Genomic DNA, 57,860 nt, shown 5'->3' with positions numbered 1-57,860 from the left:
ATTGTCGGTTGTCGATTTAATTTTAAAGCTTTATGGAAATGGCGCCTTATTGACCACCGACAATAAGTAGGTACCCGTTTGGTTGAAAACGCCACAAATAACGCACATATCGTAAAATTGTTATCATCGACATTGTACAGCAAAGCAACATATTTTACTGACCAACACCCATTAGTCGTTATCTGTATAAGGGTCGGTTGCACCAAACTGTTCGTATCGTTAAAGTTCGCTAAATTTTTATGTATGGAAAGTAGGGCTTCGAATACCGGGATGTACGTACCTGTGAAAACGCATTTTTCAATACCGGTATTTTTAATGCATTACCAGTATTTTCAAAAACAAGGAAAATGTGCCGACAATACCGTTTAAAATTCATTAAAATGAGTAACTTCGGCTGTATCATATAGAATATTACTAATAATAATAAGAATAGATCGATCGCAGCGCCGGACCGTGCTCGTCGACGACCACCATCCCCCATGATGAGAATCTCGTGAAGGCCGAGAAGGACAAGTCCAGCAAGTACCTAGACTTAGCTCACGAGATAACCGCCATGTGGGATGTTGACTCGACGATCATTGTTCCTAAAGTCGTGTCAGCGAACGGTCTCATAGCGAAGAGTCTCGACCAACACCTAGAGAGACTCTCGCTGGGTGGTTGGATCAAGGGTCAGATGCAGAAGGCGGTAATTTTGGACACGGCGCGTATAGTACGTCGATTCCTCACTCTGCGGCCCTGACCACCGGCAGCTTGGACCCTGCCCCGCTGCCGGCGGCACCCTAGGTTAGGTTTTTTATAATGTGTTTATATGTATTTTATATTTTTTGTAAGTGTTTTTATATTTTACTTTTATATTCATATTATAAAAACCCTAGCCTAAGAAGAATGATGAATAAAGAGAATAATAAGAATATTAGTAATATTCTTGATATATTCTTAAACAAGATCATTTAATTGGATCAAGGTCGGTGCATATGCATAGATAAATATTTGGTAATGAATTCTGATGTTCAGGATATGATATGATATTAATATAGATAGTTCTTAAAATTTTATCTAAGACTGGAAACGAATGAGCAAGGAATTGTATAGTATGGCCACCGAATTATTAGTGGCAAATTTGAATATAGTTGGCTGGTTTATTAGGGGTCATCCATTAATTACGTCACACGAATTTCTAGGTTTTTTGACCCCTCCCCCCTCATTGTCACACTTGGTCACATTTGGCCAACCCCTCCCCCCTAGTGTGACGTCACATTTTTTCTACGAAATCGCCAAATGGAATTATGTAACTACCTAAGTATTATTAATATTTTATCAAAATATATTTGACGATATAAATATTATTGTTGTAACCCAAAACTGCTTAGAGTGCTTAGGAAAGAAAATTAAACGAATAAAAACGATTATCGTTTTAAAAACTTGTTATTTAAATGTACAGCGAATAAAATAATTTAAATAATTTTCCGGTTACTGATGAAGTTAAAGTGACGTCACAAAGTTTGTGTCTCCCCCCTCCCCCATGTCACAATATGTCACATTTTCTTGACCCCCTAAACGTGTGATGTACCTAATTAATGGATGACCCCTTAGGTTGAACTAAACATGTAACTGGTAAAAGTGGTCAAGTTAACAAGGTGGATAAAATGATTGCCAACCTGGCCCCAATTTCACATCGGTGACAGGTGCGACGAATTGTAAAATCACTATTGCTGACGTCACAGGCATCCATGGGGTACGATTACCACTTACCATCGTGCGGGCCGTATTAATACAATGATGGTGGCAAACAGGAATACGGCCCGCCCGATGGTAAGCGGCAACCGTAGTTCATGGATGCCTGTGACGTCAGCAACAGTGATTTTACAATTCGTCGCACCTGTCACGTTGATGAAACAGGGGCCTGGAGGGTGAAATAAGGGAGTATTACTGCAATGTTCTGCCGCCAGAGTGCAGCACATTTGTTTAGTAAACCATAGAGTAACTTATACATAATACGCCTTAACCAGTTTTTTAACAAGTTTTACTATGACATTCATGCATCAAGGCGGTTTGTTTACAGGTGGTAAATCGTAATTTCGTTATCTTGTTCTCTATCGATCGAATAAGCGCAATATAATATAACATGCGCAGATGAACTAACCCCACCAATAACTAAGTTAATCAACCAATCCTTCCGTGAATGTTGTTTCCCAGAAAAATTTAAAATAGCGAAATTTAGACCCCTTGTAAAGAAAAACGGTAAAAAAGATGATCCTAATCAGTACAGACCCATCGCTTTACTCCCTACAATTTCAAAATTTTTTGAAAAATGTATAACCAATCGTATTTATAACTACTTAGAAAAATATAAACTCTTAGACAAAAACCAGTTTGGATTTCAGAAATAGTACATTATTGCAGAGGCCGGGAAAGGGCAATTCGTGGATGAGTTTCGATTTTGTCGGACGACGCGGAGCGGAGTCAGACAAAGAAGACGAATCCACGAATTGCTATTCCTGCCGAGGCATATATAGTGCTTTTCTCCAAACATGCGAGGAAATAAGCTAAAATAATTATTATTTAAGCATCAAGCATCACTCAAATCAAACCTTCACATCCAAAATGTCAAAAACAATTTCCCTCTTTAATTAATTTTTAAAAGTTAAAGGCACAAACTTATTTTGCCATTCAGTACCATTCAATATTCGTTCATTCAATATAATTGCGCAATATAGTTTGTCAAACCAACTTTTCAGTCAGTAAGAACCAGGAAAACTACACCCATCCTTTTCTTTTGGGTGCTAGTACTAGTGTAAGACAAATATAGTATGTGTTGCGGACTCCTTTTCAAAACCTACACTACTTACCTTTTTACATGCCTTACCTATGTATAAAATTATATTTGACGTTGTCATGGCAGAGTGTAAATAAACATGTCAATATGGAAAAAGTGTGATCTTATTTGAGAATGATAAAAATATATTACAAGTAATTAAAAATACTACAAGGTAATGTATTGTGTTACCGGGTGTCGACAACACAGAGCAGCTCAGCAAGTTTGCCTGCAAGGTTCGGAATTGCGTGTCAACTATCAAAGCCCTTAAAAAGCCCGAACACCTACACAATATGGAGCTTTTACGGACTCTAAAACAGAAGATGCCCCACCTCAAGACGCGCTGGCTTTCATATGCTTCAGAACATGAACACGATCACGAACCTGAACTTGTTAAGCTATCAGAATTCTTGAAGAAGGAAGCCCAAACTACGTCAAAGTACTGGATGCACGAGACCACTCGCACCGCAATAAAACCGTTACAGCAGCACAAGACCCATTACGCTATGTCTGAAGATAGCGATTCTGATCCTGAACCCGAACCCTGCTATGCTTCGAATCAGCCCAAAGGTCCCCTTGAAACATTGTGCCTATATTGTAATTCGAAAACTCACCTTCTCAAGAATTGTGAAAACTTTCTCCGCCTGTCAATTGACGATCGATGGGATTGGGCGAAAGAGGCCAAGGTGTGCTTTAAGTGCCTACGATCCAGACATCATAGAGAGAGCTGCCGAGCCCGCTCGTGTGGCATAGAGGGATGCCGCATGTCTCATAATAGACTGCTTCATTCTCCGGTTCCTCGTCAACCCGAAGTATCAGCTTGCGTACATCCATCAACCTCAAGCCCTCAACCGACCGCGGCGGTAGAAAGCGAGAAACCACCTCAAGAAACGACGGCTTGCAGCAGAACAACCAGATCTCAAGTTTTATTAAAGATCATACCTGTTCAAATCCATGGGCCAGTCAAGTCAAAATTTACGTACGCCTTTCTGGATGGAGGAAGTACGCTCACGCTTCTAAAGCAAGACCTCGCGAATGAAATTGGCCTAAAAGGGATCGCCGAACCATTGAGCCTGTCTGGTGTGAATACCACCTCCGATCATCGTGGATCTGAACGTCTCGACGTAGAAATTACTGGGCCCTCCGACGTGAAACTGAAATTATACGACGTTCGAACCATAGAAAGATTGCCGATTTCCCCACAGACTGTTGCCAATATCGACAAATACGAGCACCTACAGGATCTACCCAAGACTGGCCTATGCTACGAGCATGGAGTCCCAGAGCTCTTGATCGGCCTAGACAATTGGCAAGCGACCATTACCAAGGAGGTTCGAAAAGGAAAGAGGACCGAACCACTAGCCACCCTGACTCCACTTGGGTGGGTGGTGCACGGATTTTCCCATTCGCACACCAACGCCGTACACTTTGTAGGACATACTGACGAGGATCTGCATCGATTGATAGAAGACTACTTCAAAATTGACTCTCTAGGAGTCACGAATAAGCTGAAGTTGACTCAAGAGGATGAAAGAGCTATAGCAATTCTACAAAACACAGCAAGAAGGGTAGAAAATGGTAAAAGATGGGAAGTAGGTCTTTTGTGGAGAGAGGATAACCCTGTAATGCCCAAGAGCTTTTCCCACGCCTCGAAGAGATTGCAATCTATAGAAAAGAAAATGGACAGAGACTCAATGTATGGTCAAAAATACAAAGAAAATATGGACAACTTTTTGAACAGTGGGTATGCTGGACCTTGTGAACCAATACAGTCCCCAAAGAAGTGGTATCTTCCTCATTTTGGCGTAACTAACATCAATAAACCGGGGAAGCTTAGAATTGTCCACGATGCTGCTAGCAAGGTGCAAGGCGTGTCCCTGAATGACAAACTACTCACCGGTCCCGACTTGCTACTCTCACTGTTAGCAGTCATTTTCAAATTCAGAGAGGGTGAAATAGCCGTGTCTGCAGATATAAAAGAAATGTTTCTTCAGATCCGCATAAGACCAGAGGACCGCCCCGCCCAACGCTTTCTTTGGAGAGAATTTGACAGAAAAGGGCCAATGAAGGAATTCGAAATGAAATCAGTTATTTTTGGAGCAACTTCTTCACCGGCAACTGCAATATATATTAAAAACAGAAACGCAGAGGATTTTACTGAGAAATACCCGGAGGCTGTCGACGCGATAAAGACCCGATTTTACATGGATGACTATCTGCACAGTTTCCATTCCGAAGAAACAGCTCGTAGAATCGCTAAGGAAGTTGCGCACATAAACATGGAAGGGGGGTTTACTCTAACACAATGGGTGTCCAACAACGAAAACGTCATGCTAGACATCGAAGAGAGTAAAAGAGGCTCAGGTGGGGTAAACCTTGACTTCAACGTAAATGTCAAAATTCTTGGACTGAGATGGAACCCGTTCGAAGATACTTTTGGATTTAATTTAAACCTGTCAAAATTGCCTGCAGAAATTATCGACCACACACGGAAACCGACGAAGCGAGAAGCGCTAAAGGTTGTGATGAGTGTGTTTGACCCACTCGGTCTTTTGACGCCTATCGTCATACAAGGAAAGATCCTTCTTCAGCAGATATGGCGATCAGGAATAGATTGGGATCAAAATGTGCAAGAAACCGATCATCTTGTTTGGAAGCGTTGGATTGCTCGCCTTATTAATGCCTGTGCATGTAGAGTTCCGCGACACTACGCACCGGAGCCTACTAAATGCGCCATCGAATTACATATATTTTGCGACGCCAGTGAGAAAGCATACGCATCAGTGGCGTACTGGCGTTTCGTACGAGAAGATGGAAAGATATGGGTTGCGCTCGTCACCAGTAAATCCCGCGTGACCCCACTGAAACCAGTGTCTATCCCCAGGCTTGAACTTCAAGCTGCTGTTCTCGCGACGCGACTTGCTTCTACGATCGAGAAAGATCACGACACAATCAAACCAGCTAAAAGGTATTTTTGGACTGATTCTTCAGCCGTAATCTCATGGATTAAGGGAGACCCGAGAAACTTCAAAACCTTTGTTTCAAATAGGTTGGGTGAAATTGCAGAACATACGAGCACTGAAGAGTGGAGGTGGCTATCGACGTCACAAAATGTAGCAGACGACGCCACCAGAGATATAGAAGATTTGAATTCCGATCACCGATGGTTCAAAGGCCCGTCTTTCTTATATCAGCAACCTGAAACGTGGCCGGCTCAGCGCGGAGACACCAAGCCAGTGCCACTAAACCTACTGGAGGTTAAGAAGCCAACTCACAATGTCCTGCCAGTGTACGCACACACAACATGTTTACCTGACATCAGCAGATTCTCCAAATGGCTCAGACTCATCAGAAGCACAGCATACGTTTTCACATTTCTGGAGATTACTCAAAAAAAGGAACGTACTGGCCTTAAATTACAACATCTCGAAAAGGCGGAAGAGGCATGGATCAAGCAATCTCAAAATCAAAGTTTTCCGCTAGAATTGGAAGACCTCAGAAATAATAGACCATGCGACAAGAACAGTCGCCTACGTGACTTGTGGTCATTCATAGACGATCATGGGGTATTGAGATTGCGGGGGAGAGCCAGCGCTGTGAGCGAAGTAGATCGGAACCTCACTCAGCCCATTATATTGGACGGCAAACATCCATACGTGAAATTACTTATCTTGCATCACCACGAACGAGCCAACCACGGAAATAATGAGACTGTTGTCAACTCCTTACGCCAGATGTTTTGGATCCTCAACTTGCGCTCTACAGTGAGGAACACTGCCAAGTCTTGTCAACTATGCCGAATACGCAAAGCCCAGCCGGTACGCCTTCCGCTTGGAGATTTACCACCAGCAAGACTTGCACACCATCACCCACCGTTCAGCCACTGTGGCTTAGACTATTTTGGACCCATGATGGTGACTATAGGGAGAAGACACGAGAAGCGATATGGTGCTCTGTTTACGTGTATGACAAGTAGAGCTGTACACATCGAGTTGGCTACATCACTATCTGCTGACTCTGTTATACTCGCTTTGCGCAGGATGATAGCCCGCAGAGGATCGCCAATGGTTATTTACTCGGACCACGGCACTAATTTCCATGGAGCGGACACTGAAATCAAAAGGTCTATCAAGGCAATCGATCAAGGATTGATTAGGGATTTCCTCATCAATAAAGGCATTGATTGGAGCTTTATACCACCCGCTTCGCCCCATATGGGAGGCAGTTGGGAAAGGCTAATTCGTTCTGTTAAGAGCGCACTGAGTACAACCCTTAGAGAACAATTCCCAACAGAAGAAGTCTTGAGAACTGTGCTGACTGAAGCGGAATGGACAGTGAACTCCCGCCCTCTAACACATGTTTCGGTGCATCCAGATGACCGTGAAGCTATAACACCGAACCATTTACTCCTTACAGGACGAAACAACATGCCGCATTTTGGAACTTTCACTGACAATGATCTGATTACACGAAAACAATGGCGAAAGGCTCAAAGACTGTGCGATGTCTTCTGGAATCGTTGGGTTCGCGAATACCTGCCGACATTATTACCGAGATCGCATGTCCGCGAGCGACCGAACCTAAAAGAAGGCGATGTGGTTGTTATCGTCGACCCCGGATTACCACGCAACATCTGGCCGAAGGGCATAATAGTTAAAGTGTTCACAGGTGCTGATGGACGCGTTCGAGTCGCCGACGTCCGCACTGCCGGGGGAGTGCTGCGGCGCCCCGCTGTGAAGATTGTCCGCCTCCTGACTGATGCTGAATGCGCTTAGTCGCGCATTCCCGGGGGAATATGTTGCGGACTCCTTTTCAAAACCTACACTACTTACCTTTTTACATGCCTTACCTATGTATAAAATTATATTTGACGTTGTCATGGCAGAGTGTAAATAAACATGTCAATATGGAAAAAGTGTGGTCTTATTTGAGAATGATAAAAATATATTACAAGTAATTAAAAATACTACAAGGTAATGTATTGTGTTACCGGGCGTCGGTAACAGTATGATTCTCTTTGTCTATGTTTGAAATGAGAAAGTCCTTTGACAAACTATGTAAGCTTTATGAACACGGATGAGATTTAAAAAAAATATAAAAATAATCTTTGATTTTATTAAGCAGTATTCGCACGATCATACACGTGAAATGATAGTTGATCGGGTCGTGTAGAAGCGGCTCGCGGCAATAATAATTGGCTGTTTGCGTTTTTTATTATTAAAAAGTAAAAAACACTACAGTAATAAGTTATCACTGTAGTGTTTTTTTACTTCCCGTCCGCTAGAACAGGACAGCGATAGTTTGATGTTTTTTAGTTAGAGTTTGACATTAACGAAGAACTTCCCGTACTATTTTTGCTACAGTAAGGTGAACATTTCCGAGCATATTGGAGAAAAATAATTTAACCACTCTTGCAGTATACACTTACATACAAACAATATTGGAACACATCAGAGATAAAACATACGGGGTCGGATTGTTATTGGACGTGTCTAAAGCTTATGATAGAGTTTCACATCCCATACTACTCCAGAAATTATACAATATAGGAATCCGTGGCCCAGTTCATGCTTGGCTAAAATCATATTTACAGGACAGAAAACAATATGTACAAATAGACCATTACAATAGCCAACTACATCAGATGCAGACATTTAAATCTACCCTCCGAACCATAAACAATTCCATTCCATTACTTTTTTAATTTATATAAATGATCTACCAAAAATAACAGAACACATGCATTATGTTCGCTGACGATGTATCCCTCCTGTTTAAATGCCCTACAAGCAAAGACGCTAATACTCTCATCACCGAAACATATAGAACAATAGTTGATTGGTTGCAACACCACAATCTGGAAATTAATAATATGAAAACGAAAGCTATCCAATTCAGACCTCATCAAAAACAGCCCATAGATATAAGTTCGACATCCGGAGAACTAAATGTAGAAGAAGTATCAGACTTTACATTATTAGGCTTCATAATTGATACTCATTTGGATTGGAAACGACATGTTGCGCGAATTAAAAACAAATTATCTTCCTTTGTGTTTGCCTTATATAATCTAAAAGTAAACACCGATGAGCAATGTGCTCTGTCAGCCTATTACGCGTATGCTCACTCGTTATTAAGTTATGGCGTTCTTCTTTGGAGACACAGCGTTGATGCACATGACGCATTTATTATGCAAAAAAAGTGTATACGCATCATAGTTAATATCAAAATACCCTCTAGCTGTAAACCACATTTCATCCGACTTCGTAACCTTCCCTTCATTATATATACTAGAAACAGCCAAATTTGTACGTAAAAATATTAACCTCTATGAATCTAATACAAATCCTCGCCGAAATCATGATTTAGCCTTACCGGAACCCAAAATTGAGATGTTTAAAAAGTCCATACTACAGGTCTATCCACATATATAACAATAATAATTGGTTATGTTAGTTTTTAACACATTGTATTAAAAAAATATGCTAATAATTTATAACTTTGTAATAAATACCGTAAAAAAGAAAAACTTAAACAATAAACTTAATTTACATAGTTTTCGTCGTCGGAACTGTCGGTATCACTGTCATCTTGTAAATTTATTACCAGATGGTTCTAAAATATTAATGAAGCTTTGGTACTACATATAATAAATGCAGATGTATAATACTGTTTCATCGAGCAAGCGTAATTCATCGATAAGCAATATCGACTTTAGCCGCATCCTTGTTGACAGCTCGGTTTATTACCCTATCGGAACGATCGTTTGGCGTCTATTATAGTCAACTCTGCCTGCTGCTTGACGCAGCGTTGGCGCAACTGCGCAGCGACGCCATTTTCCATAGCGCTGACTAGACGCCGATGCTCAAAAACACTAGTGAGGGGTGCCACTTAAAAAGAGACACATACTTGCCTACTTAATCTATCCAGTACCTTTAAACGAGCAATTCTTGTTTATTTATACACGGTGTATCATGATGAAACCGAATAATTTTAACCACGCATTTCTGAGGTCAAAAGAAGTAAAAAATGTAATATGAGTTTAGGTCAATTTCGCCAAAAAAATTTTTTTTTTGTTTTGTTTATTCGTTTTTAGTGTTCCGTACAAAACTTTGTTTACGGAACACTTATGGGATCACTTCGGTCTTGCAAATCAGTAAAATACGTTTTTCTCAGAGACCGTTTGACATAAATACCTAAAATTTGGAACAGTTATAGCAATTACCACCACTCATATTGTAAATAAGTCAAAACTGCTTATTTCTTATTAAAGGGGGAAATTTAGGGGGTTGAGAGGGGTAGGCTGAAACTTTTTTCATTTGTAAGAATCGTGTGGGGTACCATTAGAAAGCTTGCAAAAAATTGAGTCGATGGACTGATTTTGACTTCATTTTAGACTGCAATAGTTTCGTCAAAAAATGCATTTAAAGTTGCAAGTTTTCATACAAAAATTTTCACCTCTGTCCTGGCGATTTTCACGAAAACTATAGCTAACAGGCAGCTGACCAGTCAATACCCAACTTAAAGAAGCATGGAGACGGCGGGAAAATTATCAGCTTAACTTTATCTTTATTAGTTTTTCAACTGCAGCTTGACCTTTGGTTGCTTAGGGCTAGCTAACTGATGCTTACACTGGTCAATTCATATTAGGCGAGAAACATCCTTAGTTAAAACTTTGGCATTGAAATTTATGACTTATGTCTTTGACACAAAGTTTAATCCTGCTTGCTTATTTTTGTGGGATATTTAATTTTATCTCAATAGCCTACTATAAGTATGAGAGACATCTACAAAATACGACCTTATTATATTGCAAATAAGTTTCAATTTCGAACGGGCTTTCCAACCAATGGACTAGGCATCTCAAAAATGTGAAAAATTCAAATTAAGAATTCCGTTCTTGACTGTCGTTGTGTTTTTTTTTTTCCACAATATGACAGATAGAGTTAGTAAGGCGTATAGAGATAATAAAGTCATTTAATATTTATGAACAGCTTTGGCCTCATGTATAGATTTTATTGAGAGTATCTGATTCGTCGAAACAATATACACAATATTCCTTTTCATTAAGTACCATTACATTTCTGTATTAATTGTATAATTATAATATCTATTAATTATATTCAGTACTTATGTATATTTTTGAACGGATCGGTGAGCAACAAGATTCAGGGCTATAACCGCGAAAATAGAAGTTCGCAAATTGCGAGCATTTTTCTTTGTCACTCTAATTACGGCTTCATTGGAGTAAAAGATAAAGATCCCCGCAAATTGCGAATTTCGGTTTTCGCGGTAGCCCCTCAGTCCTGTTACGAGAAAATAATTTTGGAAGACATTAATAGTATATGACAGTTAAATATCACAGTTTTTAGAAACAAAGGTAAAATTGACGAAATATTTAAAGTAAGCCGATCTTGTTTTTTAGCAGTTCTAAATAATATTAAAGTCTATATATATGGCATAAAAAAATAATGAGTTCTAAATTCAAATTGAAGGAGTATACATTTAAGGTAATGAGTTCTAAATTCAAATTGAAGGAGTATACATATAAGGTATTATAGGCCAAGCGCGCACCACGATTTAAATTTTTCGACACGATTTTAGAATCGCGCTGTAATATATCGCAGAAAATTCACTGCGCGCACTGCGATGAAAAACTCGACGATTTGTTCATTCTCAACATGGATTTCGTAGCAGTCGCTTGTCATGAAACGTGTCTTTTATTGCGATTGCTGTATGACTTTGAGCATTTATAACACAAAGGTGATCCCCGTCTATTTCCATAATTAAATGGTCAATATCTAGCGTCTCATTTTGAGACTCCATTGGAGATGCAGGTGCCGAGATGTTGGGGTTTGGAGAGCGAAATGCCGACTGAGGTCCGGCCGGGGTGCGATTTTATTATCATAGTGCGCGCGGGGCCATACAACTCCGCATGCTGCAATTCACTTTGCGACAATCGCGTCGCGAACAATCGCGGAAAAATGTGACAAATCACAATTTTAAAATCGCAGCGATTTTTTTGTCGCATATGCGCACTAACATACAAACACATACGTTGCATTTCTGCGACAAAATTATCGCAGGACAATAAATCGTGGTGCGCGCTTGGCCTTACTCTAAATTATTATAATACATCAAGCATTCGCGAGATGCTCGACTTCAGTATTCAAACACAAAGCAATAGTACAAGAATCTAACTAAATGCAAAGGCCGAAGGAGCGATTCGAAGCTCCGAAGCGTCTCCGACAGACGCGCGCCTCCCGTAACTTTTCCAAGTATTTTTAAGTACAAGTGTCTAAGTCGCAAGATCCAAAGGCTGAAGTCGCATTGGGCCGAAAGCCCGAAGCATCCAGGAGGTCAGTTCTAAACACAGGTAATTAATACAAGTGTCTAAATGGGAAGGCCGGAGGCCCGAAGCCTGCAAGATGTCAGTGGTTAAACACAGAACTGATAGCCTGGCTGGACGCTTCGGGCCTTCGACCCTACGCGGAGCTCGGGCTTCGGCCTTCGCATTTAGATACTTATACTATTGTTCTGTGTTTAAGTACTAACATCCTGGACGCTTCGGGCCTTCGGCCCTACGCGGAGCTCGGCCTTCGGCTTTCGCATTTAGACACTTGTACTATTGCTCTGTGCTAAAGCGATGACATTTTGCTAAAGCTCGGCCTTCGGTCTTCGCACTTAGACACTTTGTACTATTATTCTGTGTGTGTAGTTGAATACGGTATCCTAAAAACAGGCAAACAACCTCTGTAAAATGTAACGATGCGAGCGGTACAGTCAGCAGCAGAAGTCCTTCGAGCAACACTGGCTTCCGACATGTCGGAAGGGAGGGGCCCAAGCGATATCTCGCCGTACAAATCTTTCTGCCATTTTTCGCGGGGGGAAAGGTACACACAGTCGCATTTCTCACACACTTACATACAAAATCCAATCTGTAATGACGACACAAATACATAGAAAATGACACACGTCAAAGACAACTCTTGCAAACCTCGATCTCTTTTTGTGTACGGACGAGTGATACAACACGCACACTAAGACATTTTCGTTGAAGTATGTCATTGTATTCTGAGAGATGAGAAGTCGGATTTGTCGCACGACCGATCCGCAATTTGTACTGAGCGAGCAAAATCGATAAATCCAACAATTACTTGAGACTAAAATATAATAATTGTATTTAAATGTAATTTAACGTATGATATGTAAAAAAAAATATTACATGTGAAATGTAACACTTTCTTTTTGTAAATTTGATGTCCCCGACCTCTTTTTATAACAAAAAACCGAGCAAACAGGCATTTTTGTGCAGCAGTGTTCACGCGCGCGTCTGGACTCGGTCTAGTGAAAAATCCAAGTGCAACTAGTTTTATTACCCGCGCTAGATTAAATTGACGCGCTAATCTTGTACCTCGGCAGAGGGGAAATAGTGCGAATGCCGCCTCCCTTCCGTGTTGCTCGAAGCAGAAGTCGCTATACTCTCCAGGTGCTCAAAGAGAGGTAAACGATTAAACTGTCAAAAAGTTGTTGACTGTCATGGTAGCATTTACTTGTGAGCGCTTAACATGTCACAAATATCTTAACAGTCGCTATTCATTAATTTATACACTTACAACAAATCATTGATACCTTAGCTGTCAAAAAACCACTGGTATCTAAGCGGTCAACGTGTCAAATATATCTGAACAATATGGAAAAATAGACGTTTCAAGCATACATGTATGGTCGTATATTGAATGATAATAGCTGTGCTAATTTCAGGTAAAGCGTTTTGACAATCATCGAAAGCAGTACAGTCTTGTCATCACATACATCTATCTCACGTTTTGCCCTTCAACCATTGACAGGGGCCTGTCAGTCAACTTACTGCAAACTATTTCTTTTATTGAATAGAATCATCAAAACGAATGAGTGACACATAGCGAAAGCTAACTGAAGCCGAATTTAGAGCCAATTGTCAAGGCACGTTGTGGTCTTGTTACTAAGGCGTTTGCTTTTCAAAGCAGAGACCGCGGGTTCAAATCTCAGTCGGACGCACTTAGAGATTACAGCCTTTTTTTTGGGTTTCATTTCTATTATTAATTTGTAGTTTTATATTAATTTCGCATACGTTTATATGTTTTTTGAAGGTATGTCACATGTAGCGTATGTACGACTATCTAACAGGACGTTGTAGGTTTGAAACCGCAGTGGGCGTTCCTTAGAATACTCCTGTGCGGAATGCCATTTGATGTTTACTGCTAGGTTATACTAACAATAAGTTCAAAGATATACAGTATATATCAGAACGAAAGGCCAAGAAAGAGACCCATTAATATTTAGGTCATACTGAACCACTTTTACTATGGGACCACCCAAAACGCGGAAAAAAAATTGGAAGGTTCATACATTTTGCTGGTCTGATGTTGAAATTTTCTATGGGAGAGTAAATTTTTTTCCGGGGTTTCGGGGTTGGTCCCATAGTAAAAGTTGCTCAGTATGACCTAAACATTAATGGGTCTCTTTCTTGGCCTTTCGTTCTGATACATACTGTATGTGTATATCCCATCAAAAACATAAATGTAAAAAAGGAGAGCCAAGTTCTTCGGTTCGCCGCAAAAAGAATGGAGATCTAAATGAGTGCCAAGTTCTATGCAAAATCCAAATATGTATTTATAGGAACAAAATAACATTATAAACAAGTATTAAACTCTATTTCTTTGCTTTATAGGATACCTATAACAATTGCTGTTATTTAAAAAAATGTGAGATCTTAAAGTAGGTTAGATTTGACTTGGCCAGTTTTCATTACATCAGTCATTTTATAAAGTTATTCAACATGTATATTTTGTAATTCTGATAAAAACTGGCCAAGCCAAATCTAACCTACTTTAAGATCTCACATTTTTTTAAAATAACAGCAATTGTTATAGGTATCCAATAAAGCAAAGAAATAGAGTTTAATACTTGTTTATAATGTTATTTTGTTCCTATAAATACATATTTGGATTTTGCATAGAACTTGGCACTCATTTAGATCTCCATTCTTTTTGCGGCGAACCGAAGAACTTGGCTCTCCTTTTTTACATTTATGTTTTTGATGGGATATCAATACTTTTTGTAAAGAAAACTAGGCAGGTATTGAGATTTAATGTTTTTTCTTGTGTTTCCGCTGCATGTTTTTTACTTCTGTTCTTTGTATTAATTATGTGGTGCCGCGCGCCGCCAACGACACACCGTTGGCCGGTTGCTTAGCGCGTATTACAGGTTTTTTGTATGGGGACCTCCCCTATTTTTTAACTTTTTTTATTTTTATATTTTTTCTACGCTTACACACAATTACCGAGCTGGATTCCAAATTTCATCCTTCTAGGTCATCTGGAAGTAGGTTAGGTTTAGGTACTATATGTTAGTCACAATAAAAAAGAAATTTGTATGGGGATCCCCCCTATTTATTAACTTTTTTTTGTTTTTAGATTTTTTCCTACGCTTACATAGAATAACCGAGCTGGATTCCAAATTTCATCCTTCTAGGTCATCTGGAAGTAGGTTAGGTTTAGGTACTTATATGTCAGTCACAATAAAAAATGGTTCTTTTGTATGGGGACCCCCCCTATTTTATAACTTTTTTTTATTTTTAGATTTTTTCCTACGCTTTCACACAATAACTGAGCTGGATTCCAAATTTCATCCTTCTAGGTCATCTAGAAGTAGGTTAGGTTTAGGTACTTATATGTCAGTCACAATAAAACATGGTTTTTTTGTATGGGGACCCCCCCTATTTTATAACTTTTTTTAATTTTTAGATTTTTTTCCTACGCTTTCACACACTAACTGAGCTGGATTCCAAATTTCATCCTTCTAGGTCATCTGGAAGTAGGTTAGGTTTAGGTACTATAGGTCTGTCAGTCAGTCTTAAAATTTACGACTTTTTGACCTTCATATCTTTATAACCGTTTGAGCTAGCTTCATGAAATTTGGGCTTCTAGATGTCCTTATGGATATAATTAAACACACGTAGTTTTATGTGTTTACGTTAAAGATGTTTTGAGTTATAGAAGGGTCAAAAGTGGCACCAAGTGGTTCGTGTAATATTACACTTGGCGCTGGCTAGCCAGTTCCTTTGCTTGAACTTGGCTTGACACGCTGCCGCGTGTCTAGATACCTCCGTATACTCTATCCTCTCTGCTAAGTTGTAAAAACAAAATTCGTCATTCCTATGGTCAACACTTAGCATATTACGTAGGTATATGCATGGCAGTGATGGTTTTATCGCATAGGTACATCTATAGAAGAGGAGGCACCCTTCTTCCGGATCATGAGTCCAACCAACAAAATAAAGAGAGGAGTCATAGTTGGATATGCTTAACACCTTTACTGCCCGTGCACGGCAGCCACGGCCACGGCTAGCCTCTATTACAAAGCCATAAGGTTTACATGTCAGATTGGGACAGTGAACGTGTTAAGTTTCAATTCTATTATTTTTCCTTCGTTCTTTGATCGATTCGGAGCATCGTATTTTAGTACTATAGTATATTTAGTACAATAAGCGGGCTAAATAAATATATTATTAACATATAATATGCTCTACGGTTTGGAAGAACGGCGGCCTATGACAGTTAAAATAAAAAACCGATCATTATCGTAGAACCTACTTATTTATTGTCTTAGTTTGACACTTGATGATAATATACTTCTTTAAGAAAGGAGGTGTCAATTCGTAGTTGTTACAGTATTTTTTTTAAAGTTAAACTGATAAAATGTTGATGCTTAGTTACCATTGAAATAATAACTGCTTAGCAACTGGTGGCACCCTGGCTGCTGACGTACTTGATTGGCAGTGCGTGTAGGTATTAATGACAGCAGCTTGAATTTGAGTGCTTAGTTACCACTGGCTTTCTAACCGTTATTGTCATTGTGATTAAATAAGGGTGTATGTGTTAAAAAAAAACTCAGAAGTTAAGATATATGTGACGAACTGAAAGCCTACGCTAAAATGACAACTTAGATGTCCTTATTTTTGTGACGATTGAAGTGTATATGTTTTCTTGGACACCTTGCCCGCTCAGGTATATCTGCTGCTGACTGTACGGCTACCATCAGTTTGGCATTGACATAAACGCTACCGTGGGCGTGAACGTAATTTACTTTCTATGCATCTCGCTCGTGCTGACATATTAGTGCGAAAGAGATATACCTATAGGAAGTAAATTACGTTCAGGATATCGTTTATGTCAATGCCAAACTGATGGTAGCCGTACGGAACACTAAATGCCTCGAGCTATCTCGGGCTTGGCCAAATTATTTTGAATGTATTTGTACATAAAAAATAAATGTTATTGGTAAACTTGTCACTTAAAATTGATTTTTACATTTTTTTTTCGTAAAACCAACTTTTTGCAATGTGTTACTTGTCACTTTTTGACATCTATCAATAAGGATATTTAGACTACGTCCCATAGCAGCAACATTACCATCAAAAAGGCCTTTTACACTATGTAACAATAAAAAGTAGTTTTTTTTTTAAATTAATAATATCTCTGAAACTAGGCGAATTTCAAAAAAGTTTATAGAACATTTTTGTCTCTAAATATGATCAGGAATATACTGTTAAAATTATTCGGTTTACTCATGTTACACCGTGTATATTTCGGGGATCTCGGAAACGGCTCTAACGATTTCGATAAAATTTGCTTAATGGGGGCTTTGAAGGCAATAAATCGATCTAGTTCTAGCTATCTCTGTGCAAACGCGCATTTTTGAGTTTTTACATGTTTTTCGAGCAAAGCTCGGTCTCCCAGATATTGTAACATTATGGTTGTATCAGGTTGCAAGCGCTGGTGGGCTAGCGGTAAGAGCGTGCCCCAACTAGCAAATCTATGTGCTATAAAAGTTGAGAGCACGTTTTTATTTTCGCTTTATGGTGCTATAAACGGTGTAAAAACAGTCGAGTAAAAGTCCTGTAAGCGTTTACTCAACGCGAAAAGGCGCACTTATACAGACTAAAAGTGTTATAAAAATCGAGTAAGCGCTGTATAAGAAGCAAATCGATGCTGTAAGAGTTGAGTAAAAGTGGATAAAAGCACTTTTAGTGTTTTAATAGCAACGATAGTGCTTTTACTCGACTATTTGTTCTATAAACATTAGCAATTTACTATTACTCAGTAAAAGTGTTCTATAAAAGCAGCCACACTGCTTTTTCTCAGCAAAAATGTTTCGTAAAGGTAGCCGGATTGCTTTTACTCGGCATTTTAAATGTGTAAGAGTGCAGTAAATGCTTTTATTCAACTAATATGTGCTAAAAACGATCTCAGGTAAGCGATTATATTTCAATTATTTGATTAAGTTTGAGGCCTAATCGTCTTCACGTGTCTAATAAAACAAAAAGGTACTTAAGTATTTTTTGCTGCTGTCATCCATGACATTTATTTTTACCGTGATTGTGTACATAAGTTTTTACTGTCTGTAAGTACACGTAATACAGTAAAACCCAGCGCGAAAAATACTTTATTGATAAAACCAAAGGCACTGGTTCATATATATTCATGGGCCGCCTATTTTCTTAAATTTCAATAAAAAAATATTAATAAAAATAAGTAAAAATTTGCTTACACGATCTAGTTTCTGTTATATCTCATTAATTCGACTATAAGTCGAGTAACTGCGTTTACTGCTACACTTATAGCACATGATGTCGCCATGTTTATGGATTTATAGTCCGATGGCCGACTGCATGAAACCCTACCTGATAAAAAATTTAAAAATCCTACTCTGTAGGGGTAGCTGACTTTTAGCAGCTTCAACTGCTCTTGGTCGGCCGTGGCTTAACTTGGCAAATTTTGCGCAAATGGCAAAAAAGTGGTACAAATATTCATCAAAAAAACAAAAGTGGTCAGCTACATCCTGTGTTGGCAGTAGAGATGGGTAGGGGTGAGTAAATACTGAGTATTTACTCGATATTTACTCAAAGCACCCGATAAATACCCGTATTTACTCATTTAGGTGGGTAAAAACGATTGCTTATAAAATATTCAAAAAGTGAGATTTAAGAACAAAATTGTCTTTTATTGAAGAGTGCTAACGTGTATTAACAATATCTTTAAAATAAAAAGCATATAGGACGCTTAATTTAGGAAAAAAAGGTAATTATTAGTGAGAGGCAAATTGTGATAATGAAAAGTTAACAATTTTGTTTTAAATAAGAAGGTATTTACTTTAAAAATATGGTACTTAAATTCTATTGATGTTCTAGATAACTGCATGTCGCGCAAAAAGTGTGTGTTTACGCGGCACTTACGACCTTTTATTAAGGGTTTTTTAAAGAAAACTCAAAAATGGCTCAACCGATGATGTTCAAAATATTGTTTTTTGTACTCTATTATACGGCTAATCTCCCGATATGTTTTCATATTTTTTCTGAACTTTGGGTCTAAAGTTATAGAGAGATAAACATTATTTTGGCCTTTCGAAACGGTTTTTTTTCCAAAATATTCAATTTATCCAAAAATGTTCTTAGATACATTCCAGTTATTTTTAAAGACCCATTTAATGATGTGCAACACGTTGGTGGTTTCTGAAAATTTTTTTTGTGACAATTAGTTACATGTATGGAGTGCCCCTCTTAAAAATACATTTCTTACAATTTTGAGTACTTAATCCAGTAGCGGCTTACAAAATACACCTATATTTCAAATTTATATGCCCCTTTCAGCACTCTAAATAGTTTATACCCACCAATTTGGGTATAAACGAGTAAATACGGGTATATTGAGTAAATACTGAGTATTTACTCGGTATTTACCCGTGAGTATTTACTCACTACCCATCTCTAGTTGGCAGGTTCCTGTGTCCGACCGAATTTGTGGTACCAAGTGAGCTACAATTTACCTCATCGAAAAATAGAATGTCACTTGTATGGTAGGATAGCTGCCATTGACTTTTTTTTTAATGCGGACGGACTGAAAACGCTGTCAGGCTAAGGTGAGGCCGACCAAGACATATGTCAACAAATTTAATGTAGGTATTACAATCAGTTGTTTTGATTCTATTTTTCGATGAGGTAAATTGTAGCTGTCACGTGGTACCACAAATTCGGTCGGACACAAGAACCTGCCAACACAGGATGTAGCTGACCAGTTTTGTTTTGCTGTCCTCAAAGGCAGCTATCCTACCATGCAAGTTTCATTCTATTATACGATGGGGTTTTTTTTATGAATTTTTGTGCCACTATTTTGCCACTAGCGCAAAATTTTCCAAATTAAGCCGCGGCCGACCAAGAACAGTTGATGCTACTAAAAGCCAGCTACCCCTACAAAGTAGGATTATTCTATTTTTTTGTCAGGTAGGGTTTCATGCAGTTGGCCACCGGACTATATTGAAACGTCAACATGGCTGACTTGTGCTGTTAATGTAGTTCAAAACTCTTTAAAAATACTCTAAGCTGAATACATTTTGAATAAAACCTGTAAATACACTTCAGCTCCTATAACAGCGGTTTGAACCCCATTACCCGAATTATGATATAAGCGCGCTGTTACAGCAGCATTGTTGCCAAATGGTTATTTGATTGCTTTTAATAGGCTTTTATAGCAACAGAGAAGAGAGTTAAGTAACAGTTGTATTAAAGCGCCTTATTCAGACAATTAGCTAATCTATAGCTGTTATATGATTTTAATAGAACAATTATGCTGAATAAAAGTGATTTAGTAGCGCTAACTCAGCATTTATTAAAAGGTGGAATAAAAGTGCTAAAAGATAGTGCTATAAACGTTTATACGACATGATTATAGCACTAATTAGCGAAAATTGCTAAATAGTCGAGTTAACCGCTATTATACGATATATTGGTGCTTCAACAACCGTAACTCGGCTGTTATACGATTACAGGCTGAGTAAATCAATTTTTATACGACTATTTTGCTAGTTGGGGCGACTTTCAATCCGGAGGTCGCGGGTTCAAACCCCGGCTCGTACCAATGAGTTTTTCGGAACTTATGTACGAAATATCATTTGATATTTGCCAGTCGCTTTTCGGTGAAGGAAAACATCGCGAGGAAACCGGACTAATCCCAATAAGGCCTATAGTTTCCCCTCTGTGTTGGAAGGTCAGATGCACCTATCAATAGAGTGATTCTCGAGAAAGGGTTTAACACGTGCGAAGCGGGGCCGGGTCGCTAGTTTGCCTATAAGTACATACTGTTAAACAAAATGTTGTAATTCATTATATAATTTAATTTGTACTTTTAATATAAACATAAATATAGTCGCACCAAACAAAGTGGATTTGATAGCCCACGCAGTGTAAGTGTTATGTAAACGTCATAATTTCATAGAAGTCTGACGTTTAAAATGACACTTGCACTGCGTGGGCTATCAAAATCGCTGCAGACTTTTTCTGCCCTCCTAACAATAAGTGCAATAACTCATATTAAATTATCATTAAATAATATACCTTGTTCTGATACAATATGTCACACAAGCGACTGAGATTTCAAAATTAGTTATTGCACTTATCGTTAGGAGGGCAGTTTTACGGTAGTAGTAGTAGTAGTAAACTCTTTATTGTACAAAAAGACATATTAAAAATAACATACAATTAGCAAGAAGTACAAAGGCGAACTTATCCCTTTGAGGGATCTCTTCCAGTTAACCTTTGAGTAGATGAGAGGAGAGAGTGAAAAGAGGGTGACAAATGCAGCAAAATGTACAACAAGGTACCAGAAAGATAAAGGATATAAATACATACAAAATTTATAGGATAAACATACATATATTACACAAAAAGGAAAGGGTCTGACTATAACACGTGGGTATCACATATAATTAATACAATAACTTAACTTCATCGCATAATTCTTCAAAATTCGGTAACTTCCATTTACTCAATTCTTTTTCCAAATCTGCCGCACTGAATGTATCGAAATACTCAGGGTCTGAAACAAAAAGTAATAATTGACCGAGCGAAAGCGAAGGTCTTCGTTCCAGCTTGAGCAAAAACGCTTTCGTATGTCTGTCCAGCTGTTTTCCTCTACAGGTCGCAGTTCACAACAGATTCTTGTGAAATTTAGTGAGCAGGTTCTATATGAACCTAATTGAGGTGAATTGTTTTGCTTACATTCTTCGCTATTTCCATTAACCTTTTGAACTTTACGCCTAATAGCGCAGCGCGTCATTATGAACCTTGTCAAAATGAACGAAGGTTCATATTGGGCTGTAGCCACGCGTCTTAGTTACATAATTGGCGATCAAAGGGTTAAACTTCAGATAAGCTAAGATAAGATAATTACTTACTGTACACAGGAAACCATCCGCTCAGCTCCAAAACAGCCACATTGAACGACGTCAACATTTTAACACCGGCAGTGCTCAATCTCGGCGTCACCAATACTCTCACCACCTCACTATCCTGACACCCTGGTACCACTTCCTTACAGTCTGGTACCGCATTCTGACACCCTGGTACCATATCATTACACCGAGGTACCACTTCCTTACAGTCTGGTATCGCATTCTGACAGGCTGGTACCATATCATTACACCGAGGTACCACATTATTACACTCTGGTACCACATGTTTACACTCTGTTACCACAGGCTCCCCGTCAGTAACTAATATATTATGTCCTATGGACTTAGATACGAGACATTCAGCCAGTTTAAAGATGTGTTTAACTGCTTTGGTTTTCGTTTCTTTTGTCACTTGGAAACAGAATGCTGGGACGACGTTATTTATTATGTAGAGGGGACCTTTTAAGTAGGTGCATTTCTGTAACAAAATAAGAACTCGCTGATTAAATAAATTTTAATTAACACGTTTTTATTAAACTGTAGGTAAGCAACTAATAAAATAACCAACTTACGATGTAATAAAATCATGCAACTCATGAAAGCGGACTTTAACTTAACTTAAGTTACTGAATGACTTGCCTACTCGATTCTGGTATCGTCTTGAGTCGTCCCATTCGTTTTTCGTCAAGTTCTTAAATTAGTCCTATTCTGCTTTCGTCACCCACTCTACATTCGTCACAATCGTCGGTGGCTTTCAATGAGTTATAGAATGAGTGACGAAAGCAGAATAGGACTAATTTAAGAACTAGACGAAAAACGAATGGGACCACCCAAGACGATACCTCGATTCTCACTAAACATTTTCGTATCACTCGTATCGTTATGATATTAGCAAAGACAGCAATAAAAGTGCATATGTATCAAAAAAGAGCTACTTAAAATATGCTACTGTATACTTCAAATTAAACAGTTGTGAGACATACTAACATTGAATAATTTTACAATTTAGACTCGCTTGTACCTATAGTTCGTTTTTTTTAGCATTAGAAAGAACTCCACAGAAGCAAGCGTGCAGTTTTTATCAGGCTCTTTAATTGTTAAAAGCTATTGAATTATCTAATGTAGCATGGTCAATACATATAATTTACTTCAAATTATTACCGCTAAAAGTGCCGGATTTGGAACCATCAAGCTTACTTCTGCGAAGTTCTTTCTAATGCTACGGACTATACGCGATACCCGGCCACCGCGCGTCTTTCACGCTGCTCGCACTTTTAGGGTCGGTTGCACCAAACTGTTCGTATCGTTAAAGAGTTCGCAAAATTTTTGTGTATGGAAAGTTTCATAGTAAAGCGCCGGGGCGCGCCGGCTGACGTTGATCAGTCTGTTGAATTTGGTTGGTGCAACTGGCACTTAGTGTTTGAGAAGGGAGACCTAGGCTCTCCGAAACATGTCGCGTGAGTGACTTAAAACAAGTGAGTCTAAACCGTAAAATTATTCAGTCTTAATACTTATTGAAAAGCATGTGCCAGTGGGCCAGTGTGCCTGAATCTATGAAATAGCAAAGTAGATGCTCGTCAAGTCATTATTACATTTTAATATGTGTTTTTATTAAAGATGAAAAAGCATATGATCAAAATTAAGCAAGGTTACTTACATCGGTTGCAACATGTAAATTATTCTTTTCATACATCAAGTGGTAGTGTAGGTGGTTCACAGAAGCAAAAGCACAGAGACTGTTGAAACCAATTTTTAGATCACTGCAATTCAATTAAATAAGATTAATAAAACTTGTATTCCAAGAAGCTATTTGTTCATAAAAAAACATTAACTGAACAAACATAATAGCAGCAGGTACCAATATATAGGATATTTTACCATATAATTTGAGCTAAGTATTACACTCTCATGTATTTTACTTTTATTTAGTAAGTATATAAGTTTTGTTACTTAATTGAAAAATTTTATGTGCATTTGTTATAGTTAATAAATAATTTATTAAAATAAAATAATTTACTAATAATATAAATAATTTCCTTATTCAGACAAATACAGTAAGTATTAGTGAAATTTTGAAATTTTTTGTATTATTATTACTAATGTATACTAGGTTAATATTTAAACACACTGTATTCAGTTTGATTCTTATTCTAAAAAGTTTTGTATGGAACACTAAAAAACCGAACAGACTAAAACATATTCTACCTATTCTTATTTTATTCCATATACTCTCTTAGACTACTTGCCTAAACTCACCGATCCTGCGCCAAGAACTTGACATCTAAAACCAGTCTAATACTGTCTTCAGTCACAACCTGTGGCAGACATTTGTTGACCGACGGGCACAGCAGAGTGTGGTACCGGGATATGGGACTCACATTTACTAGGAACAAGTGTGTGTCTGCGCCTAAAAATATTAATCAAGCAGTTAAACTTGTGATTAGTTAGTTCAGATTTGATTATAAATATTTTTTTAAAACTTAAACACAAGGAAAATCTGTTATCACGGACGAATTTAATATTTTAATAATTATATACAGATATCAAAAATACTTTGATTTTATCCAAAAAAATGTCATTAAAAATGTTTTTTTTTTAGTTGAGCCTTTGAATTTTATTTTAAATATTACTCAAATGACTATTATCTTGCTCAAGCATTATTAAAGAAATTCACAGAAGAATTCATACAGAAAAAATGATATGACAATGAAAGGGTCAGAAATACTAACTGTTGTTTTCATGCATAGTAAACAAATGTTCTTTAGATGATGTTTTGTTAAAATTGAACTCATTAGGGTTGTACAGCTTGTGGATACTGTCTATTAACTCCGGCTCCCTTCTCTTGAATCCACGGTCAGGATTCAACTAGAAAAAAAAAGATAGGTACCTTACATAATATATATCTATATGTATGTTTGTTGTAATCTAAATTGGCACCGACGGAAGACCAGCGGTTGCCCAGCCAGGCTAGCACCATGCTGAGTCGGTAACATTTCGTGGCTTATATGATGTTGTGGTAACACACACAACACAACAACACGTAAGTGTTGTATTTTTTTTACCTTGAACTAACCCTATTCTATTCTAAATATGTGTATACGCGAAAATATAGAAAACATAGATGGTTACCAATAGTATGTATCTGTTATCCACAATTCTTTCTCTCATTTTATTAACTTTGTAGCGTAAAACATCTGGTTGATCGTGAATTTCGTCCCATTTGGTTTTAAGCAACTGTTTGAAGCGACTGCTATCGATATTTGAAATCTCTTGGGCACTCTCTGAACAATTTGAAGGAATTTTTAAAGTGAACATAATAACTTAACAAAGTTAAATATTTAAACTTAAAATAATTTAAATGAAGGAGATATATTATTTACAAAGTTTACAAGGATATAAAATGTCAGTGTCATCATGACAGTGTCAAGCACAGCCATAGCACAGCTGTTCAACCCAGACTTATAAATATATAAAGACGGTGTCTCAGCGAGCTGTCACTGTTGCCACTTTTGTTTAGTGTACGATTAACAATGAGGCCCACGTTGCTGTAGCCATGTCGATAAAGTCATATCGATAAACTATCGACATATCTTGCAATTTTAATTTTACTTCAAAGGCTTAACGATACCTAAAATGACCAAAAACGCTTTTATTCTTTATCGTGGTTATCAGATCACAATTTTATAGTCACGCCCCAGCAGGGAACCAAGGGAAAGTTCAGATATTTAATTAAAATACATAAATACCTCCTAAAATAGGTGTTCCGAAATAATTGAATTATATTATTATATTATAATATATTCATTATCCATTAGCATTTCAATTATGTTTATGTTTAACGAAGATATTGAAGCTTCAATTAATCCCTATTTCGTTCCGCTGTGTAGCGTTTATCGATATATAACATGATTAAAATCGACTTTTCACATCCCTAAAAGAACACACATATACGTTTTTACGCACACATACACAGCCTGGGTGCATCAAGAAAGGCAACACTTGATTTGAAGTCCAACTTGTCAACAGTATGGTTGTCCTTTTTTGACAAACAGCATTTTAAAAGAGCGAGGAGAGAGAAATGATACTAGTTGTTGCGTCGTGAAAGAGAACAGAAAACGTTGGGCCCTTGGTTCAACCACAGACAAGGCAAAACAAAGAACGAATGTCACGAAACCGGAATAATCTCGCGGCTCGCGGTCTTGAAAAAATAATTTTACCTACTATGAAAATAAAACTGCAAAACAGATTTCATTAATGAATTATAAATTTAATGGGCAACCTACTGAACTCAAAAATGCAGAGAATAATATGAAATTTATGCAGGGTTTCAAAAAATATCCCTCATATAGTTGGTCAAGCAAATCTTGTCAGTAGAAAAAGGCGCGAAATTCAAATTTTCTATGGGACGATAACCCTTCGCGCCTACATTTTTTAAATTTGCCGCTGTTTTCTACTGACAAGATTTGCTTGACCAACTATATATGAAAGAGAGCATTAAAATAAAAAGAACATTTAATTACATATAATCAGACTTTAATGTATTTGGGTTCAATGGATTATTCGCATCATAGAGCAACAATATTTCCATAATTTTATGTGACATCGTAGCTGCATCATAAGAATTCATTTGTGACAGTTTTCTATTCACTGCTCTGCCTATTTTTGCATTTCTAGAATTGTCTAGACCGAAGGCGTCATTTTGGACTCCTTTGAATACAGTAATTAAGTTATTAGCTATAGCTGTGCAGTTAGTGTTTGTAGCAGAAGTATCTGAGACTGCGTCATTGTCATCACTACTCCATTCATCTTCTTTGGTGGATAGTTGACTGTTGTCCTGAAAAGCAGACACAGACATGATTCAACAACACAACAATAATAATACAGTACACAACAGAACAGTAAGTTCCTTGATAAATAAATACATAAATATTGTAGTATAATTTTACACTAATAAAAACCACAGAAACCTCTTACTATTTTTCAAAATGAGTCATAAATCAGAATCATGTACCAATACCTCTTATAAAGGGGTCATCCATGAATTACGTCACACCAATTTCTAGGTTTTTTTACCCCTCCCCCCCCTTGTCACACTTGGTCACATTTGGCAAACCCCTCCCCCCCTAGTGTGACTTCACATTTTTTCTACGAAATCGCCAAATCGAATTAAGTAAGTACCTAAGTATTATTCATATTTTATCAAAATATTTTTGACGATATAAATATTAGTAATTTTATAACCCAAAACTGCTTAGGAAAGAAAATTAAACGATTAAAAACTATTTTCATTTTAAAAACTTGTTATTTAAATGTACAGCGAACGAAATAATTTAAATAAATTTTCGGTTACTGATGAAGTTAAAGTGACGTCACAAAGTTTGTGTCTCCCCCCTCCCCCATGTCACAATATGTCACATTTTCTTGACCCCCTCCCTCCCCCTAAACATGTGACGTAATTAATGGATGACCCCAAATTTCCTTACTAAGTACATTTTGTTTATAATTGTATTGTCAAAATTACTTCAGTACTTAAACACTAAGTAACTTTTTTCATATTAATTTAATTAGTTTATTATATTCGGCTACCATCATACTTAAATAAAATTCAGCTATAATTTTGTATTGTTTTAGTTAAATAATTTGAAAATTGGTGGCAGAACACAACTTTTAGGAATGGCCAAAGGATTCAAAATTATCTTACTGTACCACATAGAAACATCCAAATGAATCTTACCTTTGTCTCATCAACAACATCCTCAATTTCCTCGGCAATACTAGTAGATGTATCAGCTTTGGCTCTCCTGTTAACTTTCATTAAGAACTGACAGGGCTCCCATAGAGGCCAGTTGACTTTATACTCCTGAAATTTAAAATTCATTATTTTAAAGACATTTATATCTTAGTGAGTTCCTAAATGATAATAATTAATAACATTACATTATGATAAGCTTAAATCATTAAAAAAATGTTTTGCAATGCAACACAAACTCTTTCAAATGGTACCCTACTTGACCTAGTAACGAGACTGGAAATTGTGTTCAGTATAATCAATTAAAAATTATGGCTAAGTACCTACATTTCACTGATCAAATGATCATTATGTTTGAAAGGATTGGGAAATATTTCGATTTTCCTGGCATCTCATAAACTATCGTATATATTATCGTGTTAAATCATAAATTGATCTATCATTAGTAGTCGGAATAAAGCAGATATAAGGACGTAAACAAACTCTGCATAGACTTGCCTCACCGTCGCCTTTCACCCGACTGGCGGTAATTTTCCGCACATAATTAGCAAAAGTAGACCGAATATTCGTCCACCGGTCTTTCACAGCCTGCCCTGTGAACTCATTGCCGTATTTCTCTGCAAATTCTGCGTAAGTTTTGTCCCTATACTCCACGGAAGTATATTTGGGATGCTTCGGATTCCAGATGTTGGGTTTACTCTGTATGTATTTTACTAATTTGAGATTCATCTTTCTGGTCCAGAAGACCTTCTCTTTGGCAAAATCTGATATCATTTGTGTTTATTATTGAATAAAAACTGATGTAAACAAACATGAAACAAACTGCATATCGTCCAAATTATTTGACAGCATTGACATAAAAAACCTTGCCAGGTAAAAAAATTAAGTGTTCGAGCCTATTTTAAAACTGCTACTATGTCTTTATTGTAAGTGTAGTTATTAAAATTTGTTTTATTTTAATATTGTTACTAAATAAATTAATTTAGTACAAAAGAGATCGTCGATTCCTTATAAAAATACTTTCATTGTCTGTATAGTAGATAAACAATTTTCTTTCGTATGTCCCAACGTCTTCATTGTGTGGCTCAACTAAGCTTGAATGATTTGAATGACGTCACAAGTTCATATGTTTCCCGCCGAGCTTAACAAAGTGTTGAGTAGGACCGTAGTACTTTAAGTTTTCATGCCAAGTGCTCCGTTAAGTAATTTGGAGCTTATAGGGATATGTGAATGCATTTTCTTACTGACAGATATCTGCAAAATAGTAGGTACAAAATATTAATAATGCTTTCTATAAGTAGTAAAAAATCTTATAAAACGATGTAGTTTTCAACATACACAATGATTAAAAATCCTAATCTATCTTATTTAGTAAATTTAGGCAAAATATTTCATTGTATTTTATTCCATATAGGATACCTACAACTTTTACTTAAAAAAACAGCAAAAACAAAATATTAACACCTGCATTTTGAAGGCCGAATCTCGGTAATCAGCTATTTAAAATCCCACATCGAAAAGAGAACGGCAAAAAAATGTACACTGCTATCCAGTTTGAGATAGCCGACCATGACCGGCACAACGGTACTGTGGACCGCGTAGCGCTCAGTCGACAGCGCGGCCTTCACCGCCATGGGTCGTTCCTTGCTCAAGACGTACCAAACTTTCGCTACAAAAAATGTTCGATACGCGACCACAGGCTGCCCGTTTTCGAAACGGCAGCGTTCCCAAATAGCCCCAACCGCTGAGGTCAGCGAAGAAATTTTCGCTAACGCCAAACCTTACTCCGAGGTCCCGGGGCCTAAACCGATCCCGATTTTGGGGAATACGTGGCGTATGGTGCCCGTGATCGGGCAGTTCGATATATCCGAGTTCGCGAAAGTGACGAAGACATTCCTGGATAAATATGGTCGGATTGTCAGATTGGGTGGTTTGATCGGACGTCCGGATTTGTTGTTTGTGTACGATGCTGACGAGATTGAGAGGATGTATAGGCGAGAGGGTCCAACGCCGTTCAGACCAGCTATGCCGTGCCTGGTGAAGTACAAGTCTGAGGTCAGGAAGGACTTCTTTGGAAAGCTGCCGGGAGTTGTTGGGGTGTAAGTACTTATTTTTTAATTTTATTGCATCTATGTTCATTAAAGTTGTGCCAGTCAGCGATAAAAGAATGGAAAGTAATTAATCCACATCCCACGTTAATTTTAAAATGGGCATAGATAGCATATTATTTTTCACCTCAGCAGCTCGAACAAGGGTACTTTGCTTCTTAAAAACAGTGAGCAAAATGCGATTTTGCTCACTGAGTCATTTTGTCTCACTCAGTGAGCAAAATCGCATTTTGCTCACTTAGTGAGACAGTATGAGTGAGCAAAATCGCATTTTGCTCACTGAGTGAGACAAAATGTCATTCAAGTGACTTTTATAGTCAAATGTCATTTCAACATGCGGGGTCTAATACAAGTTCGATATACTTGGGTTCTATTATCTCTGTCCCTCTAGGTATGTTCTCACTGCTTAGGGTGAAAAATTTTGTGTACTACACGAGATCAAAGTTATTTACATCTCGTGCGCTTTTGAATCCCTTACTACGCTCAAGATTCTAAATTAGATTCACTCGCTACGCTCGTGAATCTATTATAGAATCTTTCGCTTGCACGGGACTCAAAATAAGCACTCGAAGAAATATCAAACTTTGATCTCTTGTTGTACAAATAACTATTGGCTATAATTATTCACTACTAAATACTTAATCGAAATCCATTTATTTTGGATCACCAAAAAAAGGCTGCCCCTTAATAAAGGTTCCTAATACGAATTGACTGTAAACCTTATTCTGAAGTCTAGTTAAATTGATAAACTATATTGTATTATTACAACTAGGTGCATATAAATTCCATATAAATGCATACCTACTTGAGACAATACCTAATAAAATAACTAAAATAAGTAATTCCTACGACTGTAGATTATTTTAAGATCAGGTGGCACCAAACCTTTATTCGAACCTAGGTAAAGCTAAAACCCTAAAAGTACCTACTTACACTAATTTTCTTCGATTATTTGCTATTAAGTATTTAAAAATTAGGCACATAACCAGTATTTTCGCGTACCGTGACGTCATCACATTAAATGCCGTTACTAATGTGGTTCAAAAGTTTCTCTGCTTCTTAATTTGACACTTTCACTTTCTGCCCAGACATTTTATAAAGATGACACAGGTTGTATTTATTTATTTACTTCACGATTACTATAAGGACGAAATTTGCTTGTACCTTTGTACGAATAACTTGTTAAAGCGTCCTTATGGCAAGCGACCAAGAGGGACTTTTGTTTGGAAACGACACATACAGCCTACTTACCTATATCTTAGTACCTACCTAGGTAATTTATTTAGATCATTCCTGGTCCAGAGGTTATCTATTGCGATTCAACGCGGAAACGCAGCGAGCGTGGTGGGGACTTTTGCGCCTGGAATGACTCGGGGTGGGTTATTTGATTAGTTTGGTTTTTTGTGTGTTTTTTTTAATGTTTGTTGGTGTTTTTGTATTTTATGCCTATTTGTATGGAATGTGTATTTATAGTTTTGTTGTGTATTAGTTTTATGATAAGTGATGGAGGTTAGATTAAGTACCTAATATTGTTTTAGTTATTGTATTTTTTTGGACTAGTTGTAGATATATGTACCTATTTATGTATTAGTTTTATATAATCTAGTGTAATGACTATTGTGTGGCTGTAATATGTTGGACTATGTGATTATCAATAAATGATATACAGCTATTTATTTAGTAGATATAAAGACAAAGACATGATTTAGTACATTGATCAGGTAGCCAGGAATTTTCATTTTAACTTGTAGGTACCTTCTTTAAAGCACGACTTAAGTTATATTTAAGTTACGTCTAGCCGTTATTGACCGCCACGCCAGTTCTGAGCCAGTTAGCAATAAATAAACTGGCTGTTAATTCTATGTTAAGTGAAAACGCCCACCTACTTGTCTTAAGTTAGCGCTAAGCTACCTAAGTTAAAGTTAAGTATGTACTTACGTAAGTAAGTATAATGAGGAAAAGCAATATTATATCTCATTCTTGTACGTCTAGCTAGACTGAAAAAGACTAATCAGCTTTCGTAAAATTGTTGTTTTTATTTTGAGTTTTTAGACGTTTTAACGCATTCACAGGTTTTCGTATCGCAACACGCGTAGCCGATTCTACCGTTTTCCCGCTTTGTAAAGGAAAGCAGTATAGTGTTAATATAAAATATAATAAATTGCTAAGGGATCTAACGAGCAAATTTTAAACAGAAGTAAGTATATTTTCAGAGCAATTTAAAATAAAAGTTAAAAAAAAATCGGTGCGATAATCATTTTTTTCCGCTCAAATTTCGCGAAATATAACCTATGTCTTTTATACCTTTTAATTTCCTGCCTTCGGGCGTCTTAAAATAAAAAGGTTAGACTTATTTAGACGTATTGTATTATGAAGGTTATGAATCATACATCCGTTTTCGAAGCTAGATCAAGATCACCAGCTGTAATTACTTAATTTGATGACCTTACTGCGGAGCTACTATGTTATTAAAAAGAAACAATAAATGACTGAATCTAGGGAAAAATGATGACAGACAATTTTTACGACATATACTTACCACAATTCACACATACACATATCTTTTGTTCCCTTCTAGTTAGGTTTTTTCTGGCTTGACTGACACCAACTCTTACACACCTTCGAAGTATCCAGAGCGCCTACGGCGAAAAACAAAAGTCGAAATTTCGTCATTCGCCTATCTATCGCTCTAGCATATATTTAAGCGATATGTAGAGAAGAGAGACAAATAAGGTTTCTTTTTTTTTAATTTATTCAGAAACAAACAGTCATACATGGATTATGATTGAACATATTATTTTAGAGACAATAAGAATAGACCTATAGTTTCATAACAGAAAAAAACATGTAAATGTTTCTGTTTTCGTTTTTCGCGGTAGAGGGCCTCAGTGCTTATCTTGTGCATATATAACCATTATGCCTCCCCTTGACACCTAAGATTGCATTCAGCACGCAACGTAGGGTATACCTACGGCCGGCTAAAGTCGTAAACCTCTTATCTCTTCCAAAGGAGTTAAAATGTTTGCAACTTTAGCCAACAATATTTAAAGTTGCAAGCCTCTTAACTTCTTTGGAGGAGATACGCGGTTTGCGACGTTAGCCGACGCTAGTCATTCTAAATGAACACTACTTAACTACTCATTTACAGTTTGAGACCTTGGAAACAGAGTTTAAGGCCTTTTAAGGAAATAAAGTATAAACACTAAATAGCTTGAGTAATAAACCTTAAAATACCAACAACTGGTTTTAATTCGAAAAATAATCGTAATGGAAAGAGTATGCAAAAAAAATCGTTTCTTAGAACAGAAAATCATCACTTTATAGTTATATAGCAGGGAAAACAAGTGCCACTTTGGTTCCTCTTAGCGGGAAAGAAAAAGCCCTTTTTCGAATGGGTAATGTGAAAAAGATATTTTAGTTTTATCCATTTATGGAAAGCCTATATACTCACTTAATGGGGTTGGCAACTGTCAAAGGTTTGCATAGATGGCGCCATCATAGCTTGCCCCTTTTTCTATGAGATTTATCTTAAAGGGCTGGCATCCAGGGTATTAAAAAAACAAAAATTTGCCACAATTCTAGGGATTGACAGGGCAAGCTATGATGGCGATGGATCTGCTAAAAACTTCCACCGGCCAACCCCATTTAAATAGGTGCGTTTTTTGGTAGGTATGAAATCTTTTTTTAAGTTTAATAATATCGTAAACAAAATGTACTCAATAGTTACAATGTTGTAAACAAACGACTAAGCATCTAGAGTCACTTGATCGTCGGGAAAGTAATAATAGCATGAGAAAGCCGACCGACGGGTGAAATTGTAGCTTCGTAACGAATCTCACTAACGGAGTTTTAATGGGGACTAAGAAAAAACTAAAAAATCGGCCAAGTGCGAGTTGGACTCGCGCACTAAGGGTTCCGTACCATTACGCAAAAAACGGCAAATAAATCACGTTTGTTGTATGGGAGCCCCACTTAAATATTTATTATATTCTGTTTTCAGTATTTGTTGTTATAGCGGCAACAGAAATACATCATCTGTGAAAATATAACTTCCTAGCTATCACGGTTCCTGAGATACAGCCTGGTGACAGACAGACGGACGGACGGACAGACGGACAGCGGAGTCTTAGTAATAGGGTCCCGTTTTTACCCTTTGGCTACGAAACCCTAAAAATAGTAGGTGTAGAAGAGCAAAAATGCCATTCGTAGTAATTTTAATAATTACGATTCAGATCAAGTAATTATTGTATTACGATATTGATTATGTATAATTATTGTATACGGCTGGTAACCTAAATACATACCTACATATTTCATTAAGACGAGGCAAAATTAGTGAGTCATAAGAGTTATTTGCAATATTTTTTTCATAATTAGCGTAGTTAAAAAGCAGTGATTATATAGTCTTATATTTATTGATTTAATTGTGTTACGAAAATTAACCGTGCAATTAACTTATAGTTAATAACGGTATGCTATTAATAATAACCATGTATTTATTGTATTTAATTCATAAACATATAAGTTTTTTATGCTGTATATGATTTAAATAAAATGGCTTAACTGTCGTAATGTAACACAATGAAATCTATTAACTTTTGACTAATTACAGGTCCTTAAATATGTACGGTCAGCCAAGAAAGTGGTCTACCACTTTTCGACTCTATCAATCAGATGATAGAGTCGAAAAGTGGTAAACCTATTTCTTGGCTGACTGTACCTACAAATTTATTTCCCTCATACACTAAGATAAATAAATCAATGGAGATTTCACATGACCCTTTAAAATAGTAAGGGCCACTTGCAGCATTCACTAACCCGGGGTTAATCGGTTAAACCTGGAGTTACCATGGTTACCAGTACATTTTTACACTGGGTTAATGGTTTAACCGCTTAACCCCGGGTTAGTGGGATGGTGTAAGTGAGACTTAGTATGCCCGTCGTATTTCCGGACCGACACGAAAATCAGGACTATCAAGAAAAGAGCGGCCTTTAAAATGGGAGTCCAACATAAAGGCCGTCCACGCAATTGCAACCCCTCCGGTGTTACAGGTGTCCATAAGCAACGGTGCTTACTCCCAACGCGACGGTAGTCGGACTCGCCCACCGAGGGTTCCGTACATTTTAGTATTTGTTGTTATACCCGCAACAGAAATACATAATCTGTGAAAATTTCAACTGTCTAGCTATCACGGTTCATGAGATACATCCTGGTGACAGACAGACGCACAGGAGTATTACTAATAGGGTCCCGTTTTTACCCTTTGGTTACGGAACCCTAAAAATGACCTGCCTCAATTTAAATTCCGTTTGGGTCAAACACAAAACTGTGTTACGGTCTTTCTTTTTTAGAGAAAACTAGTGTGTTCGCGCGAACTGTACATTTTTCTCTCCTGTGGGCAATAGTTAACAGTTTGTGGGCATGTAAGTAATGATTTTATCATAGTTCTCTAAATAAAAGGAGGACCTTTTCACGTGGATAAGGGTTAAATAAGAAAATTAGGCTTTATAGCCCTTAACTCTTGTGTATGTCTACAGGAAAGACGTAACACAGTGATCTGTTTGACCCTTATAGACGGGTCTATCGCGAATTTATTATACGAGTATTACCTTTATTTACCGACGTTTCGATCGTCTATAAATGTGAGTTATCATCACATAGCCGAAAGGGATAGTGCCATATATTAGAAAGGGATAGCATGATTCGACCCTGAACCGCTGTCAAACTTCGGGTTAGTAGGAAAGAGTCCTTTCTGTACGGTAGCAGGCGTGGTTCACTCCGCGATTCCGTCGCTTTGCTATGTAGGTAGCTAAAAGTGCATCCGTTCGGCCCCAATTTTGGGGTTTGCCATAAGCCGCGCGTGGCGCTGTCGCCACCTAGCGGTCATACCTGTGCTGATCGTAACAGACGCGTTTTGTTAGAGAGTGAGTCTTCTGTACTTAGTACTATTATTTATTCTGTGCCATAACTCACATTTATAGACGGGTCTATCGCGAATTTATTTTATTACCTACCTTTATTTGCCGACGAATCGATCGTCTATAAATGTGTGTTATGTGTTCTTAACCTTGGTGTAGCAAAAATGCTGCATCACTGTACACAACGCTTGTAACACTTAGCTAGCAGATGCTAAATGTGCTAAATTCGATGACAGTGAGATGCATATGGATGAATACATAATTCATTGAGTTAGTTCTGTATTTATCGCGTAGTGTCTTTGGAATTAGCACGCCTTAAATATTGGGTTTAGAGGATGCTCGAGTTAACATTGGTCACGGGTCTGAAGGCCGTACTTATTAAGAATATTCTATATCCTTCCCCGGGACTCAAAACTATCTGTATACCAAATTTCAACCGAATCGGTTCAGCGGTTATTGATTCCCCAATTTCCCCATACAAACTTCCGCCCCCTTTTTCACCCCCTTATAGAGTCTAGGATAAAAACTACCCTATGTCCTTTCCCGGGACTCAAACTATCTCTATACCAAATTTCATCAAAATCGGTTCAGCGGTTTAAGCGAGAAGAGGTAACAAGACAGACAGACAGACACACTTTCGCATTTATAATATGTATATATATTAAGTATGGATTTAATGACAAGGCGTCCGATATGTCTTTTTCTATGACTGCTGATCGGTGATCACGTGATGCTTTCCATAGAAAACGATGCGGCGAAAGCTCCAGCCCGGGCCCGGCCTGGTCTAACGTGAGTCATCCTTACACCTTTTTAATACGGTAATCTAAAAAAACCGGACAAGTGCGAGTCGGACTCGCCCACCGAGGGTTCCTTACTTTTTAATGTTTGTTGTTATAGCGGCAACAGAAATACATCATCTGTGAAAATTTCAACTGTCTAGCTATCACGGTTCGTGAAATACAGCCTGGTGACAGACGGACGGACGGACAGCGGAGTCTTAATAGTAATAGAGTCCCGTTTTACCCTTTGGGTACGGAAACTACGGAACCCTAAAAACTAATGTTTAACTCCGATAGGACTGCGCGGAATGGTGAGCTGAGCGCGCCCAAACAATGAATGATAAACTCCACTACTGAATGGCGATGGTCACTTGTGTGTTCTGTTAGTTCACATTTAACTGCACAACCATAACCCAAGGTCAACGCCAGTCATTCAAAGCGAGTTCTCACAATTCTGATTTCTGCCCTCTCCTAAGCTAAAAAGCGGTTTTGGTATTAAATTTTCATTGAAAATACGTCCTTTAGCGTAGGAGGGCAGAATTTGCGTGTCTTCTGCGCTATGACAGTATTGTTTCTTACGTTACACAGTTGTGAACTTGAAACTAATGAATATAATGTCCGCAGACCCCAAACAAACTGAACAAAAATGCTGTAATAATCTGAATGGATCATACTACCATTTCATATGTATCTCTCAGTTACTTAAGGGTTAGCTGGAAGAGATCGCTTAACGGGATAAGTTCGCCTTTGTACACATTTACTGTATTCTCTCTGTGTTATGTACTTGTTTTGTGCAATAAAGTGTTTACTGCTACTACTACTACATACCTACTGCTTTTCACATTACCTGTGACTTTTTTTTTCTGTTGATTGTTTTTTTCTTTCATGTCATTTTTAGTGTTCCGTACAAAACTTTGTTCACGGAATCACTTCGGTCTTGTAATTTTGTTGTATTTAAATATTCTGTGTGTATTGTGGCAAACAAATAAACAGATTATCTATCTGTATATATCTATCTGGCAACACTGCTTCAGGTGCCCAACGTGCCAAAGTGTGCAAGGCCCAGCAGTGGTTCATGCCCTAGGGGGTGTCTAGGAGACTTGACCATTTTATTAAAAAATGTGCCAAAATACAATTATTTACTTCATCAGCACTCCAATATTACCTAACGACTTCTCTTTGCACATGACACATGCATGCAAAACAATTAATTTTGACACTTTTTTTTACATTGATAATGGTTCATTTCAAGTCTACCTGGGCTAATCTCCCGGTCTCCCACTACCGGTTAATAACCACTGTTCTAACATAAGGCATGCGTAAACAGAAGGCCAATGCTCCACTGTTGTTAGAACTGCGTGATATGTGACCCACATGTGAAGCAGGGCGTAGCGAAAGCGTCACCGATCTCGCGTGCCTATCAGCGTCGTGACAAGAACGCAGAACTGTGTACATTGACGTATATCTCAGGACGGGCCTTACGGGCACTAAAAATGGTACTAGCACAGAATAAATAATAGTACTGCCGTAGTTTGACAGCGGTTCAAAGTCGAATTATGCTGTCCCTTTCTAATATATGGCACTATCCCTTTCGGCTACTTAGGGTTATCAAAATTCATGTGATTATCTTATCTGTGGTCGTGTACGCAAAAGGAAGTCAAGTGGTGCCAACCCTAATAATTGCTTGGAGCAATGCTGAGCCGAGCGGAGCCGAGTTTGGCCGAAGTCAGGAGTTTCGCACCCCTGGTACTAGTTCAGCGGTGTCACTCACGAATCGTGCAGTCTAACGCAACTAGTTGCGACCAATTGCGCGCGTGATGCGAACTCGTCAACCAATCGCGTTGTAGCGGTGTCACACCGCTGTACTGGGCTATAACCGCGAAAATCGAAGTTCGCAAATTGCGGGGATTTTTCTCTGTCACTCTAATTACGCCTTCGTTGGAGTAAAAGAGAAAAATCCCCGCAATTTGCGAATTTCGGTTTTCGCGGTAGCCGCTCTGGCCCGCTGTGCTGGGTTTGGTATTGCCCGTAGGGCCAGTCCTGAGATATACGTCTATGACTGTACCTATTTGGTGGCAGGAGAGTTGAGGTGAATGAATACACACACAGCTACAGTAGATACTAATTGCAATGGTACCTAATACTTAACAAATGAGTGGATGTAATTTAAGGATGACTCACGCTAGACCGGGCCGGAGCCGGGCCGGAGCTTCGTTTTCTATGGAAAGCACCTGCACGTGATCACCGATCAGCCTTCTTTCATAGAAAATGACATGTCGGACGTTTCGGCCCAGGCCCGGCCCGGTCTAGCGTGAGTCATCCTTTATAGACTATTCTTTAATGCGTCTTGGCATAGTTAAAATGAAGTCTTTGATGATCTCTTCTGCATTAAGCAGAACGAAAATGTGAGGAATCTTCGACATTTATATAAGAATCCGGACATTTTTGTTAGGGTTAGACCAAGAAAAGTCTGCAGTAATTTAGATAGCCCACGCCGTGCAAGTGTTAATTATACTTACGTCATAATTTCATAGAAGTTTGATGTTTAAAATAACACTTGCACTGCGTGGGCTATAAAATCGCTGCAGTCTTTTCTTGGTCTAACTCTAGGTACGTTTAATCTCACCCTATGTACCTATTCCGTTTTCAGTTCTGATATCTTAAAATTTACTGAATTTATATTATAACATGTTACGCAAAAATATAATGTTCGGTTAGTGGTAACCCTGCATACGGATGTTATAACGGATTTTTGACCGGTTGCCCTTCTTTATTTAGAGAGATTTTCTTTGTCTCGTATACCTACAATGTTTGTATAAGATTAGTACCTTATGAATATTAAATAACACGACATACGAGCGCTGATTTGTCGTTTTATCACGTTTTTTCATCATTATGTGAAGAAAGAAGACAAACGGCAAAAGAAAACTTAACAAACAAATAGAGCAATATTGTATAGGTAGCTATCTTCATGCTATTATTAAGATTTGTATTTTCTTACGTCATGAGCTCATGAGGCAAAATTAGTACATTATATTAAGTATTATTTAAAAGTAGGTAGGTACCTAATATAACTTTAGTCACCTCACCTACTTCTGCTAGGTTAGGCCACTCGCCCTTAGCCCCCCCCCCCCCACATCTGGCGTCATTCGAGCGTCGGCGTCGGTCCAGCGCTATGGAAAATGACAGTTGCGTCGACGTTGCGACGACGTCGGCCATAGACCTGTAAACGCCGACGCTCGAAAGACGCCAGATGTGGGGGGGCCCTTATCCTTAACTAGTGACCCGCCCCGGCTTCGCACGGGTTAACAAATTATACACCTGAACCTTCCTCAAGAATCACTTTATTGATAGGTGAAAACCGCATGAAAATCGTGTCAATGTGACACTCAAAATCAGAGTCGTAACACTAATCTACTCATGTGCTACGACACATGCTGAGTGTTATCCTTTTCTGGAACCACTCGCAGCACTGTAATGGCTCCTCTACACGATGGGCCAGCGCCGGCCACTCCAAGGGACGCAGCCATGCGGTAGAATGAGATAGCAATATCACTTGCTCAAAAAGTAGCCGAAAACACCTCGCGTGATTTGTGCACAACCCCTAACTTATAATCTATCTAGATTTAAGCCTATTTTAATGTTGTTGTGTATGTGTGCTTCGAATAAAAGCATCATTCATTCATTTACATATATAATACAACTCTGCCTAGCAGGGCCTCGGTTGCAAAACCGCAGGTTAATCTTAGTTGGCCCGACATTTCGTAACGCGCCATCATAAATGGTAGGGACATTAGCACATGCTGCACGGGCGAGAAACTTAATGTGGTTATTATAATATTAACCACATTAATTAATTAATTATATTGTGGTTAATTAGGTATCCCACCAAAACATTTCATGTTAATGTTGTTGTTTGAAACCATAAGGGTCGCACTGTCAAAAAGTTATCAGATCTCTTGTAGAGCCAAGCTTCTAATTCTACAAGCCCTAACTTCACAAGCTCTACATTTTAGCACAGATTAAGTAATAGTATTATCATAACCTTAGTCAAAATATGTGGCTTGGCGGCGCTGTTTCGGTACTACAAAAAATAATGAAAAGTTAATAACTACATTTTTCACCTTTCGCCTATGTGACGGTAGCGAAATGGCCAAGCCACACATTTTGACTAAGGTGTAGAGTTTGTGAAGTTAGGGGTTGTAGAGTTATGTAGAGCCTACAAGAGATCTGATAACTTTTTGACAGTGCGAGCCTTGTAGTTTCGTCTTGGCAACACCTTACATAAAAATAATAAATAAAATAGTCCTTTTGGTGCTAAAACTGATGTATGGAGTGAGCACTCTATGTATTTTTTTCTCTATGACTCAGTATTCCCTTGGAGTCGAGATGTATCAAGTCATAAGAATGAGGGAATTATACGTGACTGATATGTTAAAAGAGCAAATACTTAATTGTTTGCATAAGTACATCGTCTTGGACTTCTAAACGGATATGATGTGATCTTTTACATATATTGTATGTATCTAGATCGAGATATCTGTTTAGATTAATAAATATTCTTTTGTAGCTAAAATATGGGGATTTCTTGAATGTATATCCGAATTCGTTAAATCTAGGTTCACAGGTGGTTAGGTTAAAGCAGGATGCAGCTACCTGTTAGAGTGAAATAAATAAAATAAATAAACCGCAAATTTGAACCGCAAGAAGATTGCCTTTCGCAAATAATATAGTGTAGAGGTATGAAGTTACAATTACCTAGAGTCAAGACAAAAAAAGACAACTGGTAAATATGTAGGTATTATTATCCTATGTCCTTCCCCGGGCCTGAACCTATTTATCTCTATGTCAAATTTCTTCCTAATGTTAGACAGGGCCGTGGCCGGGCCGGACCTTCGTTTTCTATGGAAAGCACCACGTGATCACCGTCAGCCGTCATGGAAAATGACATGTCGGACGCCTCGGCCCGGGCACGGCCCGGTCTAACGTGAGTCATCCTTTAGTGGTGATATTTTTGATTTTAAAGTTTACATACCTATGTTTGCAATAACGAAAACACCTTTAAAATACCTAATAATAAGGACTTCTTTTCAAAATGTTGGATATAAAGTATGTCAATCCATTTCCGTCAGAAGAAAAAAGCGGCAAAATTAAATAAATGCAGGCGCGAAGGGTACTCGTCCCATAGAAAACTTGAATTTGCCTTTTTCTACTGACAGAGTTGTTTGACCGGCTACAGTTATTAGCTTTAGTATAGGCATAGTGTTTATTCTACGTAACACTTGTTTGAGTGTTTGCTGAACACACTTCGCAGGTCAACAGTAATGTTGGCTTTATGATTACTATTGACTATGCTTTCGAGACACTTATATATAGCGTTTGTTCGAGAAAATAATCTTGAGTTTCTGATACAATTACGAATAATAAAATATAATAATATAAAAAGCCCTTTATAAAAAAAAACAATTACGAATATTGATTTTCGATATCTAATATCAATAGGTATATATTGTCTCGTAATGGGCAAGCGGGTAGGTATCGAGTTCGCTGGAACCTCCTGAGGTATGTATGTACTATTACAGCTGGTGGAGTATTCCATGTACAAACAGCAATACTCCCAACTGTACATCCGTGGACCTTATTACAAAAGGCATAAGGTCTACCGATGTGTCAACTGTAAAAATATGGGTGTAGCCAACTTATTCAAAACCAATTTCCACAGGCAACTAATACTCATCGAGACAATTCTAAAAACCCCAAACACAATTAGGTTTCGTTGTTTTATCACAGAGTTCCTATGGCCACCTCCGGTCCAACATCATCAGATCAGCTCGATGACACCATAATATTGCATTGTCACCCGACTTAAGTATGTATGCAAAATTTCAGCTCAATCGGAAACAGGGAAGTGGATCAAATTTAACTTGCAAGATTTGATTACAGACAGACAGACAGACGACGGTCAGGTGAAAGTAAATAAAAGCTTGTAATATATTATATACTTATGTTACGTTAAGTAGTTACATGCAAAACCTAATGAAGTCGTTCTTAAATTAGAGCGTAACTTCAATTGTATGGGAGTGGCATTTTGGCGCCGGTTTGTGTATGATGGTGTTGATGGTCCCATCATACACAAACCGACCCAGTCCCACATTAAGGCTCAATAAGGTTTAAACTGGATAAGGATGCGTCTGTGTTTACAAAAATGTAAATCCATTAACACGTCTTCCATACAAGTTGTACTTAAGTATGTTCAACGTGTTAACAAAATGTACTTCAACGTACATTCAACGTACCTAGATGGAATTTCCGAGATGGTTAAATCAAACAAATGACCATCACCGAGAGAACGCAAAAATCGCACGAGGAATACGAAATTAGATCGTACGAGTATAATGTCTTGTCTTGTTAAAAATCGATGGGTACGTGACTTCTTTGGTCATAAAGCCTAAAATTAAATATAAATAAAATTAAACAGTTGTTATTAGATAAATCATATTATACTCTAAGCGAATTTTTTAATGACTTTATAATTCAATAATATTGTTTATTAAGATAATTACTTAATCACAATTTCTCCTCTCTTTCAAATTGTAAATAATATATTGCAGCGCCCAACAGGGTTCACAAAGACCTAGCTTATAAGTTTTTACCACCTGTACAACTACTTTGTGAATTTGTAATAAAATATTGAGTATTGAGCGTTTTGAAGTTAGTAGCTTTTGAATTAACAGCTATTAAATGTCGGTCGTGTAAAAATTTGAGTAAGTATAGTATCGAAATAGGTACCCATGTTATTTTATCATAGCATTGTTGAGATTTTCCGTGACACAATGCAAAAAAGAAGTCAGAATTTATTGATATTAACAATTATTAACTTAAGGCAATAAAAATGCTAACATGATGAATTTAAATGATGTGAGTTAAAAAGAGAGTAAAAAAAATACCAGATATTAGTATTAGCACAAACATACCTTTAGGCTGCACCTAAATTTATTCTTAAGGCTAAGAATTCTATTTTTTAGTTCTTTTTTTTGAGGTAATGCTATTTCTAATTGGTAGTAATGAGAAAACATTAAAACTAACTATGAATTGAAGATTTAAAAACAAAACAAAAATTAAAATAAACCTACTTAAAATTAAACTAATAGGCTATATTATTCATTCCGCGACGTTACAACTTTGCGACGTTGGTAATCTTGACTAACAACCTCCCTCATTCATTCCAGACATGGCGAGAAATGGCGCCAGTTCCGCTCCAAGGTCCAACGCCCCATCCTCCAGCCCCAAACCGTGAAGAAATACGTGGCCCCCATCGAGACCGTTACTGAGGACTTCATCAGGTACATGGAGGCCGCGAGAGACGAGCAAGGGGATCTGCCTCACGAGTTCGACAACGATATCCATCGGTGGTCTTTGGAGTGTAAGCTTTATCTGGTTCTATAATGTCCCAATCACAAAATATCCCTTTGTCTCCTTTAAAAACGTTCTGCCTATAATAAATTTGGGGGAGAGTTGTATCGCTGACTGTAGGCACCTAATTTTCTTTCCAAAGGCAACTAAACTCATCGAGACGATTCAAAAAACCCCAAACACAGGGTTGCGTTGTTTTATCACAGGAGTTCCTATGGTCACCTCCTGTCACCATCATCAGATCAGGTCGATGGTACCATAATATTGCATTATCACCCGACTTACATATTATAATTATGATGTAGGTACCTATGCAAATTTTCATCTTCATAGGAAACCGGGAAGTGGGTCTCAAATTTAACTTGCAAGATTTGACCCTTACAAACATAAATACATATAGGTACATTGCAAGTTAATAAAAAGCTTGTAATAAAATGGCCATGTGCAAAAACCGTACCGTATTCTCCACAAGTATTTCCCAAGATATTAAAGTTAAATGTAGGTGGCGTACCTAGGTGGCGTTGTACTTTTATAAACATGCCAAAAATGCCTTAATTTCGTTATCACCATAATTTTTTGCCCATGATAATGAAATATTCAATTATATTAATACACACGTTTACAGGCTTAGAGCTCATCTACGTGCACACTAGCGCCGCTGCTAAATAATCGTGATTATTTAAATTTAACGAAAGATAATAATCGCGATTATTTAGCAGTGGCGTTAGTGTGCACGTTGATGGGCTCTTAAAATTACAGTGATGGTGATAGTCATACGACTGAAGCCGAAATGCTAAAAATACAGACACGATAAAATATAATATAATCAATTTATCCAAAATCTACAACAATGATGAGACACTCGGCGTTTTAATTTATACGAAGCTCTTGCTCTTTAATTTATTTTAAACGAGTAACATTACATTCTTTCATTAGCTACCTTTTTCATAAATTAACAACAGCGCCATCTATATTCCAGGCATCGGACGAGTAGCGCTCGACACGCGACTTGGCTGCCTATCATCCGAGCTGACCAAAGAATCTGAGCCGCAGCGCATTATAGACGCGGCAAAATTCGCACTGAGGAACGTCGCTGTGTTGGAACTGAAGGCGCCGTATTGGCGGTATATACCGACGCCGCTGTGGACGAAATATGTTAATAATATGAACTTCTTTGTCGAGTAAGTAGCAAAATATTTAGTCTTCCTTAGTACCACATTGGTGGTGACGCCTGCAACTGTACTCCACAGAAGCGTTGCATAGTTGCTGCTCCTAAAAGCCAAGGCCTACTGCGACCTTTGTAAGTCGAATTTCGTGTACTCTCTGTCACTCCATTACTACCAAACGATAAGGATAGATATATACCATCTTCTAATTTCGATTTTTGCGTTGGAACTTTGTTCGGTCATGATTTGTGTAACAAACATATCCAAGCACTAAAACTAATTGATTTTATGGTTTTTATTTCAGATTGTGCTCAAAATACATAAACGAAGCGTTGGAAAGGCTAAAGACCAAGAAAGTGACCTCCGAAAACGATTTGTCCCTATTAGAGCGAGTCCTGGCCAGTGAAGGCGACCCCAAGATAGCCACCATCATGGCGCTTGACCTCATTCTTGTTGGAATTGACACGGTTAGTTTTCCCAATTGATTATTTACCTTCGGTCACTTTAGTTAATTTCCTTTCCTTTTCATCCTTGATGGTGCCGCGGCCCTCTCGGCCACGACACCAATCTCTTCACACCAAAAGCAGTCGCTGGTCACCGTGTCGACCAAAAATGTTTTGTAAGATTATTCGTTTTGCATCTTTCAAGAGCTAACTTTACTCAAAAAATGCACTTTGAAATTGCCGACACGAAACAAAGAGACAAACATTTTATTTAGGTTTCGTTAAAAAAGTTGCCCTTAGACTTCATGTAAGTAAAAAAAAATACTAATTTGTCCTTCCTACACTATATTTTTAACTGTTTGGAATTAATAATTTATTTACATACAATAGAATTATATACAGTAGTATGTACTACTAAACGAAATTTATCTAGCTTAAATTTAAAATAGGCCCCTGAGGCATTGTACCAACGACTTTAACTGTTTTAGTTTTATTTCATTAGAACTAAACTGTCATATAGAACTTGCTAACTATGTAAACTGGTGTACCCTTGTTTTGCCGACAAACTTTTCATCGAATATTATTTCATCGACAACGATTCATCGAAACGTTAGTACTAGTAATATTGTTTGGCGTTATTTTGTTTCTTATACTATTTATTTCAATTTTTCTTACTGCGTAGAAATACTATTCATCGAATATTACTTGATCGCTGATTCGTTTCAAATTATTTTAATTGGCACAACTACTAAACATTGCAATTCATTTGTTCAAGGTATTACTTTAATACATTTTTCTGTTGTAACAATTTTAGGTTTCGGTTAGGTTAGAACTGCGACCCCACACAGAAACGAACGGCTATCAAAGTCATTTTAGGTTAGGTTAGAACTGCGACCCCACACAGAAACGAACGGCTTTAAAAGTAGGTTTAGGTTAGGTTAGAACTGCGACCCCACACAGAAACGAACGGCTTTCAAAGTGGGTTTAGGTTAGGTTTGAACTGCCACCCCACACAGAAACGAACGGCTTTCAAAGTAGGTTTAGGTTAGGTTAGAACTGCGACCCCACACAGAAAATAACGGCTTTCAAAGTAGGTTTAGGTTAGGTTAGAACTGCGACCCCACACAGAAACTAACGGCTTTCAAAGTAGGTTTAGGTTAGGTTAGAACTGCGACCCCAAACAGAAACGAACGGCTATCAAAGTCAAATATTACATATTGTAATAATTTTATGAAATGCAATCCAAAATGAAATAAGAAAACCCGTAAAGAAATACCACGATATAAACTATATACGAAATAACTCGAGTGCCAATTAAAAGTCCTAGATTTAAATTTACTAGTATCAATTCTTCGACGCAGTGACTTGTTGATGAAATGAAAATACTTGAAACGTTGTCTTCGAAATAACATTCGATGAAATGTCTGTCGGCAATTCAAAGGTAAACCATGTAAACTAAAGTCAGTATATAGTAAATTCATCATTCAGATTCAGAGACAATTTCAATATGGCTGTTTGCTTACATAGTTAGCAAGTTCCATAGAATTACACTTTAGGTTAACATGAAAATAAGCAGTAGGATGTTTGCTAAAGCATATACTACTATTAAAATTAGATTAGATCCCGTTTAACCGTATTACGATAAATTAAATATTGATTGATTGATTAATTGATTGAAATAAATACGTTTTGCTCAATTCCAGATATCAATGGCGGTATGCTCAATTCTATACCAAGCGGCCACACGTCTGCCGCAACAAGAAAAAATGGCGGAGGAGATCGCACGAGTGTTCCCTGATCCTAGTAAACCCATAAATTATGCCGATCTGGATAAGCTGCATTACACTAAAGCCTTCGTTAGAGAAGTATTTAGGTAAGTGATATTATTGGACAGTCAAGTAGTAAAAATATGGGTGCACTCATACTCAAAAATATGTCCCACAAGCTCTTATGTAAGCGAATTGAGAGCTATGGGCAGGGCCATCTTAAACTATGCCAGAACCCTTGCGCACATAAGAATTTGGGGCCCTTTTGGAAAGTAAAGGATAGTAATTAAACTAACATTTTTCTACTATGATCTTCTATTTATTATGGGTAATCAAATATACTGTTACAGTCTGTCCTTCGGGGCCCCCTGAGGATGGGGGCCCTGGGAACGGGCCCTTATGGTAAAGACGGTACTGGCTATGGGACATATTTTTGAGTAATGCACCCATGTGTTTTACACTTAACTGTATCCTAAATAGCAATGTAACAACTACAGTAATGTCACAGTTGTTATGGCTGACATATTTATGTAGGCGTTTTTATCCAGTGAAATAAATGCCTCTGAACAGGGTCAGATATTTTTACCACAAAAAAGAATAAAAAAAAATTTTTTTTTTAAGCTTTCAGGCAGTTTAATTATAAAATAATCAAACCAGAGTAGAGTCGCTAACTCTGCACTGAGTTGGAAAGCGTTAAAGCGAATAAACGTCAAATAATTTGGTCGCCGGTGTAGGGATGGCTAATAAGATGGACTCTATTAGCTTTCCATACTTCCTATTCTCTTCCATTTTGATATATTTTTAAAATATTCGATACAGCGTGGAAATGCCGGCAGCATACTTAGTACTTTCAGAAATCATACATTTTAAATAATAACATATAAACTGAAATAAATTATATAGTACTGTTTCTACTTGATAAAAAAAAACAAATTAAAATATATTCTGAAAAATAATTTAATTTGTTCAAATACTTCTAATAATAACAATATATTATTTTTATTTTTGCAGGATGTATTCAACTGTCATTGGCAATGGACGTACTTTGCAAGAAGACGATGTCATTTGCGGATACCATATTCCTAAGGGGGTAAGAGAATAATAGTGTAGTAAATAAAGGTAGTGGACCCCGCAGTAATTCCTCAGCCAGAAAAAACTTTACAGAATGATAAAGTATCAATAAATAAAAAGTATTGTATAAATATCCAAAGAATAATAGTAATAGTATTTAAGTAAATACCTAAAGTCTTAAATCGTTAATAATTTTTTACGGAAAAATGCTCCGTTCAAACTTTCGTCTCCACCGGAAATATTCATGTAACGTATTGCAACAATATATGACATAACAATAAAAAAAATCATAGCAGAAATACCAATAATTTATTTGGTAAAAAAAATTTCGGACGGAGGAATTACTCGGTTAAATAAATAAACAGATTTGTATGTTTACGTATAAATACCTAACTTAGGAGTGTTTTTAGGGTTCCGTACCTCAAAACGAAAAAAAGAACCCTTATAGGATCACTCGTGCGTCTGTCTGTCTGTTTGTCACAGCCTATTTTCTCGGAAACTACTGGACCAATTAAGTTGAAAATTGGTACACATATGTAAATTAGTAACCCAAAGATGGACATATTTTTTGTATAATTTAAAAATACATAGGTTCGAAGTTATTTAAGAAAATACAAATAGCCAAAAAATGACCATTCCCCCTGTATCTCCGAAACTACTGGGTCTAAAATTTTGAAAAAAATACACAAAATAGTTCTTTACCTATAGATGACAGGAAAACCTGTTAGAAATGTGCAGTCAAGCGTGAGTCGGAATTATGTACGGAACCCTAGAAACGCGAGTCAGACTCGCACTTGGCCGGTTTTTTTTTGGATATTTATAATGTTAGTTTCGGCTCATACTATACAATAACCTCAGCAATAGGGACCGAGGAAGAAGAAGATACAATAACCAAGCAAAATTTCATCAACTGAGGAATTAATGCATGGGTCTCCATACAACAACTTGCTTCGTTTACTACATTATAAGTCATTATTTTAGTTGTTTATAAACTCTTAGCATCTTCGAATTGGTACCCTTAGCTAATACAATATTTACATATTAAATCCCATGTATATCTTTCATATAATATAATCAATATTTAAGCTATAATAAAGGAGGTTAACTAGGAATAATCTTAACGATCCTTTGTTACGGCCAACGGAAGTATGTCAACTTCCTACTACAGTAGAGCATGACTTTTAAATAGCCTTTTTTGGCCAAAATAATTAAAATTTTGACGATTAGCCACTAAATCACATTCTTTCCATTCTTTTGACGACTGGTCTGGCCTAGGGGATAGTGAACCTGCCTATGAAGCCGATGGTCCCGGGTTCGAATCCTGGTAAGGGCATTAATTTGTATGATGATACAGATATTTGTCCCTGTCATGGTTGTTTTCTATGTATTTAAGTAACTATATATTATATGTATCGTTGTCTGAGTACCTACAAGAAGCTTTCTTGAGCTTACCGTGGGGCTTAGTCAATTTGTGTAAAAATGTCCTATAATATTTATTTATTTATTCCAGGTTCAAGTGGTATTCCCCACCATAGTGACCGGCAACATGGAGCAGTTCGTGTCCAACCCGCTGGAATTCAAGCCGGAGCGTTGGCTGGAGGGCGACGGGCGGCTACATTCCTTCGCGTCCCTGCCCTATGGATTTGGAGCCAGGATCTGCTTGGGGCGGCGGTTCGCTGACTTGGAGATACAAGTTCTGCTGGCTAAGGTACTAATCTTGATACATATTAACAAGCAGACCAGCATTCTAGTGAGGAAAAATCGAGCAGTTCGTGTCCAACCCGCTGGACTTCAAGAACTAGCGTTGGCCAGAGGGCGACGGGCGGCTACATTCCTTCGCGTCCCTGCCCTATGGCTTCGGTGCCAGGATATGCTTGGGACGGCGGTTCGCTGACTTGGAGATACAAGTTCTGCTGGCTAAGGTACTAATCTTGATATATATTAACAACCAGGCCAGCATTCTAGTGAGAGGCAAAATCGAGCAGTTCGTGTCCAACCCGCTGGAGTGCAAGAACTAGCGTTGGCCAGAGGGCGACGGGTGGCTACATTCCTTCGCGTCCCTAACCTATAGATTTGGCGCAGTAACGTAACGAAGCAAGCAATAGTTATGTAGGAAACAGTTGTAGAACCCTCAAATTTACCTCTTATTTTTTGTCTTTTATTTTTAAGTACCGATTTACTAACAAATATTTTTCTATCCACAGTTGATCCGCCGATACCGGCTAGAATACCACCACGAGCCCCTCGACTACGCGGTCACCTTCATGTATGCGCCGGACGGCCCTCTGCGCCTGCGCATGATTGAACGATAAACACTGACTGTTAGTACACCTTATGTAGTTGTAATAAGGATTACGAATGGTTAAGTATGTTAGTTACCCATATAACACAAATAAGAAAATTTAATATGCCTAGAATTAAAGGAAAGATTAAGCTATTGACTTGGCTGAGCGATGCAATGCGTGGTCACGTGATTTGACGGAAGTAGCAAACAGTTGGTAAAAAACGCCAATCCTAACAATGAAAACACACTGCTATTGCAATTTGAATGAGCCTCTTGTGCTCGATAGCAGGGATGTTGCGGATGCAGATTTTTTGACATTCGCGGATGCGGATGCGGATGTCAAGATTTGGTACTTAAAAAACGTCAAATATTACATTTTTAGGATTTTTTATTTAAAAAACTAAACTTTTAGTATTTGAGCAAGAATATAGGTGCGTTTTATTTAATAAACAGTAACTTAGCCGACTTTTCGGGATCTAGACGATTTGGTTATATAACGACGAAATTACCTAGCACTTACGCTGGCGGCGCTAATACGTTCCTGTTACCGACTTGGTCGACATCCGCATCATGCGGATGCTCCGCATCGATTTTATGCGGATGCGGATGTTGAAAATAATGCAGATGTTCCGCGGATGCGGATGCAGATGCGAATATCCGCAACATCCCTGCTCGATAGTTAAAAGCACCGGAGCAAGTAATACTCACACTTTTTGCGTTGTGATACACTTCTCTTTCTATTGGTCTTAAACTTTCTTGAACAGGATACCTAATTAAGTACATAATTATAATTAATTTAATAATTATAGACACAGAAATAAGTGCAATAGATCGCATAGGATATTTCCTCAGATACGTAATCGCCGTAAAATATTTTTAATCGAACAGTAGCTTGTTCTAAACAATTACTTTATAGTTCCACCGAGTAAACCTTTTAATATTACCTCTATTTACGTGACAATAGTTAAGGCGCTCTTATACTTGAGTTTTACGTTTCCGAGGGGGTGAAGCAGACGAGTGGTAGAACAGGCAGGCGGGCGCCCCGCGCGCCCCGCCGCACCATTCCCGCGGCGCACGTCTACATCCTTATTCTGGCGCCATCGGTATTCTGAATATTCTGATTTGTCAGTTCCGGGATTTTTTCCGGCAATTAATATCGAATAAGGTTCATTAGCAAATTCGTATTTTAATGAGTACTTAATGAAATTGAAATTATATACAATATGTGAGTATACCCCGATAAACTAAGAACCTAATCAAATTATACCCAATTATTATGAGACAGAAATTAGTACTTACTTACCTTAAAAATATAATAGAGTTAGACCAAGAAAGTTCTGCAACGATTTTGATTGCACACGCAGTGTAAGTGTTATTTTGAACGACAAACCTTTATGAAATTATGATTAACACTTGCACTGCGTGTGCAACCAAAATCGTCGCAGACTTGGTCTAATTCTAAAAGTCAATTTCGGGCAAGTAGGTATTGAAAATAAGGAAGAATACTCTAGTTCGTTTTTTTTAGTATTAGAAAGTACTTGAAAGAAGGTAAGCGATCTTGACATGTCTTTTAATTGAAAAGCGCTTTTTAAAAATCAGTAACTATTACTTATGAAAGCTTATTTTATACATTAGGACTTTTATTTTATATAAAATCAATCAACATTTGGCATGATGTGTCACATCCCCGTAGCTGCAGGCGTCCATAGGCTATGGTGAATGTGGGTCGTAAGCTTGCTTGCCACCAGTGTAGGTGCGCTCTCCGATAACGCGCCTTTGTTACGCATCTCGATGACACATTTTAGACTGGTTCTGTAGCGTTCGACTCCCCGGCACTCAGTAACCGAAGTACGTATTTTTTATGCAGGTGGTTGTGGCACGTGACACGAGCGGTTTTACTTAACAATAGACAATAGGATTAGCCGTCGAGCTTTATTTTAAAGCTACACACTATACCCATGTCGAATACTAGTGCAGCGTCGAGCACTAGTACTTCTACCTTATCTAATATTAAACACAAAACCATTTTAGGCATTTTTCGACCACTTCCCTTAAAACGCATGTAGGTAACTCGGAAACTAAAAGCGGTGAAATGGTTACCACCATACACTAAACACTCCCACATAGGTATTTGAATCCCGTACACATATGTTTAAAAATGATTCAATTTGATTAATTTAATAGCCTTTAATAAAATATGTTTACACAATTTATCAATCGTGACTGAATTCCGGATTGGTTAGATAGGTGTGTGCCTTTGCTTCCCAACTTGTTATAAAATGACAATATGACGGGCGAATGTCTGAAATGTCACATTAATTAAGAATTATTTTGCTTTTCTTCGTAAGTATGTTGAAAAACATTGTGTGTATAACATATTTGCATATTTATACAGTGGTTACCCATTTTATGAAACGTCCACTAAACTAGCATAGGTCCGACGCTGGCAGTGGCCACGGGCGTACTGGCGCGGGGAATGGGCGCAAGGTATTGCCGCGTAGGGTGTAATTTAGTAGGCAAAAGTTGAATTCATAAAATTATGAATGAAAAGATTAACGTATCGATAAAAGGACCAGCAATAACGAAGATTTACTTAAAAGCTATCGAATGAGGTAAGTTTCATATCCATTTTCGTCGTAGTACTTCTAAAATATGGATCAAAAGACAGCTTTAAGCATGTTTTCAACTTAAGATTCTATCGAGAAAATAATGAGCCGTTGTGTTTCTGACAAGCAATAACGTAGTTCAAGGACTAAAGTTATACATACTAGAAAATAATGCATGAAATCCTTGTAAAAGTCTGTAAATATGGTTACAAAAAAGCGTATTTTACTACACACCGCGCCTTAATATTATGAATTAAAAAAACATTGTGATTATAATCAACTAGGTATACGATTTTTAAATGTTGACTGCACGTTAAATATATGTATGTACCTATATCTACATGTGTGCGTATAAATAGGATTGTATTTTTAATCATTATATGTAACAAGTTAACAACATTAAATGAAATCATGTAAATAAAGTTTTTTTTACAAATTTAATTAATCAATATGTTTTGTTTATTAGTTTCCCAAATAATTAGTTCCAAATAGAGAATGATGTGATGACGGGCGACAGAGAGGTACGAAAGAGTTCCAATAATATTATAAGAAAGGATACAGATTGTTATACATTCAAAGATTAAAAAAAAAAAAAACTTTGGTTGAATTAGTAGGTGCTCATTATGAAGTGTCCCTTCTGCAATACCTTATCGACGAGTAACTTTCCGAAATGCTCGTTAGATGTCGTTGTTTAAGTTGTATTATGCTGCATGTAGATGGCGCTAATAACAAAACTTGTTTGAAAGTATTTAGCGCTAATCTAGTCGATTACTATGTTGCACAACCAGGTTTAGATTTCTGGAAAAGTTTTCACAAATGTAGAGAAACCACTTACGATAGGAAAGGATAGTATACCTATAGTTAATTAGGTACTACTTTAATGAGATAGGTAACTAAGTTGGTTTCCTTTTCGGGATATTAGTAGACAGCATGAATCTAGTATTAAACTGGATTGGGCATGAGTGGTGGGGATAACTGACAGAACGGGATAGTCTTATGTATCTTTCAGTAGGAGTAGCAGCGAAAGCGCTATTATTGTTTGTCCTTGTCACAGTCTCACATTTTATTTGTTCCCCACCTTTTTTTTAGTATTGATAATGGTGGGCAACAAATGAATTCGACCAATTACAGTGTCGCATTTGCGTATGTTTTGTCCCTCACGGAGGCACGCGTATACCACTTCTATAGGATGCTACTTCTATGGTAGACAGGTATTGGTACTGAACTACTGATGGAATAGAATGTTATTATGCGTATCAGTCAACATCAGTTACTTTCAGAGTAAGTACAGTCAACCTGTAAAAATTTGTGTGCACAAATCATCTCAAAAATATGTCCCATATTAGCTCTTTGTTGCCGTTTTTTTTGTCAGATTTGGATATTGATAATAATATCGTTCGAAGATAGAGTTCCCTACTTATTCTGCTATATAAGCGCAGTTTCACCGTATAACCAAAAAAATCTTCCCCCAAGTTATTAAAACGTATGGAATTTTCACAAGTCAATTAATGATAGTTTAGGTATTATGTAGGCGTTCCAAAATTTAAATCGTACAAATGTGCACCAAAGATCTCCGTCAGGCGTGGCTCACTCCGCGATTTCGTCGCTTTGCTACAGGTAGCTACAAGGTACACCAATTTTGGTGGCTAGCCATATGCCGCACGTGGCGCTGTCGCCACCTAGCAGCCATATCAGTCCTGATCGTAACAGACACGTTTTGTTAGAGAGTGAGTCTTCTGTACCTAGTACTATTATCAGGGATAAGTTCGCCTTTGTTGTATTTAATTGACTCTGTAACTGTGTTTCTCGTGTTTATATTTCTATGTACAATAAAGTAAATACATACATACATACATACATACTATTATTTATTCTGTGTCTCCCTCGACCTTAGAAGATACCTGGTGCTTAAAATAAAGTTTAAATAAATAAATAAGTACCTACACACTTAATGGAATGTGCCGTGTATTGTATTTTAGTGGGTGAAGCCGATTATGGGAACGTCAAGTTCCGGCTGACAAATCTACAATGGATTGTGTCATTGACGCACGGGTTCATATTAAAAGCGGAAGCGTTGTGGGAAATTCATATTGTTTGTCAGTAATTAGGTTTATGATTTATAATTATGACGCATTAAGGATGACTCGCGCTTCACGCTAGAAAGTAGAGGTATTTAATTATTTAAGTACTGCGGAATGGAGTATCGAGACAAACCATTTTGGTTTAACGATGGTTTTGGATCAAAATATTATGTAATTGTGATTTATCTCTAATAAAAAAAAAGATTCGGGTCCAGGCTGAGGCATTCGACACCCTGTTTTCAATAGAAAGCATCACAAAACCACCGTCACCAATCATAGAAAACGAAGTATCGATGTCAGATGGTTCGGCCTGGACCCGGACCGTTATAGCGTAAGTCATCCTTTAACGAGGTGTCATGATCATCTTGAGATCACCGATCCTTATGAATAAAACTAAACGCCCTAACTCTACAAAAGCCTTAAGTTCACAAACTCTAAACCTATAGGTATGAATCAATGGCTATCATCACTATCATCAGTGACTTGGAGGACGTGTTTTATTTATACTTTATTGGGCCTTTATTTTAAGTTTATTTAAATTTTGTATTATTATTTTCAAGCTTATTTTATAGTTAAGGTATTGTTCTATGTTTATTTAACTGTGTTATCTATCAATATTTATACTTTATAGGGCCTTTATTTTAAGTTTATTTATTGTTTGTATTATAATTTTCAAGCTTATTTTATAGTTAAGCTATTGTTCTATGTTTATTTAACTGTGTTATTTTAAGTTCATTTGAAAAATAAAGACTAATTTTATTCTTAATTAAAAATAAACCAGTGCCATTCCGCTCTCTACCTTGTCATGGACCAAGACAACTTTAAACATGAACATCCCGTACATACACCGTAAAATGTATTAGTTACAGTTTGGAAATTACGTTCGCACGTCGTTAAACAGGCTATGCTTTGTTTTGACTGTTGGCAGAGTTATGTACACACCCAGAGTACACATTGTACCTACATAAAGGTATTGCCTATATATGTACAAGGGAAATGACAACGTGAACGATGTGAACACAGTATAAAAAATATTTGCGCATACTACCTATAAATATGTATTTATAATTTGTGCGGAAAACTGAGGAGATTTTTTGTTTTTATCCCCCGACGCAAAAAGAGGGTAGTCATAAGTTTGTCCGCTATGTATGTGTGCGAACGACCTGACTTTAACCTACATTATTTTATCATGTAATGTTTTCATCAACCCTCAACTGGCTTAAGAAGCCATTTCAGGGTAGATTTTGTTTACTCTTTTTTAAATACCTAAAGATACAGACTAGGTATACTATAAAACCTAAATAATTAACCAAAATTAGATAAGTATCTCAGTACAAAAAAAAAGATAAAAAAAAAGCTTAAAGATAGTACAAAAGACATCAACGCACTTCTTATTCTTCTAATAGTAGCGCGTTGATATCTTAATTTATTCCTTTTGACCGCGGCGATACGTGATTGGTCGAATTCATTACAGTTGACTAAAGCGTTTCGTAATAGTTGAGTCGGGAGCCCGTAGTCAAAAGTATGCGATTACAGTTTGGTATACGAAGTTTTAATTCAACTAAATATTAAAATGGAGGAGTAGAAAAAATATTTGTGTTATATAAGGTAAACGTACTAGTGCTCGACATGCTAATAATACCCAATAGATGACACCGTGCTGTCACCTCTATTAACAATGACTTAAGTTTAAAGATGTCATGTACTGGGACCGTGACGAGCACTAGTACGTTTACCTTAATCGTTGCTGTATAGGTACTACAAGCAATTATAAGCACATTTAATCATTTTTATAAACAATTTTACGTATTTATAATAATAGTTAAATACTACATGTGACGAACAGCGAATATTATTTTAATTACAACGACGTTACTTCAAGGTTTAATGCAATAGTTAATTGTCAGCTGTGTTTGAGACTTCGTGACATGACACACATAATACATATGTATTGTTAGTGTACCTAGGAGCTAATATTGGCTTAACCTAACTAATTTTATGTCTAGAAGTGTAAATAAACAACATTAACTAACGTTGAACCAATGAATACCTATATAAATATTTATTTATGTTTATTTTGGCATATGTAACTTGAATATCCCAGTGCTGGACACTGATCCAATAGTTGTTACCACCATAAATGTTAATTCCAAGTACAAGCACAGAATAAGTAGATAATAGTACTTATGTATTAAGTGCTGTACAGAAAAGACACTTCCTACGAAACCGAAGTTTGACAGCGATTCAGGGTCGAATCATGATAACCCTTTCTAACTTATGGCACCATATCTTTCGAGTATAAAGGGTTTTCAAAATTCAAGTTATTATCTTACCTGTGGTCGTGCACGCAACGAGAAGTCAAGTTGGGTCAACCCTAATAATCTGATCTCA

The 57,860-nt window shown here is 37.5% G+C and overlaps 3 protein-coding genes across 3 annotated transcripts; 1 reads left to right on the top strand and 2 right to left on the bottom strand.

The window, feature by feature from the left end:
* Window positions 1-21,162: 21,162 nt before the first annotated feature.
* On the bottom strand, window positions 21,163-25,469 carry LOC134670562 (GDP-D-glucose phosphorylase 1). The gene is made up of 6 exons (XM_063528369.1): window positions 25,214-25,469; window positions 24,814-24,949; window positions 24,341-24,491; window positions 23,742-23,844; window positions 22,088-22,562; window positions 21,163-21,729 (listed from the first exon to the last, which is right to left on the bottom strand). The coding sequence occupies exons 1-6, from the start codon at window positions 25,397-25,399 to the stop codon at window positions 21,620-21,622; spliced, it is 1,161 nt and encodes a 386-aa protein (XP_063384439.1). The 5' UTR covers window positions 25,400-25,469; the 3' UTR covers window positions 21,163-21,619.
* A 1,126-nt stretch (window positions 25,470-26,595) lies between these two features.
* On the bottom strand, window positions 26,596-28,654 carry LOC134670561 (uncharacterized). Its single transcript, XM_063528368.1, has 3 exons — window positions 28,332-28,654; window positions 27,819-27,944; window positions 26,596-26,918 (listed from the first exon to the last, which is right to left on the bottom strand). The coding sequence occupies exons 1-3, from the start codon at window positions 28,605-28,607 to the stop codon at window positions 26,601-26,603; spliced, it is 720 nt and encodes a 239-aa protein (XP_063384438.1). The 5' UTR covers window positions 28,608-28,654; the 3' UTR covers window positions 26,596-26,600.
* Window positions 28,655-29,384: 730 nt separating this feature from the next.
* On the top strand, window positions 29,385-51,769 carry LOC134670817 (probable cytochrome P450 301a1, mitochondrial). The gene is made up of 8 exons (XM_063528640.1): window positions 29,385-29,932; window positions 43,869-44,062; window positions 45,032-45,233; window positions 45,523-45,685; window positions 47,365-47,534; window positions 48,439-48,517; window positions 50,009-50,206; window positions 50,703-51,769. Exons 1-8 carry the CDS (start codon window positions 29,466-29,468, stop codon window positions 50,808-50,810), a joined length of 1,581 nt encoding a protein of 526 aa, XP_063384710.1. The 5' UTR covers window positions 29,385-29,465; the 3' UTR covers window positions 50,811-51,769.
* Window positions 51,770-57,860: the final 6,091 nt, after the last annotated feature.

This window comes from Cydia fagiglandana, chromosome 14, assembly GCF_963556715.1.
Source record: "Cydia fagiglandana chromosome 14, ilCydFagi1.1, whole genome shotgun sequence".
Taxonomy (NCBI): Eukaryota; Metazoa; Arthropoda; class Insecta; order Lepidoptera; family Tortricidae; genus Cydia; species Cydia fagiglandana.
This window is presented reverse-complemented; position numbering and strand designations above follow the sequence as displayed.

Excerpts from the sequence above, each read along its gene's own strand:
- LOC134670562 (XM_063528369.1), bottom strand. The coding sequence starts at position 25,399 with ATGTTCACTTTAAAAATTCCTTCAAATTGTTCAGAGAGTGCCCAAGAG. Across the intron at positions 22,563-23,741 it reads ATTTACATGTTGCAACCGAT|AAATGCACCTACTTAAAAGG; the intron begins GTAAGTAACCTT and ends ATTTTGTTACAG. Across the intron at positions 21,730-22,087 it reads CGGATGGTTTCCTGTGTACA|ACCCTGAGTATTTCGATACA; the intron begins GTAAGTAATTAT and ends TTTTTGTTTCAG.
- LOC134670561 (XM_063528368.1), bottom strand. The coding sequence starts at position 28,607 with ATGATATCAGATTTTGCCAAAGAGAAGGTCTTCTGGACCAGAAAGATG. Across the intron at positions 27,945-28,331 it reads GGGTGAAAGGCGACGGTGAG|GAGTATAAAGTCAACTGGCC; the intron begins GCAAGTCTATGC and ends TTTAAATTTCAG. Across the intron at positions 26,919-27,818 it reads ATGTTGTTGATGAGACAAAG|GACAACAGTCAACTATCCAC; the intron begins GTAAGATTCATT and ends TCTGCTTTTCAG.
- LOC134670817 (XM_063528640.1), top strand. The coding sequence starts at position 29,466 with ATGGGTCGTTCCTTGCTCAAGACGTACCAAACTTTCGCTACAAAAAAT. Across the intron at positions 45,234-45,522 it reads AATATGAACTTCTTTGTCGA|ATTGTGCTCAAAATACATAA; the intron begins GTAAGTAGCAAA and ends TTTTTATTTCAG. Across the intron at positions 47,535-48,438 it reads TTCGTTAGAGAAGTATTTAG|GATGTATTCAACTGTCATTG; the intron begins GTAAGTGATATT and ends TTATTTTTGCAG.